At 42.3% G+C, this 54,670-nt stretch overlaps 1 long non-coding RNA gene across 1 annotated transcript; it reads left to right on the top strand.

Annotated features, from left to right (window-relative positions):
* Window positions 1-7,493: 7,493 nt before the first annotated feature.
* Window positions 7,494-46,831, top strand: LOC109313630. Its single transcript, XR_002102104.1, has 3 exons — window positions 7,494-7,668; window positions 27,583-27,689; window positions 46,754-46,831. It is a non-coding gene; the product is annotated as an uncharacterized LOC109313630 (long non-coding RNA).
* Window positions 46,832-54,670: the final 7,839 nt, after the last annotated feature.

Genomic DNA, 54,670 nt, shown 5'->3' with positions numbered 1-54,670 from the left:
TAAATTTGCAGAACAAAGAGAGAGTGATACCTTAGTACAAAGAGCCCTTGGTAGTTTTCCCTTCAATTTCCAACCCCCTCTTCTCCCACCAAGGAGACAAGGAGAGCTAAGCAGCTGTGTTTTTCTAAATCTGCTATTGATAAAGTATTTTTAATAATATTTCTAACACCTCTGTGCCTTGTTTCTGCTGTTTGCAGAAGGAAGCACTGCCTCCCCGCCCTGCACAGCCACAGAGGAAGCACTGGGCCCCCCGCATGGCTCAGGCAGGCAGGCAGGCTCCAGGGAGGAAAAAAAATCAGGCTCGCCGCTTTTTTTATTTTCCTTCAGTGGACCCTGCCTGCATGGGCCGCTGCTGGGTCCCATAGCCCCTGAGCTGTGCAGGGTCCGCCAAGCCTTGAGCATGTTGGCTTCCAGCACCTTGTGCACCGTTGTACTTTGTTAGGTAGGGAACTAAAACACCTTGGAGGTATTTTACCTTGCTAGGTACCAAAGTCATTTAAAGCACAATATGCCTCCAAGCAACACCATTAAAGTGGTGCGAAAGAGCATGTAAGCCACTCTAAAGGCCAATTTTGTGGTGTGTGCAAAGGCCCAAACACTCGACAACCACAGTGTGCATTTAAAGAGCTTGGGAGTAAGTGGAAAGGAGAGAGAGTGGCTATGTGCTTGAAAAAAGTTGGCACCATAACAGGTATAAGCTCAGGCCTTCTCCAGTTTTTTGGCCTTCTACTTTAACAAGTCAATGCAAAACAGCTTAAACTTTCTCTTCAGCCATGGCTGCTCCAAAAGTTCCTTCCTTAGGGGTGCTTAGCCCCAGACTCATAATTCTTGTGCCTGGGATGATGTCCACAGTGCATAATTTTGAACAACTCCATTTTTGGCTTGATAAACCCTACAACACACTTCAGCAAGGATCCCTGGAGTAGCAAGGACACACTTTCTGTTGTCTAGTGTCTTTTCAACAGTGATGTACCGAGCAGTGTATCCGTTCTCACCATTTTGGTGACAGTCTCTCTCCAGGTAATGTGATTTCAAAGACTGTGACATAAAATTCTAATACCATTGTACAGTTCATCCTACCAAGGCCAGAGGATCTATATACAGATGCTGTTTCAAAGCAAGCAATCAACCTAATCCAATCAACCTGTTACATTACTTAATAACTTATCGATACAGGAAAAACCATCAACAAGTCATCGCATGAACTATATAGCAGATGAACAATTGAAGTACATTTTTGTTTTGCCTTGATGCATAGCTGATGAGTTTTCATCTCCATTCCTGAAACGTACTTCAGGAATTGTTTAGATCAAAGTCTCTGAAGAGACAAAATCCACCTCACCTGAGAGTACCTTGACAATGAAATAGCATGTTCTCTCTTAAATGTCTTATTGCTGTAACTATATTTCTTTTGTGCCCATAATTGAAGTAGATGTACACAGTCTATCTGATAGATATTTGTACTGTGGAGTGACGGTTGCTCGCTGCAGAATTATTAACTGAAATCTTTCTACCTGGTGCAAAGAATAGAGCTATACTCTGGATGGCCAATCAGAAAGCAGCTGTCATAAAAAGTGCATATTTCCTTTAAAAATATTGTACTTCCATGGACTTTTTGAACTCAATTCTTATTTGTTTAAAAGTTTAGGCTAACACTGTAACACTAAGGCACATCAGATTAGATGTCCAATTCTAGAATAATGCCCCTAAATGAAATCAGACTGATTTTTTTCCCCACAGATGATCATATACAGGCAATAAAGTAACAATTAAGTTATTTTAAGGTATTAAATATGGGTTGCAGTGCATATTATTAAGCACAGATCTTAAAATGTTGACCTTCATTCCTTAAAAAAAAACACACTTTAAAAAAAAAAAAAAAAAGAGATCATGCATCTGAGTTTATGAATGCCTATATATTTATTTAAAAGAGGAGGAAAGGTTAGAACAAAATACATTTCTAATAAATAAAGCCAAAGCCATTCAATAGAGTTATGTGATCAATGTCCTCTCACAGACAGTAGCGGTTCATCTGAGATTTCAAACTGCATTTAGAGTAGATTATTACTAATCCACATTTTAGTAAAGCTCAGATTTGAGAGGGAAGACCAACCAAGATTTAATGAATGACGCTATATCAAAGTATTTTTTTATTGTTACTATTATTTTAGCTAAATTTGCTTTCTAGGAGGCTATAAGAGCAGCAGTGTCAAACTCGCCTAGCCCCCAGGTTGGTTTCGGACCATGGAGAATGGTTTCGGCCTGGCAGGGTGAGTGGTGCAGCAATTAATGCAGTCATCACTTGCCCCCCACCACTGGGGCTCCAGACCCTGTATCCTGCCAGCAAGCCCTGCCCCAGAAGTCGCAGCTCCTCTCACCTCAGGTATAGAGCATTATCTACTCATTAGAACTAAACAGCATATGATAAATCCAAATGAAAACTGCATGTATAGTTGCCCCTTTTCATTACTTTTACCCTTTGACTTGGAATATCACTGTATTTACTTATTCACAATGGAGCTTACGCATGAACTAGTGAGTTTAGGTAGTTTTGTATATGAATGTCATACTTACAGGTATACACACACAGCTCTATTTAACAGACATACATGTGTTTATATGGATATAACTACATGCAAATTATACATGCGTGTATATCAATATTACATTAGTCACTTCATGTACAAATAATATACTTGGGTATTATTAGCCTTGTGCACACTTCACGGGCTGCTGTAGGAAGGTTTTGCGGTGACCTAGAAATTCCACAAGAGGGCATAATAATAATACAGAAAAAAACTAGAGGAATGTAAACATCATAACCCAAGACAGTGCTATCTCCCCCAGTCATGGTCTTTGCCTTTTATTTTTAGCTTCTTAGGCACCACACCATCCTGCTTTGCTGTGACTTTCGAGCCTAGTCTAAGAGATTTAGATAGAGATGGCATGACAGTATTTTCAAAATGAATCCTCACATGGGTTTGGCTTCCTGAGTTATTGGTAGTTTTCTGTAAAGATAATTTAAAGGTCTCTAGAAATGATATTATTTTGACATGCCTCATATTGCTCTGGAGGAAGCTATTATCTTTGGGGCTTTATTGCTGGGTTTTAATGCTGTCATAAAAAGGGAAATTTGAACAAAAGGAATAAATAAGGGGAAAGGCTGTAGTTTAACCTTTTCTCCTCTTTCCCTCATGACTGGAGCACATCAGAAAGTTCGCCTGCTGTTCTGTCACTGCCAAAACATATCAAAAACAATGGTGGCTGAATAGCTATAGGTATTATTAGTGATTCACCATGTCTTTTCACTTGCAGTTTTCCATTCAGTCCTAGTTCCCTGAACTGCCTCCTCAAGTCAAATAGAAAAATCACACTTAGACTTCAATGGACATTGAATTTGTAGGTTGATAACTCTACACTACTCACATGTGTAAATTTAAATCCATGCTTATGTTCTTTCCTGTCCCAGGGAAGATGACAGAGAGGTGTTTGCAAAAAATAATAATAATAATAATTTGGCAGGGTAGATTAGTAGCACATAGGCTAATGCTATATGTCTCAGATTTAGTCATCATCTTCTCATGTCTTCTTCTGGACCAGGTTCAAATTTGGGTCCAAAAATGGGCATGTACTATTGCTCCATGATCTATTGCTCTATCTGTAGTCTTAATGAGGCCCTCATTGGTGCATGCTTCCCCTATATACAAGTAAGGGGTCTGAAGTCTTGTAGTTTCTTCCACATTCACACATGGGATTTGTGTCATTGGAGTTATCCCTACAGCTGCAAGTTAACAGAAGTCTTGCCAACCCCTGCTAATCTACCCTGCTGTCTGCAAAAGCCTCCTTGCCCAGGATGTGCTTGTAGCCCAAGGGCTTGCTCAGTATTTCACAGGGTAGAACATTGATGCTGCATGCCACACATGTCATAATAGATACTTAATAGATGTTTGCAAGTTCACTTAATAGATATTTGAAAGTCACTTATCATAAGAACAGATGCATTTGTTTTCCTATCATAGTGCATAAACTAGCTTTACAGAAATAAGTATTTGGGGGACTTCTTTTAATGAGCTTTTAATGATAGAAACAGGCCATGTTTTACAAGGAGGGATTACTTAGCATTTCATAAAGATTTTTACAGGATAGGACATTGGAAATGAGACTTGATTGGGTGCTATCATTGACAAAACTTGCTTAGTGGGAAAATTCTGTTTTGTTTAAAGTGAAATTTTGTTTGGGAAGTGGTTCATGCATCATGGGATTTAATAGAATAAAATGATTTTTATATTCTTTAATCACCATACAGAATTTAAAAGCAAGATTACAGTAGAGTGGGTTAAAGGTAGAAATGTTATCATTCCCTATTAAATTGTACATGCTTTCAGACAGTGCAGTTCTGCTGGTGGTGTTCCCATTAATTTCCACAGGGATTTTCTTCAAGGGTAAAGTTTTGAAAAAAAATGTTACTGATTTATTAGTGTTGTTAAACGACAAATATTTTAGTGACTGTTGGGCTTGCTTAGTACATATAAAGGCAACAAAGCCAAAGCTAAAGTTTTGAAATGTTGCTGCATAATAAACTTTAGCCATAAAGTTTCCCATTAAGAAGTAAATGGCAGTCAGTAACATGAAATGAGAAAAGTCAATCCTGACAGTCAATTTTGTCTGCTTTATGAGAGATTAAATTAAGAAAGTCAATTCCAACTGTCATTTCCCCAGGTTTGGTTGGATCTGACGACAAATAAAGAAAAGAAATAAAGCATCCCATAAAACAGAGAGTGTTAGGAACTCAGCTCCTACAGAAGTGCAGTGGGAACTGGGTATCTAGTTCACTTGGACTTCTTTGAAAAATCCAGGTTTTACTATTTCCTGTGCTTCCAAAATGTTGTACCCAATTCCTCCATCTTTACTCACATTGGCTGCAACTTGCCTCTGCTTGTATCCTTATTGATAACGATGAAAAGACTTGTGTAAAATAGTTCTCGATGAGAGTTTCAAGATATGATCATTCCACTTGCACTGGGCTTGATCCTGCAACTTGTTGAGTACTCTGGACCCAAAGCACTTAAGCACATACTTAACTTTAAACACAGACTATTCCCCTTGAAGTCAATGAAGTTAGTCACGTAGTTACTGTTGGGCTTCGCCAGATCAGAACCAAGGTGTTCAGACCCTTGCACGACTGACTCTATAAGTAAAACTGCCTCTGTTTCTTTGTCTTTCTCACACATGCACCTAGGACTGAAAAGGTTTTTCATGTATTTTGTGCATTAAGGATCTCAGATTCTGTCAAGCTTTCTGTTTTAGGCCAAGTGCTTTCTGTGCCCCTTGGTGTGCTGGCGCACCTCAACAACATTTCTTGCACTGTGCTGTGCCTCAAGTCGACATATTCAGTCTTATACTTTTTAAAGCTGTAGGAAATTATTAACTCTAACAATTCCAGTTGACATTAAAGGTGATTCTCCCTATTCATCTCCAAACACATTTTAGAGCAGGGGTGTACAGGATGAGGCCTGAGGGTTACATTCAGCCTATGGAGCTCCCAGAGAGGGCATGGTCTTTTGCCAAATTCCCAGCTGTGGAGCTCTGCTGGGGATGCATATTGGCTGCATAGAGGGGTAAGCAACAGTTATAATAACCTGCGCCACCACAGCTGGGTTTAAATGGTTACTCACTGACTACTCACAATCCAGATCCAGGCGACCAGGAGTCCCGTCATCCGAATCCATCTGGGGTTCCCAGGTGAGTTTGGCAACCCTGTCTTAGAGAATGGGCCAAAGTCTTTGATCACACAAAAAAGCACTTTCCAATGAAACATTAAAAATTACCTCCGACTCTCTTAATAATATATTGTCCAATGATTCAATACCATGCTGAAACTTCCACCTGTTTTTTTCAGGAAGATTTGCCAATTTCTAACCCCAAATCCATTTCTGACCATTTACCGGATGCAGTGAGCTTTATAATGACGATCTGTTGAGCCCCTAGTGATAGAATCCATCAAAGGTGGTGATGGTAGATGATAAAAGGGTTAACGTCAAGCTACAGTCAAGATACAAACAGTGCTCTTTGGCATGTGGGACTTATGTACTTGAGTAATTGCAGATGACAATCATATGGATGGGGATTTTTGATTCACTAATGTTTAAATGCTCTCCTAGATTGGGAGCTGGGTCAGGATGTGTGCTCAAGACATCTATGTCCAGATTTCCCACTGACTCCCTATAGGATTTCAGTAAATTGCTTAAACTCTTAGTTTTATTTGTTTCAGCTACAGAATGAGAGGATTGATACCTATTGTGCGAGAGTATTGTGACACTTGAGACATAAAAAAATGTAAAGTTATATTGGTGTAAATGGTGCAGGACTTCCTGTCCAGGAGCATTTACCAGCTAATCCAGGTTAACTTTTGTTTGTCCTCTCCAAACTCATAATCAATTAAATTAAAACATAGTATTTAACCCCTGGATGAAACAGGGCTTCTCTACATGTGAAATTAATGTGATGGAATAAACTTTGGTGCATTTCACACTGGAGTTTATTGCTCCTGGGGACTGTGTTTCCACATGTTCTGGGACTGCAACACATTGAGCCAGGTCAGATCAGCCCTGGCTGGCAGGTGGCGCTGGGGGTCAGCCTGCCAGCTTGGGGCTGCTCCCACCCAGCTCAATGCGTTGCAGAGGGGCTGGCTGGGACACAAGGGTGCTCCAGTGTGGTGCTAGTCAGCAGGCGTCCCCCACACTGAAGCACCCTTATGCCCCAGCCAGCCCTATCAGCCCCTATATATGCATACTTGTGCACTAAAAAACTCCACTATAGGAGAGTACTTGTTTACAAGTACTCACCTATAGCAGAGTTAATTAGCTGACGGCAGCCTAATAGAGCTGCATGTGTAGATGCTGAGGCTTTACTATGGAGCTAATTAGGCAGCTCCACAGTACCTGTCTGGTGTAGCTGTGCCCATAGGGAGGTAAGTCAGTGTGGTCTCATTAGTGCAGTTTACCTTTGCTTGCTGTGGTTTAGGAAAACAGCTCCACTGTCCCCTAGTAGCCCTCCCCTACCAACCTTTTTATAGAATTGGATGTGCTATTTTTAAGTGATGCTTGTAAAGGGCTTTGGCCTTCTTAAATGTTCAGTGGTTTATACATTTGAATGTTATCATGTGCTATAAATAGGTTCCCTTAACAGCTACAGGATATAGCCGGGCAAAACTGCCGTTGAATTCAACAGCATCAGGATTTCCTCTGAGATATATGAGATCAGCTATAATGTATATACAGGGAAATACAGACTGCTTGCCTTTGTGAGCAGTTTTGTTAGAGTTGGCATTTTGTGCAAATGACCAGCTGTTTAGTTTCACTTGACTATGCAGTAGATGTAGAAGACAGGCTCCTTCTTGTGCTTAAAAAAAAAATAAGGAGGTGGAGGTGTGGCATAGCAGGAGGCTTGGTGTGTCTGCCTCTTTAAGAGAAGGCAGAGTGAAGATGGAGGAGTCTGCAGGTGCTGCAAGAGGCAGTCAGGAGTCATCTGACCTAAAACGGGTCTGGGCTTACACGATATAAGCCCAGAGCCTGAGCTGGGGCAATAGTCTGATCCTGGCAGCTGAGATGTGAACAACTCCTGAAGAGGCGGGCTGCAGCCAGGCTCCTGGCAGGCACCTAAGCCAGGGTAAGCAGACTTGTGGTCCGGGGATTGAGACAAGGGGCAGTGTTGGTCTCTGCTGGCTCAGAAGTGGGGCCAGGGCCCCAGAGGTAGGAGCCAAGGCCAAAGAGCAGGACCACAGCTGTACAGTTGTGAGAACAAGAAGGGTCAGGGATGGGCACCCCATAAGGGGTGAGAGGCAGAGTCAGGGACTCATAGCCCAAGAGGGTTTCGCAGAGCCAGGGAGCCTAGCCTAGGAGCGGGGCACTTAGGCCAGGGCCCGGGAGGGGCCAAAGGTCAAGGATGGGCCACAGCTGGAGAGTGGCATAGCCAAGAGAGCCCACGAATCTCAACTGGCCTAAAAGTGGGGCCAGAGCCTGAGAAGAGGGGCTTAGGAGGGACACAGCCAGAGATCGAGAGGGTCCGGGACCCACAGCTTGGAGAAAGGCAGAGTCGCGGCAAGGAGCCCACTGCTTCAGGAGAGGTGGGATCAGGATCAAGGACCCAGGGTCACATGTGGGAATAGCCAGGTGAGCGAAGTATGCAGGTATAGGCAGAAGGAGACCGCTCAATACCAAGCAGTGACGTCGGTGAGGCACAGGTGTGGTGTAAGAGATGGTTGAAGCCACCTAGTAAGCCCTTAAGGCACTGAGAAATGAGACCTAGGCTCAGGAGCACGTGAAATCTCACTCAGGGGTCCCAAGGGCTCCCTTTTCTAGGTAGTTATTTGCATCAAGTCATGGTAGGAGAGCAGAAAGGGACCAGGGCCATAAAAGAGCAGGGTGACTGTCAGGGGGCAACATGGCCACCCCCAGAGCCCTAGCATGTTACAGGGGAATGGGGAAGTGTTTGGAAAGAGTAAGGTTTGGAAAGGCGGCAGCCATATAACCTGCTACATTACCCTCCATGGTTCCCTTGTTCTTCTGAACTGACTGTACCAAATAAGACATGCAGAGATTTTCCAACAGGAAGACATCAGTACAGAGTGATTTCAGTGACTCTTGTTCCAAATAAGTATAAATGTGTGATTTAGTGCATGCAATGGATGAATGAACTTGTCTCAGAAACATTATTGTTAAAGACATTGCGTAATAGGAAAGAAAATGAAAACTGGAAAGCCTGCTTAACTTTGCTGCTTGTTCCTAATGGATTTTTTAATGCTAAAGCACAAATGCAGTGCCTAAGGAACAGGACGCTCTTAGTAGTCTCTGTCCCCATAACAGAGCAGCCTGTCAAAAAATGACGTGACAGCCAGAACAGTGGCATTTTAAGGGGTATATAGTGAGATTAGTTTCTAGCAAATCATGATACACACAGATATTGGGCAATAATGTTGTTCCTATGTGTTTCATCTAGGGCATCTAATACTGGAAGTTAAGTGAGGGAGTTAAAGACAAGCAACCGCCAATAATGGACCAGGCTCCACTTTGTAAAGACATTTGGGAGACCCTGAAATACTTGTCCACCACTTTTCTACCATTCCTCATTTACTGTTCCTAATTTTATGGTCCCCGTTCCTTATTTTCAACATTTCTTTCCCCCCTTCCCAACTGTTCCCCAGCCTTTATTTGTCTGCAGAAGATGTTAACTTGACCTTTATCTCTTAAAGACTTGCAGATCAAGAATGCCTCTCTTTGGTTCAAGGCAGCTTGCAGGTCAGAAAAGGGCTAGGAAGTTTGCCAGGTAAATGGCCACGTACCATTCCTGACAGCAGCCGGTGCCTTTGAAAAGAAGTGCTTTCCGTGGATTTGAATACCACACTTAGTAACCCAGTATTTGAAAATAACCTCGTGGCCACATCCACAGGAGCAGGGGCATGCATTTGCAGCAGGCAAGCCCACACTCAGGCACCCTGTGCCCCAGCCAGCCAGGGAGTGGCATGTGCAGATGGGGGAGCAGGCCACCCTGGGATTTCCTGTTAGCAAAAAAACCTCAAATAAAAAAGGGATGATGCTTGTGAAGGGCTGCCTGCTCCCCTGTCTTGAGACACATGGCACCTCAGCCAGCCAGGGAGTGCTGGCTGGAGCACAGGGTGCCTCAATGCAAGGGCTCTGCAGCATGTGGAGAGGGGGAGCAGGACCCCTGTCTCCACATTTGTCTTGGCATGGGCCACTTTGACGGGTCTTGGACCCCTTTTTTCTTTGGGGTTTTATTTGCTACCAGGAAATCCTGGTAGCAAATTTTGTCCTGACACTGCAAATTAGCAGCGCTGCCCACTGTTTAGCAAGGGGTACAGTTAGTGGCACCACAAAGAGGCTTGCAGCACCACAAACCACATGTGCCTGCACATCTGGATCTGGCTTGCAAGTGCCAGAGAAACAAGCTGGGGCCAAAAGCAGCCTCAGTGGTAGTGCTGTAATCTGGAAGGTTCATTGCAGTGACAGCATTAATGAAACTACCTATAAAATGGCCCATTATGCGGTGTGGTGGTTCTGTCTAACGTGCTGTCTGCCAAAGTGAGACAAATGGAGAGCTGACTGTATGTCTATGGGAAATGTTGAGCGTGGGATTCTGAAATGTCATTTCAAATTTTATTTTACAGGCCATTTCATCTTTACATTATTTTTACATTTATTTCGTGCCATGTCACTTTAAGTGCATAATGTGTAGTATTGCTGACATGTTCTGCTATGACATAACAGAAGAGGTAAAATATTCAGTTATACTCTCAAATGTTCTGTTATTTTTATGTATTATTTCTGAAATCTTTAAGGGCAGCTGAAACTAAGGATTAACTGAAACCTCAATTTTTAAGATGAAAAATCCCCCTGTTTAGGCACTCTGACATCACTGTGTCAACTGTAAAATGTGACATGAGCCAGTGCTGTCCAGCTTTGTGCTAGCAGTGTGTGCACGGCAATGGGACAAATTCCCAACCTCCTGTGTAAGGAGAATTGTCACCATATAGAAGCTGTACTCTGCAGGGTATAAAAGAAAGGATCTGATTCACTTCATGCCACCGGCTGCACCTTTCTTCCTAAAACTCCTTTCCTGAGTGTCGTTTGTATTCCTCTTTCATAGCCAAGCTAATGTGAGTTCCCCTGATTTGAGCTGCCCTCATTTTCTGAGTAGGTTATGCCATCATTGCCATCCATACGGAATCTGGCCCAGAGGTTTCTATCTGACTGCTGCCACATACAGCATGTGCCTGCAGTGTAGTCTGACTTTGAGGGCAAATGGGTCATATTATGACATGCATATTTATATTAACTCAAATAGAGAGGACCATTTTGAGTAGTGTATTTAGATGACCCGCAGCCAGAGTTTCAAAGCCAAGTAGAAGTTTGCAGCCTTGCAAGGGGTTTGTGCAGATGGATAGGGACAAATGAGGAGAAAGAAAGATAAAAGAAAAAAATTTCCAACCTTCTGGCTTTCTAAATGCTCAACAGAAAATACACTACCAGAGATTTTCCAAATTGGGTGCCTAAAGTCCTAGGTCTGAATTCAGTAGATTTGACCATACATATTTTCTCAAAATACTTTCCTGAAAACAGCATTTTTCAATGAGGAAAAACTCTAAATAATTCAATGCACATCACGTTCAACAAAATGCATTTTGGGAAAGAATTAAGTGAAGCAGCTCAGTTATGCCAAAACATTCTTCACATCATTTTTAAAGAATAAAAAAAATATGCAATCAAAATGGAAAGATTTGATTGTATCAGAACAGAGCATTTTGCTTGACTCAGAATTGCTGTTGTTCAGTCTTGCCCTGGATTTTTTCCCCTTCACATTATGGCGTTTCTTACGAAACAGAAAATCTGTTTCTCACCCAGCTTTACTATTTAGGCATCAAAACCAATGACTCTCAAACATGCTCTGGTGGCTGGAATCAGTACTGACATGAAGGGGAGAATAGCATCTGCTTATGTCTCCAATACTGTTTCCTGTAATGAAAACAAACACAGGTAGGACTGCATATACTTATATAACCCCTATTTTATTCCACTACAATTATAACAGGCAGTAATATCTATTCTTTGTCATTTATTGCTAATTTTTTTAACACCCATCAGCTTAAATGAAGGTCAGGGCAGAAATCAGGGTAATGATTTTAGCACTTAACTATAGAATTGGGAGTTATATTTCTTGCATTTGTTCTTGGGCATTATATCAGGTTTGGCTGTGCTTCTTGGTGGTCAATCTTGCTGAACTTGCAGTGATATTCAAGCAAAGAAAGAACTAGAGGGATGTAATCAACAGTAGGTAGAAAGCAGACTAGGTACCAATTAGGTTACTGATATCTGCTCCGTATAGATAGGAATCCTTCCTCCTCCCTTTTACCCACTACAGTGAAATTTAGTCAACGTTTTGGTTGAGCACAGTGGGACCATATACATGTGTAACTAATTTGCAGCAATAAACTCTGGTGCATATCACACCAGAGTTTATTGCTCCCAGGCATGCTGTTTGAACGTGCACTTGGGACTGCAGCATGTTGAACCAGATTGGAGCAGCCCTGGCTGGTAGGGAGCCCCGGGGGTCAGCCTGCCACCCTGGGGCTACTCTGACCTGGTTCAAAGTGCTGTGGAGGGGCTGGCCAGGGCATAAGGGAGTTTTAGTTTCCTGCAACCTTACATGGCCACATATGTAGAGATGCTAATTAGTAGCTTGGGATCAAACATAAAGAACTGCATTTATTGGGAAGTACATGAAGAATATAAATAATATAGTCAGAGTCTAGTCAGGCCCCTGAAGCTAAGACCCCTCTTTGTGAGAGGTGTTATTGGATACCCTTTTTTTTTTTTACAGGAAGCATCCAAGAACACTAGTTTTTATATAGCGTTTAAAACACAAAGCGGGGCCTCCAACAAGACAGCACTGCTGACACAAAGGAAAAAGGCAGTTTACTAACTTTGCCAATACTGTTTTCTATATTGACCTTTTTTTCTCTCATGGAAATAGTCAAAAGGTGAAACTCTAGCAAGAAAGAGAAGCTGGAATAGTTTAAATTCCAGCACTCATCTTTGTGTTACCTGGGGAACAATAGTATAAAAAAATACAAAATGTGTACCACCTGGCTGGATGGCAACAATACAGATAAGCATTTGAGGGGGTTGGTGCCTCAAAGATTCAATATGAATCCACAAGGTGATGTAGCTGCCCAGAAGGTGAATGCAATTTTCAATTGTAGCAACAGATGCAAAACGCAGATACTGCCTCTTTCCTCAGCACTGGTTAGGCCTCTCATAGAGTATTTAGTGCAGTTTTTGGGTCCACATTTTTAAAAGGACATGGAGAAATTAGAGAGGGTCCAGAGGCAGGCAACAAAAGTAAAGAAGGGCTTGGAAGCAAGGTGTATGAGGAGATGTCAAAGACTGTCCAGATTGTAGAAAAGATGCTTAAGAGGGGGCATGATGGCAATCTTCAAATATCTGAAGGATTGCCCTAAAGAAGCGGAGAAACACTGATGGCTTTAACCTGCAGCAAAGTAGCGTAACCTGGGTACACCCAAGGGTGTTCCCTATTCTCAGTCGGATGGGATGGGTAGGCAGGAGGGGGTGCTGTGAGAGGAATGCCAGAATTTCGAGCAGATCCTTTTTCCTCTATAGAGTTAGCCCAAGCCCAAAGTTCTTAACTATATACAGTCTACTGAATTATAATATACATACTCATAAAACTAAATATCATATACATATATTTACACAGTGACCGATAACCAAGGTCAAACCCTAAATAACACTATTTACTTATCACAATGAAACAATTTCAGCAGCATCAACACAGTACAAATTTTCCATTACAATATAAGGTGCAAGCAGGAACACCTTTTTTGTGTGTTCTATTCCTTAATATAGATCCAAATGGAATACTTCCTTAATATCTATTCCTTAATATAGTCCCTGACCCATGGCAAGAGATAGTCCTCCTCCCAATGGGGGACCTTGGGAGGGTGTCCAGGAAGCACCAGGGGCCCCTCCTCTTAGGGCCTTGACTAGGTAGGGGGCTGGTCACCCAGCCCCTTCTCTGGGTTTGCCCACCCCAAACGTCTTTCCCCTGTGGGACCCAAGGACCCAGTGACTCATGCTCCCTCAGGTGGCCGTGGTCAGGTTGCAGCTCAATGGGGTCTCCTCTGCTGGAGTGCTTCTCCAGGCCTCTCCTGCACCGCTGGGCTCCTCCCCACCCTGTGCCTTGCTCTGGGCACAGAGGGATCAGCTCCTCTCAGCTGCTGCACCACTGCTGCTGGCTCCTGGGTGCTGGACCTTACACTGCAGCACTACTATTTCCCTGTGCCCTGGCTTGGCACTGAGGGCTCTTTTAGCACAGGCCAGGCCCTTCAGGCTCTGTCCTTATGCTGGGTGGCTAACCCAAACAGCCTCCGCTGCTCCCTGGCTCCGTTCCCTCGTGCGCCGCTTGCTCACCTCCCTGCCTGGCCACCTGCTGGGTGTACTCACAATGATGCCTGAGCTGCCCTTCCACGGCTTCCAAGGCTCGGCCTATGCATCACACTGAATGCCATTTGGCCTGCTGGACCTCTGGGGTTGTAGGCTCGAGCTACTGCTTGCAGCTCCCAAAGCCTGGGCTCCATGCACCAAACCCTGCACCGTGATGGGCCCAATTAGTCTCACAACGTTCTCAGGACCAGGTCTCCATGCACCGTCCCTATGTGCTGTCAACAGCCCAAGCAATCTTGCGCTGCTCCCAAGGCTGCTCCTCCTATGGCAGGTTCAGGAGCCTTGGGCCTATTGCCCACTGGACAAGAGCTCCCCAGCTTTTCTTGGCTCCGCTTTTCTCGAGTCCCTCACTGCATCTGCCTGCCCTGCTGGGCATGCAGCTCCTTTTATATGCTCCAGGGCTCCTCCCCTGAAGTCTTCCTGACCTGACAGTTTACAGTCTTCAATCAAGTCCGCGGCAGCTCTTCTCCCCCCTTCCCTCAGGAAAGGGGCATGACTTTATTTCTCTTACTGCCTCCTGATTGGTGGATGGGCTCCACCAATCAAAACAGCAGGATCTTAAGCCTGGGGCTCAACCCAAGCTCTGAAAGGTGAGCTTGCTACAGTAGGTTGACCCTGGATGTCAGGAGAAACGTCTTCAGTGAAGGCAGTGGGACAGACTACCTAGGGAGGTTGTGGAGGCTCCATCACTGGAGGTGTTCAAGAAGAGGTTGGACAAGCACTGGTCAGGGATGACATGGGGTGGCTCCGCCCATGCTCTGCTGTGGGTATTTCCCAGGCTTATAGGTCACATTGGTCCAGGAAAGGATTTTTTTCCCCTTCCTGTTGCTTCTTTTCAGGGTTTTTCTTTGTGGTTGTTTGCTTGGTTTTTTTTCCTTCCTTATTAGCATTGGGTGTTGGCTGAAGCTATGAGTAGGGATTTTGATTGGGGATATATAAGTACTCCTACTGGGCCTTAAAACCAGAAGATCCTGACAGGAGGGTCTTGCACCTCTTCTCAGGGTCAGACTGATCACCCCATTTGGAGTCAGGAAGGAATTTTACTCCATGGTCAGATTGGTGGAGACTGTGGTGATTTTTGCCATCCTCTCTAGCGTGGGGCATAGCCCTCTTCCTTGGATCTCTTGAGCACCTTTTAACAACCTTGTCTCCTGCCTTACCTGTGTTATGCCTTGTGGTTATGTCAGGGTTGGGTATGTAGTTTTACTAATAGGTTAGACAAGGGACTTGTATAGGATGGTTTGATCCTGGACTGCATGATCTCAGAAGGTCCCTTCCCTTCCAGCCCTATTTTCCTATGATAATATAAGACAGCAAATTCTTTCCTCATTGATGGAAGTTGCTGGAAGGTTAGCTCATGAAATATTGATTACATTTGTTCTATTTAAGCAATTGCTGAACTGCAGCTCCTATCTCACTGCAGAGCAGATTGCCGTTGCCATATACGGCAAGCTTTCCCTTTTACTCACCTCGTCTTCAAAGATTATTTCTTTCACAGTCAGCTCTTGGACCGTATGAAACACATTCCAGGTGTTTTTTCTTATGGTGATCTCAGCAGTAACGGCAATACATTTCAAAATCACTTGAGAGAGAGAGAGAGAGAGATTATTGTTTTCCTCATTAAAACTGTTTTCATGAGGAAGGCTTGGGATTTGCAGAAGTGCTTTCCTCTCTGTGCTGTGGGGAATCGGAAGCAAAGCACAATACTTTAAAAGTAAGTCTCTCCCATCTGGTCAGCCACCCTTAAACCGACTTCAGCCGGCCGGGAAAATATTAAAACTGTTCATATTTTTCTTCTCTAGTTAAAACACTAAAAGGCATAATGAGAATAAGAGCTTTTATAAAATTACTGACTGGCAGGATGATGAATTTGCTCTCTCTCAGTAAAATGCTTCTGTGCTTTGGGTTTGATGTCAAGTTTATGCTGTTTGGCTATTACTCTGTTTTTAAAGTAGCTGTTTGAAACTTTTTTTTAATATTGTAGAAATGCTGTTCATGCTTCTGCACTTCAGGGTCTGTTAGGGTTTTCATTATAATGCTCTGTTTTTCGGGAGGGAGGCGAGGGAGGAGTTATGATTTAGCTGCCAAATTTTGCTCCAGGCTACAACGTGACTTACAAGTTCTCAATCTGGGAGCACACGTGTGGAGGTTGGGTTGGTTAAATCCCTGATGCAGGTTTGGGTTTGCCAAAGTTCACTTTAGATCTCTCTCTCTCTCACTTCTTTCTTAGCATTTATGCATATCAAAGAGCTCTGATTTAGCACTGTTTCTTGTGCTTCAGTTTACTCCCACTGTAGCCAGCACTCATGCACAAAATCCACAGGGCTGCTTATTAGGCCTGTGTGAATAGGGAAGTATTCCATTTGGATCCGGCTGATTTGGAGGACAGTGATTCGATTTGGAGATTTGGATCGCTGTCCTGAATCGATTCGGATGAATTGGCTTTGGAAGATTTGGTGCTGATTCAGAGAGATTCAGTGATTCAGATCGGCCAGAGAGAGGCAGGCACATTCGGGCAGCCCCTCCGGCTGTGCCTGCACTCCCGGGGTGGGGGGAGCCGTGGGAGAAGGCCCCATGGCTGCTCTGCCCATCCTCTCCCCTGCCCGGCCCAGAATAGCCCCAGCACTTAAAAAAAAAAAAAAAAAAAAAATCCCCATACTCACTGGCTGCAGCAGTGGCAACCGGGGCCCCTGTGCGCTCATGGCACAGCCCCCCCACTGCTATTGCATCGCATTGTCTGGGAACTGGGGTTACTAGGGCTGAGCAGTGCTGGGCTTTGGCTGACAGGTGGAGCCACCCCAGCTCCCAGGCAGTGCGCAGAGCCCTGCCGTGCCACACTACACCCATGCCATGGGGCAGCTGTCATGCAGGTACCAAGTGTGGGGGGAGGGCAATCTCTGCTGCCTCCCACTGCCCCTGCGCTACATGGGAGGGCTCTGTCATGGGTGCCCAGAGGTCCCAATTGCTGCTGCCAGAGCCAATAAGTAAGGGCCTTTTTATTTATTTGTTTTCATTTTAAAGTGCCAGGAGACTGGGCTGGGCAGGGGATGGGGATGGACAGGGCAGCTATGGGGCCTTCTCTTGTGGCTTCTCTGGCTGTGCCTGCTCTGCCTCTGCCCCAGCAGGGGGAGCCACAGGGGCTATGCTCTGCTGCCGCTTCCCCAGCCAACACAGCGAGGGCGGGGTGCAACGCATGTGCAGCTCACTCCAGGCGGCAGCAGGACATAGCCCCCACTCCCAGCTCTGCTGCACCCATATCAGCGCTGGGAGTGGGGGCACTGCTGCTATTTGTGAGCCAGCGCGGAGGTGCATGGGATGTAGGTGTGGTAGCACTGGGAGTGGGGGCTATGCCCTATGCCACCTGCCCCCTTCTGCCTGGAGTGAGCTGTGCCCCCATCCTGCCTCTCTCCCACCCCGGCTTAGCAAGTGGCAGCAGGGCAGAGCCCTTGGTCCCAGGGCTGCTGTGCCTGCATCCTGTGGCCCCCCACCTCCCTATCTGAGTAACGTGCCCACCTCCGCTTCAGTTGGGCAACTTGTCCCAGCCCCAGCCCCAATCCCTCCCTCCCCCATGCCATTTCCCTCCCCTCTCCTCCAACCCCAACAGACTTACCAGCTGAAGGCAGCTGTCACCTGCCTATTTAGTCTATGGCTAAATCTCTGAATTGGCTGAATCCTTTCTGAAGCTTTTCCAAATCAATGCAGATGCTTCAAAACCGTTTGGAGCTTTTACTTTGTCTCCCAAGTTTGATTGGGATTCAGAGATTTGGTCCCCGAATTGGGCCGCATCTCCTCCAAATTGAATCAACTACCGAAGCTTCACGCAGTCCTACTACTCATGTGTTGTTGGCCTGGCAGTTAGTCATCATTTCTGTTTTTCAAAATCAGTTTTTCCAGATGACGTGCCCTTTTTTCAGATTCTAAACATGCACACATTCATACTTAATGACACATTTATTGTCTTTTACTAAATCTGTACTTCACTTTTTTTGTGGTGCCCGAGCTCAGCACCTCCAGTTTAAAATGCCTTTGCCAAAGTAGCCATAACTGAATTAGACCCCAGCTGGAGATTTTTGGAATTGGCCACAAAAACTTAGAGTGACTGGCTACCTTCTTCCTCCACTCTCATTAGTGGTAGCTGCCATTTTCGGGGGGTCTGTGCATTCACCTTCCATTCCCCATCCAGTAGCAGTAGCAGTAGCCAATCCAGGACAGGAAACCAAAGTAGTGGGAGAGGGAAAAGATGTCTTTTCTTATCAGTGGCAGTGGTACTTTTGGGGGAGAAAGTACACCCTGCTGCAGAGAGCTGGGATGCTCCAGTTATATGGAGGTTAGGCTGGGGATTTGAGAGAGCTGGATTCATTCCCCTGCTTCATCGCAAACCTAGATATAAAGACCTTGGTTCCCTACTTCCAAATAGTACTCCCTCCCACACAAAGCCATTGTTATTAAGAACTGGGGCACTAAGCTATGGTATAGCTATGAAAGTAGATGGTAGCTATGATAGCAGGGAGCTGCTGTTGCACAGACCTGGGAATGCAGCAATCTACTAGTGGAAGATGGCAAATAGCTTGTTTTTAGGCAGTGAAATGCACCTCTCTGCCTTTTCTCCCTCATTTTGAGGATGGAACAATCATTGTGAATGCTTTTAATGGGAATAATGGTAGGTTTCTCTCAGACCTTAAGTTCATACTTCAGATTCATTTGTCTGCAGTACATTGACTCGGGTCCTTTCAAAGTCCATCGAAGCATTTCAGTATTGACTGCAATCTATTGCTCACCTAAATGGACCTATCTTATAAGCACATTGCTGTTAGGTTATTTTTCCACAGCACTGTATCAGTTCATATGTGCAATTGAATAAGACTTAAATATAAAACATGAGTATGATTATATACAGCAGAGTCACTTACTCCTTGGCTCTAAAAGTCTGTTGACCCATACACTAAGAAATAGTCATTAATAGCATATAACTTAATTAATTTGTATGGGAAGTCATTGCTGTTTTTCAGGCTCATCGCAAGTCTGTTTATCAGAGGTGAATCAGCTTGTTAACATTTAAAAAATGAATTTATTGTACGATACGGACAAGGAAAATATGAAACACAAACGCATGCATGCACACACGGGTTGACCAGTACTTCAGTTTTACTTGTCCTGAATCACTTGAGTTACAATGCGGCCCAAATTCTGCTTTTGAATGCAGACAAATCTACATCCCCATGATGATTCAAACCAAGTGATCTTTGCAAAGTAGAACTAAACCCCATGGGGAAGGGGGTCATGCTGCCCTGATGCATACAACTTGCTGAAGCTGTATTTTTGTTTGTTTGGTATTAAGCTAGTGCCTAGTTCAGCACATTATATGGTGCTTGGGAACCAGTAGGGATGAGCACACCAATTTATATTCAAGCAACTGAGCTGAGACTGGGGAGAGGGCATTGGCTTTTACTAGCAATTCCTACCCTTGAGGTTGTATGAAAACCCTGAGGCTGCATCGTTACTCCAACACTTTTCTCAATATTCCTTGCCATGATGCTACATGTGACCATTGCTTACAGCTCCTTACAGCTGGAGAGGAGCTAAACTACCAAATGGGGATGGTAAGCTGTTTAACCTCAGCCAACTCCGGGTCAAAACCAGGACACCCCACCCTCAGTCATTGAGCTCCAGGATGCTGATGATGCTGTAGTGTGTGCTCACTCAGAAACATGTTCAGGCAGCCATCAGTGGCTTTACCAAGGCATACAAGAAAATAGGACTGACACTTAATGTTCACAAGACTAAAGTCCTCCACCATCAAGCTCCTAATGAACAGTCCCCAGTTTCAGTAATCCACATCCATGGTGCAACTGGAGAACATTGTTTATTTCCTGCACCTTGGAAGCCATCTCTTGCAGAAGGCTGACATTGAAGAAATCCAGCATCGCCTCAAATGTGAAACTGCAGCCTTTGGACACCTGTAGAAATGGGTGTTAGAAGATTGTGACATCAGATCTAAAACCAAGCTCCTGGCATATCAAGCAGTCATGATCCCTACCTTGCTGTACAGAGCTGAGATGTGGACAACATACAGGTGACATCTAAAGGTGTTAGAGAAGTACCATCCAGACTGCCTGTGGAAAATCCTCTGAATCCAGTGGGAAGATAGACACCAATGTTAGCATCCTCCTGCAAGCAAGCATGAGTATTGAGATCATCTAACATCAACTTGATTGGGCCATGTCATCTGGATGATTGACTGTGGACTTCCGAAGCAAGTTTTATTCTCCCAGATCAGCCAATGCCTACGCTCAAGCAGAGGGCAGAAAAAGCACTTCAGGGATATCCTCAAAGCCAGCTTAAACAAAAATGCAACATTGATTTCAATTTGTGTGAGTCAATTGCCCATGACCGCCCCAAATGGAGGAAGAGTCTTCTGCAGGGATCGCAGTACTTCGAAAACTCATGACAACAACAGGCGATGGAAAAGTGGGAGTGGCAGAAGTGTGCCTTGGACCAAAAAAAAAGTCAGTGCCATCCACCACACACAGAAACACACATCCTAGTTGCAGTAGAGTCTGTCAATCTCAGATAGGCCTCATCAGCCATCTTCGGACACACAAATAAGACAATCATGGAAGACAATCTTCCTCGACTTTGAGGGATTGCTGAAGACTGGTATGACACTGTCAATCCTGGGTGCTCTTGGCCATTTCTAAAGGCATGTAAGTCTGAGAGCAGCTTTCTAGCCTCTCTTCTCCTCACCACTTTGCTCACTTGCATCAGGCAGAATGAGATGCTGAGGTTAAGTGTCTCATCTAAAGTTACCTGGCACATGAGGGTGTGGTACCTTGATGAAGGCATCCACAAAACCATTTGGAAAGATCTCCTGTTCATCTAGTCCCATATCAAGCCACTAGGTGACACTGCCTCTCTGCTTCACCAAGTTTGAAGTGTTATATTTTGATAAAAAGACTTCATCTGGAAAGAAAGTAACCAGAAGATTGTTGCATTACTCATGGCATGGACCTGCAGTGCACGCAGGGTCTTTCTGACTGCTGACAGTGGGCTACACAGGGTCTGGCAACAGGCTTTCCTTATTTTTATCTGGGATTTTTGTAAATAAAGCTGATCTTCTTAACATTCACAATGGGCTGCATAGCCAGACTGTAGATGAATAATGCAAGCCAGGAGAAGCTAATGCCATTGTCTCAGCTGAGTTCAAGGGTCCTGCTATTTTTCAATAGAAAACATTCAGGTCCTGCTATGAAGAAGACAACTGAAGAGTTAACCTGGATCATTTTCAAACCCAAAGTCATTGCAAAGTTCCTATTAGGAGAGAGTGATGCGCAAAGTGATATAATAAATAAAGATATCCTCTGTTGACCAAGAGTAATGTTGACTGCGCTGATGGAAAGCTTGGGGACTCTAAGCATGATCAGAGTAAATTAAATAAGAAGTAATGTGGATATTTTTGCTGCATTTGTAAGAGGAAATCCAATTAAAATTTAACTTTAAAATGTAAGTTTCAATGTTTGCAGTGCCAGGAAGGAATAGAAATGTGGCCTTTCTGAGTGATTTGTTTGTAAAGGAGTTTGCAAATCAAGCAATTATATTTGCTGTAAGTAAACATTTGTTGCTATTTACCATTACTGCTCTAGTATTTATGGGGTGCCCGATTTGCTATATTGGCTGTACTCATGGTATAGTTATCTTACGTTTAAAAACGGTGGAGAAGTGTAAACATTACCCCCTTTGGTAACAATTTATTTAAGAAAATGCAATTATAAAAAGTGCCAGTATTCCTAAAATAATGGAAAGAAAAGGAAAGGGGAAGAAGAAAAAGGATAGAGCTTTAAGCATGGATAGGAGCATGATTCAAGACTATAACCATTAATCTAAACGCCACTGAAGCCAAAGAAGATATTCCAACTGGAAAAATTAGGATTAGGCACAGACCCGTAATGGTGTCTCTTCCTTTGAAGTCAGCATGAGTTTTGCATATGATTATTGGGAGCAGGATGTATCCTGAGGTGGAATGCACCAGGTCACCAAAATACTAACTTGCACTTAAGTGCTTTAGGCAGACCTTGCAGGGGACTCATGTCAGGGATAGAAATCCTCTTCACCAAAAGTGGATGCTTGATGAAAGAGTCTCTCTGCTGAGCCTGGTTTATTCTCATATAACCTGTGTGGGCTTTTCAGTCTGTGATGCTTCCATACAAAAGCCTGATGCCATTTTCCAGCCTGACCCTCAGAAACACTGGCCAGCCACAAGTGTCATCGTCTTGACTCTCTGCACTTCTAAGAATAAATGATGTATCCAGGCCACTACATTGCTGTCTTTTGAGTTTACTTTACTTTAGATTCATTTTTTCCCCCACATTATCAAATATAGTTACATTTGGAGTGTGAAATTTGGTATCTATCTTCAATGGAAATGTTGGTTGCTGTTGTTTCATTTCTCCTGTTGTAGAGTTGCACTCAGTTCCCCTGGATCTTAGAGTCATTTACACTACAAGAATGAGTCCTACAGCAAATTTAACGTCCTGTGTAACTAACTGTTCATGTCCCTTGGGATAGCACAGAGTAGCTCCCTCCTGCTAAAGAGAAGGTTAAAGAGCATCTTGGGGCCAGGCTAGCAACCAATGGTGAGTATGAAGAGAGGAGGATAGAAGGGAGGTCAGCAGCAGGCTCTCAAAAGCTGTTTAGCCAGCTGTAGGAAATGGAAAGAGAGAAGAGAAGGTAATCCCTGAAGGGAACGTTGCCCAAGGGAGAGGCCAACATGGGAAACCACCCTGGAAAGAGAGCAAAAGTGGGCTCATAAGAGGATCATAGGGTGGCTAATTGGGGATCGTCCAAGCATAATGGTTCATTTTGCACTTTCATCACATTTGGTGTTATAGTTTATGTTGGCATTCATTACATTTGGTGTTTGGGCTGTGAGAGGCTGACAGCCGTGTGCTCCCGTTGACTCCAGCGAGACTGCTCTTACAGTAAGGCACCAGATAATATCACACCAAATATTGCTCCCTGTGAGTGGGTGGAACAGTTGAAACTGAAGTGCTTTGGGATAAGAGATGAGAAGGCACTATTGAAAAGTGCTGCTAATTTTTCTGCTAATTTGTTTTACCATAATAAAATCTATGGTTTGGGAGAGATGTTTGGATTCTGTTTCCTTGTATTTATTAGACTTGCTCAGACACTAGCATTTCTGCTCCATGGGGGATTTTGAAAATCAGAAAAGTGTTTTTGTTCCAATTCAGAACAAAGGCCGCTTGAAATTTCTTGAGAAAAAGCAATAATAATAATAAAAAAAATGTTTGAATGATTCCAGGTTCCGGCTTGATTTCTGGCAATGTTGAATTGTTTTCATTTTGAATAGCTTAATCTCAATAATGTTCAAGTAGCACAATACATTATATTAACTATATTTAGCATTATATATAATATTAGAATAAGATGTTATAATGAAGCAAAAACATGAAATTATATTTTAACCTTAAGCAAAATATTTTGACATTATTATTATATAATTTCATTTCAATAATGAATCATTTTGATCTGTTTCCCAGTAAAAACAAAAAGCTCATAAACATTGACTGGTTCCCAGGAAGTATTTAGATTTCAATGAAGCAGTCCCTTCCAATGGAAAGCGGATGCATCTAAAATGCTTGAACAAGGCTAGAATTTACCATTGCAGAACCCCTCTGAGATTGATAAATACTGTTTTTCCCATGTTATGGGATGGGGAACAGGGCACCTAGATGGCTTGCCCAAGGTCCCACAGAAAGTCTGTGGAACACCAGGGGTTTGAACCCACATCTTATTCTTAATCTATTCTCTAACCATTGTGTAACCATCCTATCAGAGCTGGTAATGGTCTTTACGGCTAGGGACAGAAATGACACACACACCGGTGCAAGTGATTGGCAGCTGGTTCAGATCTGAAACACAACAGAAATTCAGTGCACATAAACAACTTTCAAAATGGCCAAAACCAGTTTAAGACAAACCTGGATGGATGTAGTATCAGACTTCACTGATTTAGGTTGAATTGGTTTATTGAACTTCTGTCCCAGGTTCAAGTTAACTCATAGTCCACCAGCATCCCAGGATGCTTGGCGCCTCCCCTATGCTCCCCCTCACAGGGTGTGTAGGCTAGACTTGGCCCATGCTGTCTGCTCCAGCCGAGCAGGGAGAAGTGCTCTAGCACCCCCTGGCTTCTGGCTTGGGTCACTGCAGGCATGCGGCTGCATTTCAAGAATCAAAAATGAACGGCTGTTCACTTGCTTATCGGTTCAATCTTAGAAAAACCTGCGAAGATTGAATCAATTCAGCCTCGGTCCTTTTGACTGCCTGTACTTAGCCTATATATCCAAGTCGTTACATGTTTAAAACTTCTCTTACAAGCTGTCTCTTTTAAACCCTCCTGTTCTTAAATTTGTCACAGGAATTAGGAGGTGTATCCTGTCCCTACCAGGGCTTTAGGAAACAACAGAAGAACTTGTCTCTCTAGCGTAAACCCATGAATACTTAGATGATGAAACTGTTTGGAAGAGCGAACAATTCAACCAGTATTTCTAAGATGACTGCATTGTGAAAACATTTTTGGTGACAGTCCATAAGGCCTCACTTCAGTTTTGCTATAATGTGTCATGTATATCACAACTTGACACTAACATAGCATGATGGAGGAGGTTACATCCTTATAAAGAAGATACACTCTTGATTTAAAGTAACTAGCATCTGGGTTTCATAGACATGTAGCTGAGAGAAGATTAATTTGACAACTGTACTTGGAAAGGAGAATTGTTAAGTAATTGACATTTCTGGCCCAAATAAAACATTTGCTCTGAACTTTTATTTCTGAGACCTGCATCCTCAGTTCAGATGTCTTTGGAGAATATCTGACAGAAGGAAATGTGAGGCTGACTGCTTCTAATTAAGCACAGAGTTGCCACCTACTTAGATATTTAATAGGAACAGCATATCTGACATCAGTGCAGCTGGGTCCATGGTAAGAGTCTAAAATGAAGTGCTGTTGCACCCTGTTGCAAGATACAGACTTCAGGTTGCAGTACACTGGCTTCTTGGCTCAAGAAGCTATGTCTCTGCCAATAGGATAGGCTTGAAATACAGATGAGAAGCTGAAGAGAAGCAGCTTGAATGGGGCAGGAGCAAAGAGATTCCTGTGAAAAATCCTTCGACATAGTTACCCCTTTGATTTACAGAACTGGATATACACCCATACCACCACGGGTCCGTGGGTGACAAGGAGGTGTGGATACAGAGGCTATGTATCTCTGAGCACATCCGGTGATACAGTTCCATGTGAGTTATAGGACCATCTTTCCAAAGAGAGAGGGTCCCTGGAGTAGAAGATGCAGCCCAATTTTCCTTTTTCTTGCTCTTAGCATCCCTGCAGGGCCATAGAAGTGAACAGTACATATCTCTACCCCATCCCATTGTCTTATTCTGTTCCGGTTCCTGGACCATCAGAAGGTGTCCACAGGACCTGCAGAAAAAATAGATGATGTTTCAGGTAGCTTAATCACACATCTCTATGGGAAGATGAGAGATCCACATGTACATGCAAGGCACCCTTTGCACACACGCATGTGCGCACACCCGCCCACACGTGCACCTCTAATAAGCCGGTGGTTTTTAGTTTATTAACATAGAAAATGGACTTGTACAATAGAAACTAGCCATCTGTCTAATCTATTATTAACCTCAGCATCCATACCATTCATTACTTAAGAAAAATATACCTCATTTGCAGAAAAACACCTACATTGAAGCATTAGATATTACTAAAAAGGCAGAAACAGCTGTCTTAGGAATGAATTGTTTTGCTAATCTCCACCCACCCACCAAATTAGAGCACTTCACAGGCTGGAGGAGTATCAGTTAATGACATTGCTTCCATTGGCTCATGCCTTTACTGGGACATGGTTCGGATACACTTGTTTAGTCACTCTCACTTCTTTTTTAAAAAACTATCCTACTTACATTGTTTGTGGGTAGCTTTGTTGGAAGAAATCTAGAGAACAATTCAATGGCCCACCAGCCATGACCTTTTCCCCAGGGTTTCATGGCCAATACTGACATTCACTGGCCTTTGATTTTGAGAAAGAGATTTAAAAATTAGCTATTTTTATAGGATTGGCCAACAGTGATTTGATTTTTTTTTTCTAATGTGGTCTTGGCTGTGACACAGTATACTCCCCTGTGTGCACTTTGGAAAGATTTAGGTCATACTGTCTGAGGAAGAACTAGATGATTTCCAAGAAGAAAACCTGAGGAAACTCTTATTAAATCCAAAAACTCCTTGAAGAGACTTCCTTTTAATACAAAAATAACTCTGACAATATAATGCCTTTTTACATTGTTTGTTTGCATTGCATTGTTGTTTAATGGTTCAGTACATAGGGAAGCACAAGACAAAACTCTGCAACATTAAATTGAAAGAGAAAACATGTTTTCTAGGGGGATGATAATAATCTCCTAGTTTCCAAATGCTTCTAAAAGCTTGAAAAAGCTTTGCTAACAGTTCATCCATTTTTTATTAATCTTTTCGCTTTCCATTTAGATGTTGAGTTAGATTATCGATGTTTTCTGGCCTGTCTGACTTACCTCCCTGCCAGAGGCACTTTACTTATCTCTTATCCTGGGGTCAGGATACATAGAAAAGAAACAAAGCAAATGAACAAGCAAACAAACAAAATGTGTCTGTTATAAATGTCAGAGTATTTAACCCGCTTGGACTTGACAAGCTTAAGTTACATAATGACCTGTAACATTTTTGTCCTTTTTCTGGATAGTGATATATTACGGGCTCTATATGTGCCATCAAAAAGTTCTAGAGTGGCAGCAGATTACTTCTGTCCTTCAACTGATCAAGGCTGTCAAAATGGTGCAAAAGGGCACTTAGGGAGACTATTAGGGCTTTAAATTACCTGGATCTCCCTAAGCCTTCAGAGATCGCTGGGGATTTGAGTATGCTTCGGGAGGAACTGCCCTGTTCATGAGCCACGTGAAGATACAAGGCTTTCCATGTGTCTCTGGAATAAAATGTCTATGATGTGCATTTTCATTTAAAACAAGGCCCCTCCACACTACTCTGACAGTGATAAGGACTCTAAGGCAGGTATATATTGTACCTAAGTGCACATTAAAGTTTTTTTACCACTGCTGAAGTAGTATAAAAGGGACTCATTGGAGCTAAGAATTGGCCTGTATAACCTATGTATCCAGGACCCAGTGTTTAGATCTATTTTGAGGGTTTGGGCTTATAAGAGCTACAGGAAAGATAATGCAATATTGTCCTCTAAAATCTTAGCACTAAAAAGAGTCACATAGTTAAGTACATTTATCAGGCTTTGATTAAAAAAAAATCATGTCTAGCATAACCATTGCTTGCATGTGTGTATGTGACCCTTGGAGGCACTTCTTTACATAAAAGGTATAACTTTGATTGATCACTAGAAAACTCTGAAATGACAGTGTCATGAACAGCTGATCCATTTTAATCTCTGTTTTTTCATCTCTTCCTTCCTTGCAGTTGTGCACATCTCTTTCAAACGAACTGGATCTTCATTTACAACTGTGTAAACCCCAAGAGTAATGTAATGGATGTTGGACAGAGGACTGACAGTCACTATCTTTTGAGTAAGGCTGTTTTATGAAATCAGTTTTATGAAGATATGTGCTCCTTTAGATTCCATTTACATGCTGATAAGCCAGATATCATTCTTGATTAGCAATGATTCAATTTTGGTTCAGTCAGTGGGGTTGCATGGGGATAAATAAGCATCGAATGTGCCAGCTGTTTGCTTTTTACTCAGGGCAGAATATCTATTAAGGTGTGTGCATCTTGAGCTATGTAATCTATCTGCATTTTAAATCAAGTATATGCACTTCAGTATTACCAAAGAAAAAAACCCTCAACCACAGGGATCTCTGAAGGGTAGAATTTCATAGCTTAGCGCAAAGATTTGGAAAATGCTATAAAGCCGATTGAATTACTGAAGCATATAATAGGGCAAAAATCCTATGATAGGAGACAATTATTTACTATCCAGGAAGCAGAGAATACCATAAAAAGAGTTATTTTTCCTAATAATTTTTCAATCAAGCCTAATGTTATTGCTTCTGTATAAAGAATGGTTCCTGTTAAACAGGGACCCTAATGTTTCTTGGGTATTAATCACACAGCATCATTGCTGTAGATAGGATAGCATTCGGAAAATGATCTTTAGGCTCCTCAGAGAACTTGCCTTGGAGTTTCTGTACCACTGTTACCTCTAAGACTGACATGGTGCCCATGTGCTGTCTCACTATTTATGCCAAAAGCTTCTGATATCCATATTCCTATAAGTATTTTTCGGGGTGGGGGGGTTATAATTTTTTTATCTTCTCTCTCTCTCTCTCACTCTCTCATTCTATGTTCTCTGTACTTTACTTTGGTAGATTTTTCTGTAAATTAGGGATGGGCAAAATATAGCTCGTGGTCTGGATCTGACCCACCAAGTGATTCTGTCCAGCCTGCAGTGAGTGCTTCAGCCCCCACCTGGCCCTGGTATCCCAGGTTCATGTGCCTAGTCCTGCCACCCCCAGGTACAGAGGTGCCACCTGGCACAGCGCGCAGCCCTATGCCTGTGCATGGCTCTTGGGCACACTGGGAGCTGTAATCCATGGGGCCAGGTGCTGGTTGGAGCGGGGCAGCAATGTAGTTGGAGCCCCCATGATAGTGGTTCACTCTGCCCTCCCACTTCCGGCTGCTGCTGCCAGTGTCTCCACCACCAGGCCCTGCCTGCTGCCCAGGCATCCTGGCCTGTCCACTCTGTACCCACCACTGGAGGCACTGGGAGGAGTGGGCAGGTTGGGTCCCCATGGAGACTGGGCGAGGGACCCCACAGGCAGGGCACACCTGGCTAGGTGGATGGTCCTATTTACCAGTCCTGCTCCCGGACACTGCTCCCCAGCCCCACGTGGCCCCATCCCATCTGCCCAGCTGAGCGTGCCCTGCATGCAGGGGTCCCAGGTGGGCCTCCATGGAGACTATGCCCACTTGCCCACTCCATCCAGCACACCCAACAGGTGTGGTTAAGGTAGGATCAGTTGGTGTCTCCCTGACTTTCTCCCCCCCTCTCCTGCTACCACACCAGCTGGTGTGAACAGGCATGATGGGGGCCAAGGCTGGGTCATCACCCCCTCCATGCCCTGGCCCTCAACACCGCACTAAAAGCAAAACTCCTTAAGAGTCCCTCCAGCCCAAACAATTGCTCACCCCTGCGGTAGATGCTGTTATTACTGCCTGGCACTTTTAATTTTTCATCAGTGATTGGTTTTTCCTCCTCTGCAGAGTAAGTGAGTGTTAGTGTTTAACATTAAAAAGGTTATTTGTTGTGACAGCTTTTGAAACCCCAGTCAGAGATGGAGCCTGCATTTTGTGCTTAGTACTGGAGAGACAAGTTGAGAAACAGTTTTCTAGTTGGCTTGGTAATCGGAAGTCTGGGATGGAGCTAAGGGAAGACACTCCAGACAATGTTAGTCAACAGCACGTTCAATGACCTTCAAAAGGAGAAGAAGGGGAAAGGGGGTCATGATTGTTTTTCAGCTGAGGCCTGGCAGAAGTGAAAAAGGAGAGATCAAAATCAGTGATTGAGGACATCAGTTTGGTCAAAGAACCATAAAGAATGGACCACAGGAAAGGAGGGGAGGTGATTCAACTGACTGTGTCACATCATCCGCGTCTGCCCTGAGTAGGATTATCTGAAAAGGTGGATCAGCTCTAGCAATCCTGTTACATGGGGCATCCTTTCTTATCACTCTTGACCTTGTTTTAGTACTAAGTGGGAAAAGTTTAAGATGTGGGGCGGGGGGAAGGCTTATGTATACACAACCTTCTGGTCTTGATTGGAGCGTAATATAAGCACTGCTTGAATTTTGCCAGTGAAACTTGTGACATAAAAGAAATTTTGAAGTATGAGGAGCTTTAAGCTACATTCCTAAATCTTTATTTCAGCACCTACGTAAATGACCGGATCTTCAAAACCGCTGAGCAGTCTCACTCCCACTGATATCTTGGCCTCTGCTCAATGTCCAGCAGCCACACAGATGTCACACAGATTGTAAGCTCTTTGAAGCGGGGCCTCTTTTTGCCCTATGCTTGTAGAACACTTAGCAGAGTGTGTTGTTAGCCCACAATTGGGACCTTGGGGTTGACAACAGTACGAATAATAAAGGTTATGATTTTTTTTTTTGTGCGTTGGTCACAGATACTCTGAATATGAAGAATCTGATTCTTGAGATCCAGCATGCCACTCAGAGGAGAAAATACAAAACGCAGTAAGAATGACTGTGGCAGAATAATAGCCTTAATAATAACCTATGATGATGATGGTGATAAAGGAAACCAATATGATATATTTTCAGTCCCTCATTTAAAGGAGATCATCTAGCTGTGCTGTCATTATAACTCCTGGAGAAGGTCTAAAATGTAATCAGTATGTAATGTGCAAGGACAGAAATGTCATAGAACAAGCCACGTCCCCATACATAATATATCATCTTCTAGTCTTTATTTTTTGATAAATCATATGGCACAATGTTATTAATTCCATCTATAAAAGTGTAGTATGATGCAGTAGAAATACGTTGTGAGAATTGGATGAGAGGGTTTGCAGGTAGATACAATTTAAAAATATTTAGCTAATGGATCTCTTTTCTTTTCTTTCTGGTACAATGTTAATGATAATTTGCATTCAAAGGACTTCTTGCCTAAGGTCCGTTATTTGTGTACTGCACCAGACATTCATTAAAACCCTATGAAATACAGACAACTCTATAGAAACTTGCCCACCGAATTTGACTCGTCCAACGGATGGTACATACAGGTTTTAATGAAATGATTGTAAGTTCTTGCCGTGCCTCATATATGCAGATGAGTCTCTCACTACCAATATTAGCAGGCCTGAGGTCTTCCCTTTTCAGTTCCATGGGGATACATATGTAAGCTGTGCTGAATCAAGCCCCTTCCTGTTTCAGGTGTACTAAGAAATCAATAGAAATTTGGGGTATGAAAGTAATGCATAGGTGAGCCCCCCTCCTGAACCAGTGAAAGTGTAAGCCTAAAAGGAGTTGACAAGTTATTTAGGCAGTTGGGGTGTGGAAGTCGGTGACAAAAAGCTGGAAGTCTGTCCTCGGGTGCGCGCGGTCAGTTGTTAATTTCTGCAGTCTCTTGTGGAGTGTCGGGGAAATTTAAATATCCACGTCAAGTGTCATTTCTGTCAGAAATAATAAGTAATGCAATTAACTCCAAGAGCTGGAAGGCATGTCCTGTACATCAATGTAAAAATTTAATTGCAAGACACAACAATTTGGAATTTGAAAGAACTGTATAAATTCTGTTGATTTGTATTCTCCTTTCCATGGCCAGTACAAATGTGTCTACACAAACATTACATTTTAAAATTAGTTGTCCTGTAAAACAGGCACCATTTCATTTTCTTAATTTACTTTTTGAGTAAAAATCTTCGCCGCCGCTCTCTGAAACCGAAAGCTTCATTTTCATTCCTGAATGGAATTAAATCTATTAAAAATTCAAATCCATGCAATTCACGTGTGTATTTTGAGACGGTTGCATTTTTGGAAATTAAAATATTAATGATTCAAGTTAATTTGATTGCTCTTATCCACGTCTGTCTTAACAAAGACAAAGAGTTCTTCCAAGGGCTCAGCTCACAAGAATAATGCAAAACCAATTTCAGAACACTGCTTCTCCACATTATAAACAAGTCATTGAACAGAAACTTTTATTCAATTTTTGATGAGTCACATCTTGTGATTTAATGTCACAAAGCATCAAACATAAAAAGTCTTGTTGATGAAAGGGGAAAAATGGGGGGAAAGGAAACTCAGCAAATGTAAATTCTTGTAGCTTAACTTTTGTACATCTGCACCCATTCACCTCAGCTGAAGATCTGGTCCTATTTTGTTTAACTTTCTTGACAATGCTCCCCCATGTCTTCACTCCTTTTTGCTCCTGGTTTGTTTGCATCCAACCTAGATTTGGGCTTTCTACGTCTCGGGAAAATCTATAATGTATATAAATTATGCAGAGTTTTTCTGTGGTTCAGTGACTGCATCTTGCATGACAGCATTAGCTTTTGAACGGAGTTGAATGCTCCTCTTCATTATTTGTGGTGAATTAGCATCTGTGTGTGTGGCACTTGAACTGTTTCTGGTTTTCTTTTGTCTGGCTTCATTCTGACTTCTGCTAGGCATGGCGGGTGATGGCAAAAATATGCTGGGGTTTTTTTTTTTAAGTCCTGGAAGTTTTATCAACAATGGAGTGGTTGCACTTGCTGTGCATGAAGCACTGCTGTTCATAGGGAGGACAAGTATTCAGAATCGGGACAATCAAGCTCACCTCTAACCAAACAGCAGGCATAAAGGCTTCAATTCAGTCGCTGATCCAAGGTTCAAAATATGGGCACCCATCACAGCCAGCATCCCTGGAGGATGTTGCTGCCAGTAGGGGAGAAATTGAGCCATGGTAATGATGCTAACAGCATCTCTCCTTTCTTTTTTATCAGTTGGTGGGAGGGAAAACAAGAAGAGGTAGTGAGGGACAGGATCACAGGGGATACCAGGACAGAGAAGAGTGGCAGGAGTTAAATACTTCCCCTTTACTCACAGTTAGAAGCATTTCTGCTGCTGCCTTGAAGCAAGGGAGTGAATGACTTGGCAAATACTTTCTTGTGTAGGCAGTCAAGCTTCACTGGCTCCCTCGCTCACCAGCTCCTCCGAGAGAGAAGATCTGGAAGGTCCTGAGCCACATTTAGCCAACAATTGATGTGGGCTAAGCAAAGGCAAGGGGGCTCAGGGAAACTATTGAAGGGAAAGGAGAGGCAGAGGTAGCTTCTGTCTCTAGGGCTGCGTCCAGATGAGGATGGATGTGTGGTATGTGGCACCACAGACCCCTACACTGCTACCTTGCAACATGGGGTGGGGGTTGACACTGGGAGAACCTGGGGTCAAAAAACCCACACCAAAAAAAAAGAGGAACAGTGAACATGGCAGCAGTGTGTGCTGCCCCAAACCAGAGCTTGGCCAGCCAGAGCCACAATCCAGCTGCCGGCCAAGCTCCCAGCTGCAGGAGCGCTGCTGCTGCAGATCCCTGAGGCCCCCAGGAGCCCAGATAAGGGAGATGTCCCCAGCCTCCCCTACCCCATCTGAAGTAACCTGCCACATGCCAGAGGGCATGTGGCACAGGCATTCCCTGGGGGCAAGTAGCAGATGCACAAAGTGTGCCGCTGCTCCTCGTCCCTGGGGAAACAAACGTCCGTGCTCACCCAGATGTGGCTTGGGAGGTGGGTGTTGTTACAAACCCAGAGAGAGGAACTGCAGACCCCTCAGAAACTGTAGAGAGGAAAAAAAGGTCAGATAAGAGAAGGGAGAAGCAAAGCAGAGGGTAGGGAACAAGGTAAGCTCCAGATGGATGATAGATTAGGATAGACATTTGGTATCAATCAGAGGTAATGGAAAGTACAGAGAGTGTGGGACATTTACTGATTGCATTGAGTAGCAAAGGTTTAATTTTAATTTCTGCTTCAGGAGCTAACCCATATTTTTCTACCCTGCTCATGGTGGGTTTGGAATCCAGAGTTTAGATGGGGAAACCTGGATACCAGTCAATGCTACTAAGCTTATTTCTGCTTTTTTAGCTGAATCTAACGTAAAATGAATAAACAGCCTGGGCAGCAGAGACGAGAACTGGGGCTTCCCTCCTTCCAGGGGAGTCCCATTATCACGTGGCTGCAGGGGCATGCTGCCCCTTCACTTTTCTTCTCTTCCTGTAACTCTTCTATTCTTGGCTGAGCGGTGGAAGGGTGCCCCCTTTCAGCCTGATTTCTGTTTGAGTATTAGGGTACTGATTATTAGGGCACTCTCCAACGGGTGGGAGATATGGATTTGTTTATCCTCAGTCTGCACGGGGCCTAGAATGGGGCTCCCACTTTCTAAGCACATGCCAGAAAGGCGGTAGGCCATTACACAGAAGGTAATAACCACTGGCTCCAGCACCACTACCTCTACTGCCATCACCCCTGACTGTATTTCAGAGTAGCTGTGGGTGCTGAACTCAATGCTGCCCATGGACATTAGGCATTGTGTATGTGTGTGCCTTCTGGGCTGGACCTCTCCATTGACTTAGGGGCAGGGCTGTCACAGCTGAAAATCCCAAATGGGTTCAGGCACTTAAATGTTTGGCCTCATCAAGATGGCAGTAGTTGTGGGCCTTCATAGCAAGTGAATATCAAGCACCATCTCTAGTTTTCTCTTGCTCCCCTATGGCTTATTAGTTTTCTAAATGGTTAAGTGGGGCTTTCTGAAGCACGCACTTAGATTTAGTTACTTTTCAGGAAGAAATTAGGCACCTAAGGCCTATTTTGGATCTGGCCTTTAATCCTTCTACTTTCTACTTGTAAAATGGAAATAAGGGAACTTTGTTACTTAAGAGCTGTTGTGACTAGATCCCGACAGAAATCCAAAATTCTGTTTTGTGAAGTATTTTGAAGTTTGGACCCTCAGTTCATGTTACATTGCAATACAGCCTAGATTTTTTTTTTAATGTTCCTTTAAAAATGAGTTATGAAAATGGAGAGAAAGGCACTCCCTAGAACAGCCAAGAACCTAAGGTATGACGCTTACCTGATATGCGAGAGATGCAGGGTCAAAGTCTCTATTCTGATTGTTGTAGAGCAAGGGCTTGAATTTTGGTCCCTCTGCCTCTCAGGTGAGTGGGACATTTATATGTGGTGGAGGAATTGTAAACTGAGTCTTTTAAAAATCAGGGCAATAACCAGAACTGACTACTGAAAACAGAACAAAATGGGTCTCTGTATTTCAGGTCTCAGAGAACTCTCCCTTGGGAAGTGCAGTGCAACCCTCAGCTTTGGACCAGACATCCTGTCCTGAACCTAAATATTTTTTACCAAAGAAAACTTCCTCCAAGTCATTAGGTTTCAGTGAAAAGCTTTGGTTTCTATGGCTTGGAATTTTCTAATGCAATGTGTGATTGAAAAATTCTCAAAGAGCTCTAGTTGAGAGGAGTAATATATAAAAGGGACTGCTCCTTTCAGCTTATTGAAAGGATGGCAGTAGAAGGATCTTGGAATTTAGAAGAAAGTATATATACCAGGGGCTTAGCACTTCCATAGAAGACAGACAACAAGAATGCCTTCCACATTTGAATGACTATTCGCTTCTGCTCAGAATCTAGGAAAAAGATTTTATTGCCTTTATTGAGTTATATGATAAAATAAAATTCATACAACCCAGATGTCACGGGGGAGCTTTTTGTGCAGTCGTTGGGAAATACTGTAATCAGAGTCCTTCAAAAACAATGGTAATATCCAGAATCATATTATTGAAAGTGGAATCAAATGAGATCATCATGCCGTTCAAGTATCTGAGAACTCATTCCTTGGCGAGTCAAAGTTATGGGAGAAAAACAGTTTTGAAGACCTTGGAGGGAAGGTTATGGTGTAATACTTTTTAAGTCAGTCCCATAAAGACCAGTTTTTCCCAAAAGGAATTTCAAAATGTAAAGTGAAGGTGATAAAATGTTTGCAGTGTATATATAAATAATGCAGAAAGTAATATGCTAAACTTTTTCTGAACTAGAATGCAAGGAAAGGAAATGGGAACTCATTTGGAAATTTCCATGTAAGTGAATGATAGTGCTAAACTTTTGCAGTCATACTCTGCCTTCCCCTGACTTTCTGAGCTGTTTAGTGTATTAGGAATAAGACAGGCCCCACATTAAATCAAAAGCTATGCTAGGATGAGCATCAGCCCCATCAATAGAATGATGATGGTATATTTATCAGCCTCATTGTTCCCTTTCGTATAGTCCTTTTTTTTTCACTCTAACCATTTTATCCTTCATTTTTTCCCTGCCTATTTACCACAGCAGAATATAAGCCCAGTGATGATAAAGTCAGTGGGAAGGAGTCAAGCTGTCACACCTGTGATTTTCAGTTACGATTCATGATTGTGGTTTCCATTAAATATTAAGCAAAATGAGTTTGCTAAGCCCCGAATGAGGCACATCAGATCATATTATATTTGAGCAACAATATAGTGGTAGTGCAAGTAGCAGTAAAAAGCAAATGAAGAGGTCTCTTTAGGAACTGCACATATCAACATTAAGTAGCAGCTCTTTACCTTACGTGCTACCTAACCAGAAAAGACTTTGCTGCAGAAGAAACCGATTTTTGTAGCCCTGTACAAACACATACTAACCACATACAGGAAAAAGGTAGATAGACATAACTGCATTTTCATTCAAAATTCACCATTTTAATGTTCTGTCCCTCCATTGATGAGGCATCTCCTTGTCTAATTGCCCACCTTTTATGAGATTTCTATCTGTAGTGTCAGTTAAGTACCTTTGATGTAAAGACTTTGGCATATTATTTAACCAGATGCTACCCCACCCGCCTGAGAATGCACTGACAGGTAATAAACATTAAATGAACTTTTTGATGAGAATTTAGGACAGCAAAGGATATGGCTGGTACTATGGTAAAGCACTAAAATGGAAACCAGATTTTGATTTACCTGAGTCTATCTCTGGTGAAAAGTGGAAGCTCATAGATTATTCCAAAGGAGTTGAGAAGCTGAAGAATTATTTCACCCGCTTAGGGCATTGCAGATTTATTTTTTGAAACAGCTAATATTTCCCCCTCCCAGACTCAGTGCTCCTGTGCTGAGACTTCAGGTACCAAGTGGGAAGTCAGGGCCAATTCATGGTTCCTTTCTTTTATTACCTATTAACCACAAAATGGTGCTAGGCCAGCCCCTTAATGCTGTAACTTCACTGCAGGGGGCCTGCCCCTTTGGATGCAGACCCACTTCACCCACCCAGGTCCCAGAATACTGGGCAACCCAGGCTGTGTCAGAATGGAGACGAGTGGACATTTCTGTGATGGAAGAAGTTGTGGCTGCCCACATCCTAGTTGTTTTCCAGTTATCCCAAGTCCTGTGGTCCTACTGTTTTGAGTTAGAGGAACCCTCAGTACGAATCAGTGTTTAGGGCTGCAGAAACACCAGTCAGCTGCAAGATATTGGTGAAGGGGTGATTAGGTGCCTTCCATCCATCTCAGCCCCAGGCCCTTTGCCAACACAGGAATAAAATCTAACCTAGACTGAGGCTTGCAGAGTAGCTTTGTGGTGAGATTTACTGGAAGACTGTGGCTACTTAGTTTCTTTCAAGATCCCTTTGTGTTTGCCCCACAGCTAAACAAGATGACGTGTGTGGAGTCCAATGGGCTGATTATTGGTCTATGCAAAATTATGTATGAAATAGGGGGTCATCTGGTCTTCTCTTTATAGATGAGGCCATGTTACACCTTATCTAGAGCTAGAAATTTGTATGTTCAAGGTCAATGATTCAAGAAGCAGTGAGAGGTTTGCAGGCAACTTCTCTGAAAAGTGTATGTGCCACGAAAGACCTCTGACAAGCAGCAGCACTAGTGGCTCTTCATACTTACATATCCAAGCTGGTGTGAAAATGTGTATAATTTGTGGCATGTGTATAATGAGCCTGCTGCCAATTTAAACCCTATTTGCTCTGGTTTGTTTTGTCATGACTTGACAAGTAGACTGAAAGTCACATTTTCATATAAGACTTTGCTACACACTATATGCACAGGGATTAGCATGAACCATGGTAACTTTAACATGGGTAGATCTAGACATTTGAAAATATGGGTGCAGATAACGAGTTGCATCATCACATATAAAACAGCACATATTTTTCTCCAGGTAAAAATAAACTTGAAGTTATATTAATACATTAGGGGCCTAGAGCTATATGATTCAGTTGAAGAGTGAAGCAAAAACAAATAGAACTTCACTGGAACGAGTTGAAAACAATCAGCAGGGCTGTGAAATAGGAGTTTCATTACCAGGAGCAGTGAACAGACAGTAGAATCACAGAACAAAGGGTAGTTTGATTGGTGGAAGATCAAGATCAATTACAAAGAAGAGGGTGGTTAACATTTGTGGGATGAAAAAATTAGAAGGGATCAGGTAGATTACAATGAGCCAGGAAGTCCGGTGAGTCCCACAGCACTGCCTGATTAGAAATGCTGCTGCCACTGCTAGGCTGTTGGTTTAAACTTTAGGTGAAGCAGGAAGCAAAAGGGGGTGCAAGTCCAGCAATGCACCCTCCCCCGAGATCCAGCCCTGCTTAACATCTGCTATGTTGCTTGCAAGTTTTTGTTCAGTCAATAAATTAAATAATGATATTTGAACCAGATATTAGTTCCAGTTGCAAATTGTAATTCATCTAAGTTTTCCACCAATGTTTTACAAGAAAGGCCTAACAAATATCATCACACATACAGAGTCCAGCTTATGCAGTCTTATCTCCGTCTATCCTGACTTGGTAGAGGTCGGCCGGGGTATCCTTGTTCTTTAGGATAGAGTAAAAAACTACCTCTGCTCCAACTTCTGTCCCACTTTAAGCCAACAATGCCTTGGGTGGTACCAGCACTCAGGCTGATTTTCATAGAGCAAAACTAGTTTCAAGTGTGAAGACTTGGTTCCACTGAAGCCGGTAACAAAATTCTATTAAATTAAATGGGACCAGGACTGCATGGATTGAATCCATCCATGAAAGTTGAACTCTGGCTCATACAGCCCCAAATGCACGCCGCACCACTGGAAGTGTCCCCCTCTTACCAAAACTGAATGATGGATAAAAATGTTTTCATTCTGCTACGAAATTGAAATTCTAGCAATTGAGATAGGTATCAATTAGAAGTCTATCAATTCTGTCACACCATCATTGAGAACCAAGAATAGTACTCAACACAATCATAACATTTCAACTATTTTGTTGATATAGAATCATTGCCTTTATTGCTGTGCAGAATGTTATCATAAAACATTTAAACATTTTATTCTTATTTAAAGCATAAAATCTACTTATGCTCAACTAAAAAAATGTCAGAAAATATTCAACCAGCTCTAGTTTAAAGAAAGTGGATAATACTTTTCAAAAGCACCCAGATGATCACTCCATGGAAGCACCTAAGTCACTCAGGATCATTGACTCTGGTCTGTTGAACTATTAGAAATTAAGGGCACATTGATTCATTCTAATTAGAACGCATCACAGACGACTCAGTTAATTACTCTGTACTGCCGTGTCTCATGCATTCATGTTCATCCCCATGTTTCAAAATGATGGTGGAGGCCCTTTAACTAAAGCTTGTTGAACAAGCATTAAGTTAAAGTGCCCCCACTGCCATTTTGAAACATAGGAAGCTGAATACAGAAGACACAGCAGACACTTAGAGCCACTCTAATTAAAATGCCACCCCCCCCGCCCCCCATACCACCCAACCCTGAAACACGTACAGGTGCCCTGAGAGCCTAAGTCACTTAAGTACTTTTGAGAATGGTATCCAGTACAATTGTCACGGTAAGAAAATTACTGCTATGGCCTAAGCCAATGGTGCAATGATAGATTTCTGTCCATTCATGCTGATGAATAAGCTAACGGCCAGTTTTCAACAATGCTAATAAAAATGTTTCTGTTGCCCATTTACTTCCATTTTCATCTTCCTGAATTGTCTGCTCTAAAAGCCAAAGAGATGTTCCTAAACTTTGAAACGTTTCTCTGTAGTCTGGGAATGGTGTACAGAAAGGGCCTGTCAAATCTTCAACATAAGGCACCTGCAATACAAAGCAGGCAACCTTTTTTTCTGTGCCCTATGACTTGCTTTTCTTCCCCAGGTTGTATAACTCAATACAATTCTCCAGGCCCTAATTGGCTGGCTGCCATCCGTGAGCTGAGATATCCTTGTGGCAAGTATTAATATTGTTTTTTATAGTCTTCTTCTGTCTTCATACTTGAAAAAAACAAGACCAGAACTTCTGAACACGCCTCAGTTGGCTGCTTCAGTTCCTCATTTGAGCCATAATCATTGGATTCTGACATTCTGGATCTGTCATCATTCAAGCATCTTTCTCTTGCATCACTAAGGAAAGGATCATAAAGGAGTTCAGTAGTGTCAGTGTTCATCTTTTCTGTCTTCTCTTAAAGGCTTTTTCTGCAAAAAAAAATTCCCCCTCATTTTAGCTTGTAAAGTTTAAATAAAGAAAATAGACACATGCAAGGTTGTTATGTTATAGTTAACTGCAGAGGTCTGCCTTAGCAATGCTTTAACTACCAGAACTGAACTGAGATTAAACTACCTGACTCATTTTGGGGCCAGTGGGCACCATAAAAATAGCTTTTGGCAATTGGGGAAAGTTGCTGTCTTTAAAAATATAGGTCGGGTGTTTGGTCCAAAAATACACTAAGTAAAAGTGCTGTCTTAGCTTGGACTAGAGTATTTTCTCATTAACATGCATTGCAGGGGCCTGGAAGAACTATAACTTCAGCCAGTGACATGCATGCTCCTACCCTCACCCACTATGCACTCAAATGAAAGCAGGAAGGATAGAAAGGAAGCAGCAAAATGAAACAAAGTGCTGCTTAGCTGTGCTGTGGATTATCCCTCTTGGATCCCAGCCCAACTAGGTTTCTCCATAGAAGTAACTTCTGTATTTGCATAGATTACAAGCTTGGCAAGACAGCAATGAAACGCAGGAAGCATGACATTATTTATTTTCTCAATTTTTTTAAATGATCCAATTTCTATTGTCCCAGGCCAGTCAAGACTGAAATCTGCAGACAATAACCTGTGCAATATGGGAGGGGCACTAAATGAAGGCCATAGGGCCAAAAAAAGAAAAATGAGCAGGGCAGAAAATAACGTGAGTGAGACAGATAGGCTTAATTCAGAAGATCTTAAAATAGCAACAGTAAAACCAGAAAAGTGATGTATACTTTATTTGCATTCTTTATGCAAGAAATGCATGGATTTTGTACCAGGTCCTGTAGGTTAAGGAACCCAAGCGGTGTTAGACTAACTGGGGAAATAAAACTCAAGTTTAAGGGTATGCCAATTTAACCATTCCATCACCCTTTGTCAGGACAGGACTCATTCTAATAGCATGCAGGCGACCTTCTCTGCCTTCAGAGAGACTCACTGACTTCTGAGGGTCTCTACACACTCTCAGTTGCAGTATATGGAATGGATTGCATGGATCAAATGCAATGATGATATAAGTAACTGTGATCTCATGGCCTTCCTCCTGGTGTATTGCATTAGGGCTGTTGCATCACTTTTTCTCTCTATGTATATCTATCTATAGATAGATAGTAGGGCTGTGTGAAACACCATCAGTTCATTTCAACATCTGTTTAGCCATTTTGAAGGGAAAGTGTTTCATTTCATCATTTCATTTTGAAGCACTGCCCCATTTTGTTTCGTTGAAACTGTTTCACTGTTTCAACATTTTACCCATAGGGGGAATCATGAAAATGCCTATAATTTGGTCATTTGTTGCCTTATTTGCAGGGATGGTAGCCTTTTCTGAGGGCATGATGCCTGCCAAGCTTCATGAAGATAGGTGAAAAGGTTTCTGGGAAACTGCACCTCAACATAATCAAACCAAAAGTCCTGACACCTACTGGCAGTGGCAGCGTCCAGCACCTGGCATGCTGGTCTGGGGGCTCTCACTCGCAGGAGGTCTGTGGAGCTGTGCTGGATTCCTCCCAGGGTGTGAGCCCCCAGATCTGCATGCCTATGACCAGGAGATGGTCTTCTTCTGATATGTGAACAATGTTGATGAGTTAACGGCTTACCATTACAGCTGTAATTGTTTGGGATCTTTAAAACGAACAAACTGTCTCCTGTGAAAAGTTCCTCTAAAACTTCATCATCTCCAGGTTTTTTGCTTGCTTGTTAATATCTAATGCCAGTTGTCTGTGCTCCCTTACAAAGTTGGATCCTTTTGTGAGGAAGGTGTATATAGCTTCCCATGAAATGGTGGTTCATAGGGAGAGGTAAGAGGTGGGGCTCAGCCTGTGCACGCAAGGTCAGCAACAGGGGTGATGAGGTAATGGAGAGATCAAAGCAAATGCAATTGGGCTGTCTAATACACTAAGTTTGTAAATTCCAGCTATGGTAGTCCTAGAGTTATGTTGTACCTGTGAAGGTCCAAGGATTTCCTGGGGTGATATCCTTTATTACATCAACTGCAGAGTTGGGATAAAGTTAGACAAGCTTTCAAGCACAGGACCTGATGAAGAATGTCTAGCATTTAAAAACTTGTCTAACTTTACTTCAACCATGCAGTTTGTCCAATAAAACATATCACACCAAAAAGCTTCTCTCATAAATCCCACCTGCCATTGTTAAGATGAGTTGCCTGCATAGTTTTTACCTTTTTTTCATCCATAGCTTAATGGGGTTCTTGTTGATGTCTTTTATGTGGTAAGACTTTTAAAACAAGGACATCTAATGCTTTACTCTCGATGTCTGCTGAGAGTACGAGAACATTCTTAGGAGGATAGGATGATGTATTTTACCACTTCAGGCAAAACCTCAAAACATTTTTTTCTAATTATATACAGTCAAGGATAAGGCCAAATAACAAATTTACATATCATTTCAATGCACAGTGAATCTTACAAAGAATGTCTGGACATATAAGCAAAGAAAATATAATAGGTTGCCATTTACAACCTAGTTACAGTACATATTTATACAGAAATCCACTTCTTTTAAGAGAACAGAGGCATGTAAAGTCCATAAAATTTTAACTATTTGTTTCATAATATTTCCATGTAACATTGGACTCTCTTTGGTCTATTATTACCAAATTGTGCCTTATTTATGTTCTCCCCATGCAGCAATCTCATTAATGCTGCAGAGGATAGTATATGAAAAATATGGCAAGAAAATATTCTTGTAAGATTAAAATAGCTTTGAGGCTGTTTGTACTTTAATTTCAAATGAAACCTAATTAAAGCTAATCTCCTTCTGAGATGGAAATGAATGGCTATTTATTTATGAACATACACAACAAATGTACCACTGTGAAATTTTGGGCAATGCACCAGCAAGCTTTTGCCATGTATTTCATATATTACCCTAGGCCACTTTTTCAGTTATTAAAGCAACAGTCTTTTTAAAATGGGATTTGGGTTGGTCTTACCCTTGAGAAATAGACAAGGTGTTGAACAGGTCTTTGAAAGATCAGACCAAAGATCTAATCCTTCAGTGGAAGGTAGGAGCTCGCCTTCAGTGGGTGCAGGATCAAGGCCAAAATGCTTGCAAATGTGACTCGACTTGATACAAGTAGTAGGCACTGTGTGCCATGCAAGACATGTTTAGCTTCTATCAGGAGTAGGCCTTTTATTTTGACTTCTGATCCTTAAACAGACACAATGTCCATTGCAACAAGTTGACCTAATTGTGTTGGCTCCATGGCCATCAGTTGGGCTGCTGATGTTAATAGGTTCACTAGGCTTTGGCCTTGTGGGAGTTTTAAATAGGCAGGACATTGTGTCACATTGTTGTGAATGCTGCTTTCCCTCTTCCATTAATTAAGATAATTGAAAAACTGCTCATGTGGGATTTCTATGATTTTTCCCCAAGGACAGTTTTGAAAAGAGACTGGTACGTGCTGAGTGTTTTGGTTCCGGAAGGAAACATGAACCTTAATAGAATGTGGGTAATAGAAATGTATATGCAATAGTGACTAATGAAGGCAATTCTGATCTCAGGCATGCCTGCTGCAAGCTCTTCTTAGATGAAGCAACACCCTTTTGACATAGTTTCAGTTACTGGAAACTGACTTAAAAGTATTGATCTAAAAACAGATGTCAAAGGATGACTAAGTCTAGGCACTACATTATAATTTCTTCACTAAATTACATTTATGTGTGCTGGGGAAAAAGAACATGTTATTTTCCAAAGGAGAAGAATGGAATACCTCTATGCAGGCTGGAGAACCTCATTTCACAAGCAATCCCAGTAGTCTGAGTGGTTGCATCTACGTGACACAATAAACACCAGAGCCATTTGAGCCAGAATATACTATTCCTGGGTGCAGCACCTAAATGTGCACTCAGGACAGCTACAATTTGCATGAGGCACAACAGACCCAGGCTGCCAGGGAGTACAGAGGGTCAGCCCAGCCTTCAGGCGGCAGTGTTGGGCAGTGGAAGGGCTGGCAGAAGCTAAGGGTCTGGTTCTGGCTGGCTGGGCTAACTGGGTGCAATTTTTGCCCAGCAGTCACCGTCTACACGTGCATTTGCTTGCATTTCATTACTGTGCCATAAGATAGTATTGTCTCTGTCAGTACTATCGTGTGGCAGAGTTAATTAGTTTACTGAGCCCTAATACAAGCATACATGTAGACTGTGACACTTTACTGCAGAGCTAATTAGCCTAGTCCACAGGAAAGTGCACATGTGATGCACCCAGTGGGGTTACTCAGAGGAAAATAGGTGTTATCCGAGTTCCCCATGGAACTGTCAGGGACTTCATGAAGGGTTATTTCTTCCTCTGATGCACACCTTCCTATGATGAAAATTTAAGCTAGAGGTAAGCCACCTTGAACCAGTTTTGGATAAACCCCAAGAGATGACAGATTTCTGTGTGGCTACTTGGAGTTGTCAGGGTCATCAAAAAGAAGCCTGGGACAAATGGAAACAGAGGTTACTCCCAACTCTGCCATACCTATTTCTGGATAAGCTGACGGGAAGAGAGTAGACCCCAGTAGAGGCCCTGTTCCCAGCTAATGACAAGAGCCTAGTTGACCAATCAAAATACAATATGTAAAATGCTTGTCCCTGTAAACCCTTTGCCCTACCCTTCATCCTCCCCCCATTATCAGAACAGACTCACTTTGATCAGGTACAAACATAACACTTCTACCGGTATAAGTGATCAGAAACCAGTCTATACCCATAACAAAACAGAAGTCTGACATACATAGACTGATTTAAAAATGGCAGAACCCAGCCTAAGATTTTCCCTGCCGCCACAGGGCGAAAGTGTGTTCAGTTTGCGAAAGTGTGTTCAGTTCATTGCTAAACTAAACTATACTGCTTACAGAAAACCACGTACCTTAGATCAATTCCACTCTGGGCTTTTTTGAATGTCTGTACATAGCCTTTAAGACTAATTTAGGAAGAAGTGTAGTGAAGAATAATTGTCCCAGAAAATGAATATGGCTGCCACCTACTTATTATTCGTAGCAGGAGAAGTTATGCGTGCCCTTTTTCTCAAACAGAACCCAGAAAATAGCCAATGTTTATGTGCCTATACTATGCTATATTTTTGACAGAGCAGCTTGATGTGGGTTCATAAAATGTGGAAGCAGGTAGACAGTAAAGAACATGCAAGTTTCTGTAAATTCTACCTGCTAGATTAAGGGCCAAATACTGTTAACAATGGGCATTTATAGATGTGCTCCAGGAGTGTGGGGGGAAGGGGTGCACTTTAATTAGCGTGGCTCTGAGAGCCACGCTAATTAAAGTGCATGAAGTGTGATGTGTATCAGCATACCCATGCTGAAAAATACTGGCAGAGTCACTTTAACTAAGCTTGTTTGACAAGCTTTAGTTAAAGTGCCCCTGCTGCCAATTTTCAATGCAGGGATGCTGATACACATGCTGCTGGAGTCTGTTGGAGTGCAGTAATTACCACACTCCAGCAAACTTGATTAAGCAAGTGTGCTCTGATGCACTGTAATTACGGTGTGTTGGAGCAGCTTCTCTGCATATATATAGGCACCCAGTATGTTTTCACTCTTCCTGCTATTTCTCCTCCTCCTTGATTTCATTGGTGTGTGTCCTGCTTTTTCTTATTCATGTTGGAAAAAAGACACTGACAGCAATGCTCTGAGTTTGACAGAAGTTTCAGTGTTCATCCTGCTAGTTTTCTTACCAATCATCCAAGCACAATGTGTATGTCAACCTGTGTACAACCCTGATCATTTATCACTCAAGCTTAGCAAATCTGAATCAGAGGTGCCCTGCATTTCTTAATCACTCACTCAGTTCCTCTAATCTCCTGCCAGCAGATATTTCCAAAGGAAGGATATTACACATAATAACTCAGGGTTGAATGGAGCAAAAGTTCTAGTCTTTTCCGTGAAGTACTCTGCACACTCTACTCCCTTTGATCATTCAGCACCATGCAAATTTTGAGCCTGTGATCAAAAACAGAGGGAATACATTGATTTATGCCATGATCTTACAAACCCTGCACATGATTTCAGTGGGACTACTCACAATGTATGAAACTTAGTAACTACACAATTCTTTGCAGCATAAAAGAATTAGTAGATATCCTCACTTTTCCTCAGAAGAACAACGCGTTAGGAGAATACAAAGGTTTAAATGAATTACAACATAACAGGGTGGTCTGCTCCTTTAAGAAGGAACAATCAGCTGTGTTTAGAAAGCCCAGCTGCAGGGTGTTTGGATAAGCAGGGAGTGTCACTTTGGGAGCTTTAAAAGGGGAGGAAGAAGCAAGCTATGAGTGGAAAAACATGCTGCAAGAAGGGGCTGGAGGGAAGGGGGCTCCCCTCTTTGTGTAGGGGACAAGGTAACAGGATTTGGTTTGTTCAAAAGACTGCTTTGTTTGGGAAGACTGAGTGTACACACACACACACACACACACACACACACACACACACACACACGCACTCTTCATGTTGGGATGTTTAAAATTTTATAAAATCCAGTAGAGACTTTCCATCAATCACTGCTCATTGCAGATGAAATTCTGTTCTGTTACCTCCAGGTGGGTGTCCCATTGACTGTTACATGCATGTGCAGAAATGTAACCAAGAGAAGATTGATCCACCACATCCATGGATATTATAAGCTGTGGATTTTTATTCTCGATTGATTATATATCCAGAGCCCACTGATAGGCTGGCACATGATACCATTGAGGCGATGCTTGGGTCTGTATGCCCCAGAAGCTTTCAAGCATTTTCAGCCTCTGCCCTGGTCTCTTCCATGAGTTTTCTGAGATTTCCCTACCATCACTATATCACATATACTCCCTTACTGACAGGAACGCCGGGACTGAAAAACTGGCCAGTGGTGTCTTATTACTTTGTCATTTCTAAAAGCTTTGACTTTGCTTTCAGCTGTTTGGACAAACAGCATTTATGTGTACATAATGCGCAAAATAAGGGCTTGTGTTGAGGACCCCTTGGAAATGTGACCCCAAAATTACGATGTTCTATCAGTTTTCATATTTCTTAGACGTCAGCCATTAAAAAACAATGTTAAGAGAGCAAATAATAATATATCAGTGGGGAGGTGTATCTCTAGTCACAATTGACATAACTGTTTTCTACACCTGAAGTTAACTGCTATGACAAAACTCCCCCATTGTTTTTCCCCCCTGTTTCTCTTGATTTAATAAAATGTGTTGCATCATATTACAGATCTGCATCTATTAAGGTAGAGAATCATTACATAAATTCAGATGCATGGAAGTCAGGACTGCTCTACACGTGCATGCTGCCCTCGCTGCAAGCCCCCACAGCCAACAAGGCTCACAGCAGGAGCAGTGCAGGGAAAACTTCCCCCACTATGAGCCCTGTCAGATGTGGCTAACAGCAGGTTGTGTATGGGAGTCCCTCAGTTGATGGGGCTCCCAGGCACAGGGCCACACATTCAATTAATGGTACAATTACAACAAGCTACAAAGTTATTCTACATTCTTTGCTGAATAACTTTGTAGCTTATTGCTTGTTTTATCATGCTCTTAATTGGTTCAGTGTATAGCCAGGTCACAATTTAAGACGTGATTAAGTGGCTAAACACTTCTTAAGTGTAACACAGAGAGGAGGCATCAGAAACTGAAAAGGAGTGAAACTAGATGTTTTAAATACACGCATATGTATTTTAAATTGTTTTTCAATAATTCAGAGATTCGAAGTCCTAAGAAAGTACACTTATAGGTTAAGTACAGACAGTCAAAAAGCCCAAAGCTGAATTCATTCAATTTCTCCAAGTTAGCCTAAGTTGCATAGATTGAACCAATAATCAAGTGAACAGACATTCACTTTTGATTCTAGAAATGCAGCCGCATGCCTGCAGTGGCTCAGGCCAGAAGCTGGGGTGTGCTAGAGCACACCTCCCTGCTCCACTGCAGCAAACAGCTTGAGCTAAGGCTAGCTCGGCCACCCTGTGAGGAGGAGAGGGTATTGGGGGAGGTGAAAAGCATCCTGGGAAGCTGGGGGACTGAAACTGAATTTGAATCTGGAGGGGAACTGGAACAGAAGTTCAATAAACAGATTGAACCTAAATAAGTTAGGTCTGATAGTACATCCCTCCAGGTTTATCTTAAACTGATTTTGGCCATTGTAAAAGTGATTTATGTGCATGGAACTTCTGTTGTGTTGCAGATTTGAACCAGTTTTCAATCACTTATACCAGTTTATGGTATAAGTGCCATAACTTCTGTCCCTAGCCTAGCAGCTGGTTTTGTGGATAGAGTCTCAAGACAAGATACTCAGATTCCAATTATCTCGAGGGTAAACACTATGTTTCACCCCCTAACTCATATGTAATTCATGCTCACACCTTTTTATTATTAAACTAATCTAGTTTACTTCTTAATGATTTATTTTCTTGCATTAATGTAACAACCATGTCACCTTGGGCCTCTAATTTATTACTTAATTTCAAAACTGAGTTCCAAACAGATGACACTTGAGTCCCCATTGTTTCCATTTTCATTTTCCAAACTAATGATAGCCATTTGGAAATAATCCAATTTTTTTTATTTGTAGCAATTTTATTCCAACTAATATGTTATAAAGTTTCCTGGTAAGAGTTCATATAGTTCAACTCAGAACTCTCACTTTGAAGATAAAATTAAGTAATTCTAGGAATTAATAATCCCGACTGAAACATTTGGATGTTATTAGACTGGAAAAACAAGCTTTGTATGATTTATTTCATTCAGAATACAAAAGACAAAAAAAGCTGTGGCTTCTTCTCCATTTTCTACATAGTAAGAATGCCTAAAGATTAACCAGGATTTGGATCCCACTGTGCTAGGCACCTGTTAATCACAGGGCTCATCTACACATGCGCCCGACTGTGCACATGCTGACCGTGCAATCATTTAGTAAATACCTTTCAGTCCTGGTGGTGCATGGGTTGTTTCCAACCCTACTGCACACTACCACTGGCTTCATGGTTTGTGACTGCTGATGCTACATCACCATAGGGATGAGCTACATCACTGAGCATCTTGTATAGATAAGCCCACATCACAGTAAACAGTACTTGCCCCGAGGAGTTTATAGACTAGGGGAATGGGATGTGTACCACTAGCAGAGTGAGCAGTATGATGTCACCAGTATTATGTTAATTCTACAATTTTGTTTTTCTTTTTGGCATGGATGAGTGGAGGGAAGATCAGTAGAGAATAAAGGGGAAGGCAAGGACTATGAAAAGGAAACTAGTCAGGGGATGGGGGAAGAGAAGAGGAAGGGGGAAAAGAGTAGCAGCCATTGAGCGAATCTGAAGAGAAAAAAAGCATGAAAGATAACACAGAAGGGAGTTGATACAAACTGATCGTCTGCAATAATTTGTTTGTATGTCCAGCCAGAGAAGAATGAGGAGATTTATCATTTTTTCATATAAAAGCAGACCAACCCAATTTGGAGACTTAGTAATAAAGTAATTTAATGTAATACCTTACCAAGACCTTAAATATCCAGGTAGTGCTGCTGATTTTTTTTTACAATTCGGTTCAGTAATGGAACTGATAATGAAAATATTAGGACAGTATTGTCTATTCTATTTCTCATTCACCCTGGGAGAAACCTAGAGCCATTGCACTGAAGTCTGTCCCCCACCCTCCCATATTTACCCTTGTGTATATGTGTATAAGCAATACATATGCTGCTGCTGTTATGAAGTAGCTATAGTGACCAACACTGAACCTAGAACCAGGGGCTAATACTAGCGCTCACCACTTCCTTTGGGTAAATGTCCTTTACCGTTTGCTCTTACTACAACATGGGAAGGGTATTTTATTATTAAGTAGCCAGGTTTAGGTGCTCAGCCTCAGGAAGCAGTGCTGAGGCAATTGCCCCAGGAACAAGTCTTCTAGCACCCCTTAACCACAGAAGATCATATCTTCAGCTGTGCCAGCTCACCTCTACTGATTAGTAGGATGTAGGAGGCAGATTCATGATTTTGCCGTTCCTTATGCAGTCCACTTCTACCCCAGCAAAGCACACAGGCTGCTGATGCAGTAGCCAGTACTTGGGGGATTAAAAGGTAGTAGTTTTATAACCCCTCATTTCTTGTCCATAATATATATAATAAATCACACACAACTTCCTGCCTTTACTTCAGCAAAGCACCATTATTATTGTCAAACCATCTTGTATCTTTCTGGCAACAGTTCCATTATTATTACTGTCTTTAGGAAAATGTATTCACCAGCTTCATTTTTTTTTTTTTGGGAAATAGCTCAAAAATAGCTAAGTACATGGTGTCATCACAAGTGCACTTTGTGGTGAATGTATTATGTCCTCAGAACGGTTCTAACTCCTCCCAGAATCCCTGTTTTCTTCACCGGTTCCAAGATGTATGATGATAGCTTGTTAGCATTGCACTTAAGGTGCAAGAAACCCACAGTTACCAAGTTAATGCAGTATGACTCATGTAGCTGTATAGCACTGGACTAGATAAAATAAATGCAGGCAGTTCCTCCTCTTAATGGCTTCATTGCTTTTCAGCCAAATGTCAACCCAGTAAAAGGACTTCAACTGCAGCCCATCATTGCTGATGCTCCTGGCACCTAGCTGACTTTAGGTAAATTGGAAGCCAGAAAAAGACCTGTACCATGAGATGCGAAATGTTGTAGCCAGAATGGAACTTAAAATATACACAAAGTCAATACTGTACCAATTCTCTGCGCTAAATTAATGTCTCATTACCTAATTTTGTTTGAGCTCGGGCTCAGCAGATTTTGCTTCTAAGCTAAGAAATGTATTTGTTTCCTGAACCCCTTACAGCACTGCTGGTCCTTTTATGATTTTACTAACTAAGCCTTTTTAAAAGCAGATCATTGGAGACATTTAAGTCAGTTTTATGGGTTCAAAAAGCCAGAAAATTTCCATAATGAAACTATAAAATGAATAAACTGCCTAGAAAGCATGTAATTTGAAAGGGCTATGTAAATAAATTGAATGTGCAAAGTGGATAAAACTTACATTTTTTTGCAAGAGGTACTAAATTTAAGTGCTAGTCTCTGTCTTCTATTTTTGATTGGGCCAAAAGTAGACCCCTTGAGTAATCACTGACTTATATTGAGGCCATACAATTTCAGAATTAGTCAACTAAATTCACTCCATTAATTGATTTCATAGGGGTCATAAAATGAAACTAATAGGTAGTACGTTAAACCAAAATAAGCAATTTTTCACACAGCATGTCAAACTGTGGAACTTGTTGCCACAAGACATTGAGGAAGCTGACAGTTTAACCAGATTCAAAAAGGGATTGGACAAATTCTTGGAGGAAAGGGGCATCAGTAGCTATTGAACATGAGGTACAGCCTGTGAAGCAAAATTTCCTAGACCATAAATGCTGCAAATGGGAGCGGAACAGGGGGAGCCCTGGACATACCCTGTTCACTCTTCCTTTTATCATTTACTCTCTCTCACTGTGTAACAAGGGGTATTGGGCAAGATGGACTTATGGCCTGACCATTAAGTGGCAGTTTTTATGTTTTTATGAGTCATACTAAGAATCAATGCCGATTAAAGGGTGCAATTTGAAAAATCAGTGTTTAATTTTAAGTGCCTTATGATGACTCTTTATTTTTAAGGATAAGGGGAGAGACATGGAAGAACACAACACGTGATAGTCCCAGAGTTATCTCTACAACCTCCTGCAAGTCCAACAACTCCCTTGAAACAAGAACCAGCAAAGCAATCTGAGGTAAGACCAAGAATGGATATAAAATTGCCACTTCTACCAATAATGGCTAAAGCTCATTCCTGATCTGATGGAAACAAGAAAAGTAAGATATATAGGATAAAAGTTAGAGTAATAGTGTATGTAACTTCTCTCAGATGTGGATATTAAGACAAATCATTGTATCAAAATCTTGTACAAAATGTCTCCAAGACGGTTTCTCTTCTCCAACCATTGGTGATGATGCTGTGCCCATTCAGATATTTAGCAAAAGTCCTCTAATTGGAGGTGAAGCTTTGTGCCAATGAAGTGCTATACTTTTGGTCAAAAAGCAAGACAAGCATCTCCTTAGGCAGTGAACAACACGATAGTCATTTTTCAGAAAACATGAATGTCCTTTGGCCATTAAATCTCTGTGCATCCATATCCTCTGTCCTGTGGCTGAAGAACACTATGGGCTCCTGGGAAAGACTGTCTTGAACCAGAACTCTTTGGAGCAAAGCATTAAGGGTTTTGAAAATTGTAATCTTTTGGGTTGTTGTTTAGAAAGTTTTCTGCCTTGTCCTTAATTTGTGCTTGCAGCTACATTTATGTAGCAAAGAAAAGATGGTTTCAGGTTGTCATTTGTATCCTGGAAGTTGTTAGGGAAAATGGAGGAGGCTCACTGTGGAAAATGCTGAAACTCAGAAACAAAAGTGGAGAGTTTCAAAGGCACAAAGGGCAGCTTTAGGGCCACAAGCTCTCATTTGTAGTTTTAAAAGGGAAGACTATCAAAGACCATCTGGTGCCCCACAAAGCAGCATCAGATAAGCTGAGAGAAGCTCTGAACTAGTGGGACTAATGAGTTCACCTTGAACAGGAGGCTTGGAAGTAATGAAGTCCGTGAGCTAGAGCTCCACTGCTCTGTGAACTGTACAAACAAAACACAAAAATGCAAGAAAAAAAAACCCAACAAAAAAAAGGAGCCCTCTGTGCCAAAGTATTTACATTGTTCTCTGACTTTTTAGTTTTTGTACAGCACTGCTCAGAGGTAAATAACAGGAGAGGAGAGATGTTTCTCATATGTGGTTGGTAATTTCTTTGACTTGTGCAACCATTAATATACACTGTATAAACAGTGCACCATCTGCTTCATTTGTGCATTAGAATATATTAGATGACTATTCAAACTTCTTTTGCAAAGCTCAGCTAATCTCTAGCACTGCAGGCATTTATCTGTTGTTATTTTATTCCCAGCATAAATGCTAATTGTTGCTCTTGTCTATATAAAACAAAAAAGAAGAACTTCTGGTTATTTTTGTCTATTCTTTTCTTTCTTAACAAACGTATTATACTCATCAGCTAAAATTGCTTTTACGTTCAGTCCCAACTGCATTTGGTAATTAGCAGCAGTCCTTCAGGGCTACTGAATGTAGCCTCAATATACTTGTTTTGGAAAAAATATACTGGGGAAATAACGCCCCTTCTATATCTTAGCTAAATGCCTGGGGAAAACACCCGGAGATTTCTAGGTGCTACATGGCCCAGCAGATATATACAGATTCTTCCATGCTTCAGTATACATACAGAGAGCCCACGTTCAGCCAGACACTATTGTTTCTCAGTTTCCAGGACTTCACACAAGGACTCCTAAGGCAGAAGATATAAGTAAGTCTGTGCAAAGGTCTTGAACACATTATGGGGGACTACATACACAAGGGGGGGTACTTTCTTATTTAAGTGCTGCTCACTTTACACCCTTAGTTGTGTAAAAGGGTCTTGACATCAGTATAACAGGTCAAAGTGGCTTTAGTATGAAGCAGATTTAGGTCCATGGTGTTTTGTCTTCCTCTCCCCATGTTGATTAGCTGTTCCATGCAGAGCACTGCAATGTTGGGAGGAAGACTGTATATTTTTCTTGACTTTGATAATGCTGTTGGACCTATGCCGTTAGGCCCTTTTGCTCACCTGATGCTCAATGAGCATCTGTAACAGCCCTTTGGCATATGTGGAAATGACTGTAGGATCAGAGTCTAGCTTTCTCCTGAGCTAGTATTTACAGTATTTTTATCCAGGTTTCACCTACAGATCTAAAGATGTTTCTTATTAGACTGGGACCCACTGGACTGTCTGTGTTCATGTGTTTCTTTAGCTGCTCCGTCCCTGCTGAAGGAGAAATGGTCATGATGGTGGCTTAGCGGTACTGTTGCTGAATACCTCCTCTTGATCATTTAAATACAAGGGACTTTCTTTTCCCACCCAGATCATGATGTAGTGGAGCAGTGCCAGAAAGGCTTGTAGTTCTATATACTCAGAATTCCCAGCAGGGTTTCCTTTTTTGAAGGCAAGTCTGGAAACCTGGTAATTTTTTTCTCTTTTTTTGTAGCATTTCAGTACATTATTTACTGAAATTGTCCTTCCTCCTCTAGGCTCTAAGGAGCCAGACTGTGTTAATAGCCAGCTTAGCTGTCCTGAAAATGTCACAAATCAAGCACAGGAATATAGACAACTTATTTTTCATGGGCATCAAGGGGACCAGAAGCAGCAGGCAGTGTCAGTGACAAAAAAGTCACCGATTCTGCCCACCTCAAATGCTATCTGTACTACTCCCAGGAGGACCAGTGAGGGCAAAAACATTTGCTAGCTTGATTCTTCCATGCTTGAATGGCATTCCCGAGCTCCAAATGTAGGCAGACAGGGAGTGTGTGCGGTGAGGAGAGCAGGGGAAATCAAGCAATACAACAAAGGAACCAAAACCAAGGAAGTCACTGATAGT

Source organism: Crocodylus porosus, unplaced genomic scaffold (assembly GCF_001723895.1).
Source record: "Crocodylus porosus isolate Cpor-Errol unplaced genomic scaffold, CroPor_comp1, whole genome shotgun sequence".
In the NCBI taxonomy this organism is placed as follows: domain Eukaryota; kingdom Metazoa; phylum Chordata; order Crocodylia; family Crocodylidae; genus Crocodylus; species Crocodylus porosus.
The sequence above is the reverse complement of the archived record's forward strand: the minus strand, read 5'-3'. Positions and strand labels throughout refer to the sequence as shown.